The 70,773-nt window shown below is 46.1% G+C and overlaps 7 protein-coding genes across 7 annotated transcripts; 2 read left to right on the top strand and 5 right to left on the bottom strand.

Moving 5' to 3' along the window:
• Positions 1 to 3,178: 3,178 nt before the first annotated feature.
• Positions 3,179 to 4,171, bottom strand: PtA15_7A728 (uncharacterized protein; the record flags this gene model as incomplete). Its single annotated transcript, XM_053171365.1, has 4 exons — positions 3,179 to 3,344; positions 3,461 to 3,640; positions 3,684 to 3,912; positions 4,021 to 4,171. The coding sequence occupies 4 exons, from the start codon at positions 4,169 to 4,171 to the stop codon at positions 3,179 to 3,181; spliced, it is 726 nt and encodes a 241-aa protein (XP_053022554.1).
• A 6,408-nt stretch (positions 4,172 to 10,579) lies between these two features.
• PtA15_7A727 (uncharacterized protein) lies at positions 10,580 to 11,153 on the bottom strand (the record flags this gene model as incomplete). The annotated part of the gene is made up of 2 exons (XM_053171364.1): positions 10,580 to 10,690; positions 10,776 to 11,153. 2 exons carry the CDS (start codon positions 11,151 to 11,153, stop codon positions 10,580 to 10,582), a joined length of 489 nt encoding a protein of 162 aa, XP_053022553.1.
• A 17,011-nt stretch (positions 11,154 to 28,164) lies between these two features.
• On the bottom strand, positions 28,165 to 31,951 carry PtA15_7A726 (uncharacterized protein; the record flags this gene model as incomplete). The annotated part of the gene is made up of 11 exons (XM_053171363.1): positions 28,165 to 28,310; positions 28,404 to 28,464; positions 28,544 to 28,771; positions 28,861 to 28,956; positions 29,079 to 29,118; positions 29,666 to 29,707; positions 29,808 to 29,860; positions 30,478 to 30,503; positions 30,694 to 30,742; positions 30,855 to 31,781; positions 31,865 to 31,951. 11 exons carry the CDS (start codon positions 31,949 to 31,951, stop codon positions 28,165 to 28,167), a joined length of 1,755 nt encoding a protein of 584 aa, XP_053022552.1.
• A 1,757-nt stretch (positions 31,952 to 33,708) lies between these two features.
• PtA15_7A725 (uncharacterized protein) lies at positions 33,709 to 35,941 on the top strand (the record flags this gene model as incomplete). The annotated part of the gene is made up of 7 exons (XM_053171362.1): positions 33,709 to 33,745; positions 33,827 to 33,910; positions 34,011 to 34,247; positions 34,344 to 34,466; positions 34,546 to 34,920; positions 34,994 to 35,491; positions 35,565 to 35,941. 7 exons carry the CDS (start codon positions 33,709 to 33,711, stop codon positions 35,939 to 35,941), a joined length of 1,731 nt encoding a protein of 576 aa, XP_053022551.1.
• A 1,917-nt stretch (positions 35,942 to 37,858) lies between these two features.
• Positions 37,859 to 38,989, top strand: PtA15_7A724 (uncharacterized protein; the record flags this gene model as incomplete). Its single annotated transcript, XM_053171361.1, has 5 exons — positions 37,859 to 38,045; positions 38,254 to 38,319; positions 38,454 to 38,548; positions 38,649 to 38,717; positions 38,867 to 38,989. 5 exons carry the CDS (start codon positions 37,859 to 37,861, stop codon positions 38,987 to 38,989), a joined length of 540 nt encoding a protein of 179 aa, XP_053022550.1.
• A 16,362-nt stretch (positions 38,990 to 55,351) lies between these two features.
• Positions 55,352 to 56,650, bottom strand: PtA15_7A723 (uncharacterized protein; the record flags this gene model as incomplete). Its single annotated transcript, XM_053171360.1, has 1 exon — positions 55,352 to 56,650. One exon carries the CDS (start codon positions 56,648 to 56,650, stop codon positions 55,352 to 55,354), a length of 1,299 nt encoding a protein of 432 aa, XP_053022549.1.
• A 418-nt stretch (positions 56,651 to 57,068) lies between these two features.
• Positions 57,069 to 58,104, bottom strand: PtA15_7A722 (uncharacterized protein; the record flags this gene model as incomplete). Its single annotated transcript, XM_053171359.1, has 3 exons — positions 57,069 to 57,210; positions 57,480 to 57,882; positions 57,960 to 58,104. 3 exons carry the CDS (start codon positions 58,102 to 58,104, stop codon positions 57,069 to 57,071), a joined length of 690 nt encoding a protein of 229 aa, XP_053022548.1.
• Between the last annotated feature and the right edge of the window lie 12,669 nt (positions 58,105 to 70,773).

Here is a 70,773-nt window from a genome sequence, read left to right as displayed (position 1 = left end):
AATTGCAACACAAGTAACCTACGGCGGGCCCTACTACAGTTGATGATCCGGGCCTGGCGCTTGATGTGGGACTTCATGGATCGTCGGGCGGCCTGCTCAACCTTGGCATAGCGCTAGTTGGTCTCAACAAACCGCTTCTTGAGTGTGGCGAGCTGGTACATGCGGACTGACAGGTTCCTGTCGCGGTCCTTGCGCTGGCGGAGCAGATTGGGGTCGGCCTCAAAGGCCAGGATCGCCTGCTTGATCTGGGCCGACAGCCAGCAGATGTCGCTCAGTTGGGCCAGTTCGTCTTGGAGCTGCTCGCGGTTGGGGTCCAAGGAGGCGTCTAGGGAGCACTTGGACAGGTCGCTCATCTTGTTGATCATATGTCGAAGAGGTCCTCGGTTAAAGAGACTTAGGGGGGCCTTCGAAGTGCCCCCAAGGAGCGCGATGGGACCTCAAGCCGACTGGCGTCATTTCCATCGGCGGCTGGTTGATTGCAGGTTGATAGCGGACAGATCAAAATCTCATATTGTTGTTTGTGACGGAAGGACCGGGATGAGTTGATCAAGAGGATCGATTCATTCACATTTTCCAATTCAATATGTCCAAGGGCTGATTTGATCACAGAGCTGTAATTGACGGGCAGGATATGAAGGACCCAACAGTCAGATGTGTACCCAATCGCCAAGCAAAAAAAAAGACAAATTCAAGAAATATTGATTGAAGAAAAGTTGCAGCACCTACCTGCGAAGACCTTTCAGCTTGTTCCACCAGGAAAAAAAAGTAGTCACTTGATGGCAAGTGAAATGACACAGCTTTGTTTTCAGCTCCAACACTGCTCCCATGCTGCTCCTCTCCACCAGCACATCTAGGGCTCACATGATAGGTGTCAGGATCAAAGCACTCAATGTGAAAAAACCAGATGATGCTCAGCTTTGGCCCTGGCCCAGCTGATCCTCAGCTTTTAACCTGGCTCAGCTGATGCTCAGTTTTTCCCCTGGCCCAGCTGATGCTCAGCTTTGGAACCAGCCACCTGATGATCATCTTTGGCCTTGGCACAGCTGATGCTCAGCCTTGGCCGTGGCTCAGCTGATGCTCATCTTTGGCCCTAGCCTAGCTGATTTTCAGCTCTGATCCTGTCCAAGCTGATTCCCATCTTTTTCCCTGGCCTGGCTCAGCTGATACTCAGCAAGCTGAGCATCAGCTGGCCAGCTGGCCCAGGACTGGGTCAAAGCTGAGTGTCAGCGGGGACAGGACTAGGAAAAGGCTGAGCAAAGACTAGTACAAAGCTGAGCATTGGCTGCGCCAGGACTAGTACAAAGCTGAGCATCACCTGGGCAATGACTGGTCAAAAGGCTTTATTCCAATTCTGAGAGTGAGCTGCGTGAAAAAGCTGAGTATGAGCTGGACAAAAAAGCTGAGTATGAGCTGGGTACCAAAGCTGAGTATCAGCTGGACAGAACTGAGGATCAGTTGGGCTCATCAAAAAATGAACAGGACCTCCTTTGTAAATTTTGGAAGTTGAGGAGATGGTTGGGAGATTGAGGTAGATAGTGGATAGATATTGGATAGATGGTGAGTAGCTGGCTGGAGCTGGTGTGATGTCACTTGCCATCAACTGACTATTTTATTTTCCTGGTGTTCATGTCTGAAGAGTTATAGTCCACGCCCTGCTGGGACCAATTCATCAGGTGTTTCCTTGGCCGGGCGGCTTCAAAAATTTGGGATAGGAAGACTGGAAGGTTTGGCTACCGACCGCTCTTGATCAGAAAAGAAATCTTGAGCTGTGGGCTCAATCAGAAAACATCTTGGGACAAGAATTGTGACAGCTTGGGTGACAGCTCTGTTTATGAAACTTAGGGCAGAAAACCCGTCAAAATAAGGGTTTTGGGCCCTAGTACTATAACTGTACTGATATAAACACTGGTAATTTAAATTACCAAACTTGTTACGTGGCAAATATGGCCACTACAAGGGTTTTAACACTCTGTAACAGAGGAGGAGTTAATTATGTGATTAATAATATGTAATTATTAATTACAGGGAATTAATTTAGCGTAAAAGTAGGTGGTAAGCGCTTAAACTGATTGGCTGCTTGACAGAGGCGGTGGTCTTACGGCAACTACTTATAAGGATAAAGCTTTAAATATGCTAATAAGGGATTTTTGATTATTTAAAGGGTTTAATCCAGTGGATTTTACGTGCTGGGGATGGTTTATAAGGAAAAGTGGCTACAATAGTAGCAGGGGAGAATATTCACGGCAACTTACAGTTTATGGGCGGTGAATGGTCTGGGGGATCTTTTCCTGAGGGCCAAATAGGCCTCTATTTATAGAGGGGACTTCAGTGGGCGTAAAACACTAAGTCCTTTTCTCCCTATGGGAGTATCCTGGGGTGTAGCCGTGAAAAGGGCTTGGCTGTGGGCAATTTATTTGTATTGAAATAGACTAATTTCCCTGACTCTGTCACATGACATATTTATAACCAATTGTCATGTGAAAGAGCTTCAGTAGAAGTCTACATAATACTTTCACGGGGTATTTTTACACAATTAATATTACTCATTATTGTACAACAGTTTATTTTTATGTACTTTAATTGTTTTTACTAAATTTTTGTATGTAATACTATTTTTGGGCGCTTTCTCGCCGCTGCAGGGGCCAGGGGGCAGTAGCCCATCCCCAACTGTCTCTCACCTCTCCCCAGTTCAAATCAAATCTATATGTACTGGCCAGCTCCCCACATTGAAGAGGAAATGTGCCTGGGTGAAAGGGTGTGGGGCAGGAAAAGGTAAGAGTCTGACAACACTTCTCACTGAATATAGATGATGGAGGAAAACCTTCTAACCTGGGAAAGACAAATTCTAGAACCTAAGATCAATTTTATTTCTAGCCAATTAGAATTATCAGTAGTATCTTCTGCTTTACAATTAAGGAGAATATGAAAATGAGGAACTCAAAAGGAACAATGGTGGAAGGAAGAATCATGAGAGAGAGAAAGGGAAAAGGCTTGCGTAGATTAGTAGAAGAATGAGCTACACAGGAGGCAGGGGACCTAGGACTAAGAACTACAGTCAAGTTGATCATCTAATCCTCCTTGATTGGTTTGCACGCGTGGGTCCTCCCAGAAAAATGTGGCAAACCCTCACTGTCATTGCCAAACTTGGTAATAATAGCCTTTGGTTTTAGAGAACTAATCATCTCAAAGTGTTCTGCCCATTGCGTAATTCCACTGACTCTGCGCTAGCACTATGTGCGCAGATCACAACCCAATCATTCCCGCCGACGCCTCCGGAGGCTACGCCTGTGAGGCCGACACTGGAGATGGCGGCCGGGACGGTGAAGGAGGCGACGCATGAGGCCCTGGAAGTCGAAGCAGCGGAAAAGATAGAGGTGCTGATGTCCTGGTCGTCAGCGACAGGTTGTAAGCAAAAGAACAGGAAGGTGGTCAGCGATCATCTGCTCATAGATTAGTGAACAAGGTGAGCCGGACGTGGAGGACGAGCAGCTGATCATCCCAAAGCCCCTCTTTGTTTCCGCGAGCCGCATTGGGGAGGGCCACGATCAAGCTGAAGTCCATCATGCTGAGGTCCTGGAGGAGGGTGGTGTCGCGCTTGGGCTGCTCAAACAGGCCGATCTTTGTTGGGCCAAGCTTGATCCTGCAGCCCCGGTGGAGCAAGTTCAGGATCTTTAGCAATGAACTTCGTTTGCTTTGTCTTCTGGATACTTCCAACGTCCGCAGAGCAATGAAAAATGACGGGACCTTTACTGGTGCCGACGGCCTCGGGTTGGGGCAGTAGGTGGCTGGTGGAAAAGGTGTCAACACCCTGGGCGTTAAGACGCTGGATCTGGTGGGTAGCCCGCTGCGACTCGGCAATCAGCTGCAGCACATCTTCGGCCGTGGGGGACTTGTCGAAGATGGGGCCATCCACTATTAACTAATTTGGCCGATCTGGCGGGCAGGAAGGTCGGCTCGGGTAGCCCTCCTGAGATGGATGTTCTTGGGGGCAGGACTTCCTTCTTGGGCTGGTCGGGTGACGTGGGGTAGGAGGAGGAGGCGGGTTGTTGAGGGCGGAGTCCGAGGGGAGATGGTTGACGGAGACGGCCAAGTTGCCGTACTGTCCGTTGCGCAGATCATCGGGCCCAGCCTGGTGCCGTCTTTGGATCGTGATGATCAGAAACATATCCATGTTCCCACCTCCGAACAGAAATTTTCAAGGTCAACTTCAACGGGCCCTGCCTGGCGAGGTAGCACCAGCTGCCCACCTGCTGGCTCGACGGGCCCAAAGAGGGAGGGGCTTCATCCAATCGGAAACCGAACTGATCTTCAATGCATTCATGTGATCTTTGGTTTGTTCACATTGGTCCTTACCTTAGACGGGTCCTGGTATGCTCATAGGGCCACAGATTTTTGAATCTATTTATTCAGAAAGATATTATAAGACAAAAGGGATATCGGTCGATAGGGACATGACGGTCAACGGCCTGCCAACCGATTCGGAATCTCTCGCATCTCTGCTTAGAGCAGTTGATCAAAAATTGGTCGCCCTCGATTTGACCGATTTCCGCCCTGTTTGTTCACCAACATTGCTCGGAGAAGTTCTCGGTGATTATCAGTGTTCTACGATTACGACCTTGAAGCTAGACGTGAAAACCGAGGGAAATCTCACTTTAGATGGCATCTCTTGACTTCGATGCTCCTTCCGCGTTGCTAAACCAGCTGAAAAACAGTTGGAGGGCTATAGGAACCTGTGAGGTGCGATCAACAAAAGAACCGTCATCAATCGTGTGGCTACATAGCCGAGCTGTTCCCATCCATGGTTCTGTTGTTGGCCAATGTGGTGGTGGCAGAGATGAAGGGGCAGTCGGACGGAAGCAATGTTGCGGGGTTGGAATTCATGGGAATTCTCTGTGCACCAGCATGGTAAGGGTCTGAAATGCGCGACAATGCTGATGTGAATCTGAAAAGAGCCTGAGAAGTATCACGTACAGGGCTAGGCGAGTGGATGGACGAGGCGAGGCAGTGCAAAAATTGGTGGCCCACCTTGTGGCGTTGGCGTCAAAGGGACATGGCAGTGGCACCACAATGCCCTGGCAGGTCGAAGTATAGGGTTGGTTTTAGTTTCCAGTAGCGCACGTCAGATGTGTCGAGCAGGACGGCCAGAAGATCCGAGCAGTATGTAGCCAATGCCTCGCGGCTCAAAAATAAATCGGCACCGTGGCGGTGGTATTGTTGTCAGGGATACAAGCGAAGTCAAGAGAAGGGTTCAAGGCAGGCAGCTGGCTGGTCGATGGTGTATAAAAGGGGGGTGCTCTTGTGCTCGGATAATCCCCCAGGGCGTCCTCTGCCGCTGTACTTCCAGCGTGCGGTTCGTCCTCACCCCCTCCGCTGTTGCACTTGCGCAGTTTGAGGGGCTAAACTCGTTGGCCCCCCTTTGCATAATGCCTTCAATGCGGCGCGCTGGGGGTCATCCTCTCACTGTTTTTTAACCCTGCTAGACAGGGATGGACAGTGGGCCACGGTGCATCAGCTTGCTGATGTTAGGTGGCTGGTTGCAGGTTATGGTTGTATTTTTTTTGTTGTAAAATTATGTTTTTTTTGTTGTTTTGGCATTTGTAGAGGGAAAACCCTTTATGTTTTTTTTCTGGAAGTTGTAGAGGGGAAACCCTTGTTTTTTTTTAAAAAAAAATTGGATATTTGTAGGGGAAACCCTTGAATTTTTGTTTAATTCAAACTGATGAGACCTAATTGCAGACAATATTCTTCACCTCCAGGATTGTCTTCCTCAGAGCCATACATATTCATGGAGAGTAATGATCTCTGAGATCATTTGTAACCCCTCCCCCTACACTCTTGAAATATACTATCTGCGCTTCTTTTGGGTTGAACAATTGGGTAAAGGTAAGATATCTATATAAATACAAAAGCGGATGGACTATGTGAGACAACTTCTTGCAGGCATTTGCTAACAGTAATCTCATCCAGTGAGTCTCAAGTCTCTTGTTTGAGATGTCCTACCAGGTTGTCTGACATAGGGAAATTCTTCTCATGAGCTTCGTAGCAATCAACTATGTGTTGGGCAGAGCCGCTGGATTTCCTGAGCTGAAAATGGGAACGCCATTTGGAAGTCTTCTCAAAGCAGATGTTGGCTTGAGAGCATCGCCCGTTGCCAGCCGTTCCAAGGATTGAAGTTCAGGAGGAGTAACATCTTGGGGATGGGTAGGAGGGCTCTGGAGAGCTGGGTTCTGAGATGCAAGTGGTTTGAGTTGAAGCTGCCATTGGAGGTGGCGATTCAGAACAGTTCACAGTGAAATGCTTGTTTAACAAGCCGTCAGTAAGTGTATTCCAGTTTTCCAATGCCCATTTCAAAGCCTGAGTCGGCCGTTCATCCAAGGCTGGGTTCCTTTGGGTTCTGCTTGCAAAAAGCGCCAGAACAAAAATCTTCGCTATCCCGGTAGAGCTAAATTTGCATTGCGGGAAAAGAGGGATTTGTGATAGGAAGGCAACAACGTAGATGAGGAGGCTAAACGACCGGGGAGGCATCAGTCACATGATAAATTGTGCCGCCGCTATTGTGCAATTGAAGTGTCCCGGGTTTGTTGACTTGCCTTGCCTCACACAAAATGACCAAAGAATGTGAAAGAGCTCTCTAGACATGAGGGGTTCAGGCAAAGTCCTCAACTAAAGCTTGACAAGCTGCAAAGAACATGAATATCCTCCAAGGCAAGATCTACAGCAAGGGCCTCAGTTTTCTCTGCCTTCCCGGCAATCCGCATAAAAACAGGTGTTTCCATCCTTACATACATCAATTGAATGAATATGAGAAGAGTCAGCTTTTCTTTTGTCGCACAGCTCGGGCATGTGATAAATAGAGACCTACCACAAGCATAGATCTCCTCAACCAGCAAAAATATCATGGCACAAGATGCTTGTGACCTCCAATGAGTGTCACGCAGCTGAACGTATCACCGTCCTCCAAGGAAGACCCAAATACGCCGCCCTTGACAGGGTGCGTTGGAATAACGGCCCATAAGCCAAACATAACTCTCCTATGTTAAGTAGGGTATTCGGCTTTTGGATTCGATTTACTTTGGGATAGAGGCTCCGGAGTGGACGTCCCAATTATCCCGTTACCAATTGACCTCCGGTTTGGATGAGTACTATCTTGAGGTACTTGCTTAGTTGATTCACTTTTGAGAAAAGTATACATGCATTGCTGAAGTAGCTTATCAACATGCGTGAGCAACCAAAGTTCATCATATCCAATCAGCCGCTCAAGGTACTGGATGAATTCCTCAGGGGACTCCTGGCGTATAGGGATTTGGGATTGTTAAGCCCGCTGGTGCCTAGTCGGAAAGTTGCTCGGGTTTATAAGAGACTCTGGTCGCACTCGAACCTCTTGAGATGCAATCAGAGTGGTTGTAGCGGCAGGGTCTGGCAAGTGAGGACGGTCGAGATGTGCCGCCAGCGCCGCCGAGATTGTCCCCAAAGTAGTCTTCTGGACCAGCGGGTTTGGATGTGCGTGGGGAGGGTGAGACTGGGAGAAAGTCGGCGCGGGGGGCTTGGCGGACGGGCTGGAGCAGGAAGAGCTCAGCTGGGTGTCGGCGTCAAGGGTCTCAGTGATGAATGCCCGGGTCGGGTCTTCTAATGGCTTGAGAGGTTGTGGTTTATGATAATCTTTGGGGTGGCTGACGAGTTCGACGGGGTGGGTGAGGCCCAGCCCCAAGAGGACGGCGGCGGCCTCAACGGTGTCTTGTTTGGCATCGACCAGGAGAACTTTGTGGTTTGCTTCTTGGAAGTCGGGTGGCGGTTAGAGCTTGTCCAGAGCGGAGCGGTCGCTAGCAATTGAGAACCTCCACTGTTGTGGACACATAAGGCATCGACAGACTTGAGGTTGCGTTGGAAATACTCCTTGGTCAAGTATCTCCTCCGCAGCCCGCCCGCGGGCCAAGGACGGTGGAGTGTCTTCATTGATCGGAATCGGGCTCCAATGTGAGTGTGAATTCAGGAGAGCAGATGTCATTGGTAGGAGAGGCTTGCAAGTCTAATTCTGATCTATATGCATGGCTGAAGGGAAAACATACTATATTCATAGACTGGGGGGTAGAATTGTTGGATTTATTAGCGAGTGGGGTGTCTTGAAGCTTCAAGGAAAGAAAATAGGACAAGGGAAACACTTGCACAACCATGTTGCAAGACGTCAGCCAGTGCAAAGATGGCTACGGAGTCCCACAACCGTTTGACGCTCTTGGATTCGTGGGCGTGAGGATCAGCTGTCAAGCCCGGCGAGATGAGTGAGGAGCTTGGTGTTTGGCTGTGGAGGCCTCTTCAGCGACTGCCACGGTATCGAGGCTCCTGGCGCGGCCGAAGCAGCCACCTTGGTGTGTTCTTTGCGCACAATTCCTGCATGTATCAAGAGGTTACTTGTATTTCTCTTGGTGTTCTTCGGAGCCGCGAGTGCTACTGTCTGGTGATGGTTCGACAAAAATCAAGTGGTTTCAGGTGGCAAGAGCAGCGGTGGGCAGATACGTTACGGTGGTCATTTTGGATACCGTAACTTTTTTGAATATCCAATTTGCTTCGTTTTGGATAACGTAACCCCACTATGCAAGTAAAGTAACGTACTGTAACTAAATTTCCTATGCCAGTTTTTACAGCCCCAATAACGTACCGGTGTGGTGATTACTGCACCCGTAACTTAAATTTGGCGCGTTACGATACCCGTAACTTAAAATACAGCGCTTTTATGGTCCTGGTGGAACCGGGGTCCAAAAAACCTTGATTAATGAGCGATAAAGCAGGGAATCGAACGCGCGGAGCGCAGCGGAGGCAGCAGGCACCAGACTGAGCCCTGCTGACTCGACTATATCACATTGTTCAAGGCACTGGATAACAAATAACTATTACAGGTCCGATACCCGTTATCGTAACTGGTCCTGCGTTACCCCCATATTTGAATTGGGTAACGTACTCGCTCCCCCAGTTATCCGTAACTAGGCGATAACGTAACGTAATTAGTTACGTTACGGGCAGCGTTACCCAGATGGGTAACATATCTGCCCACCGCTGGCAAGAGGAATTATGATGTATCTGGGGAGACAGTCGTGAGGGCAAAGCAATTATGGAAGGTTGCGGCCGCGGGGTAGGTTGGGTCCAGGTGAGACCAAATAGTGGAGTATACAGGCATCTTGAACTTATCAACGGCTGGCGCGGTTGCCGTGGAATCAATTGCGGTTACAGTTACGTGGTGTGGCCTTTGCCTGAGGGAAGTGAACATTCTGGCCTGAGTAGGCCGTTGAGACTCGACTCCTCCAGTCCAGGGATGATGAGTGGAGACCTTAAAAGTCGGATAGCTTGGCGGTGAAGTTGTTTCCCCAGGCAATTGGAGAAGCTGCACTTCCAGCTATCCGTTGTCCTCAACCCCTCCGCTGTTGCACTTGCGCAGTCTGAGGGGCAATACTTGATGGCCCCCCTTTGCATAATGCCTTCAATGCGGCGCGCTGGGGGTCATCCACCCACCTTTTTTTAACCCTGCTAGACAGGGATGGAAGGTGGGCCCGGGTGTGTCAGCTTGCTGATGCTAGCGGGCTGAGTGTGTGTGTGTGTTTGTCTGAGTGTCTTGTACATAATTATACCAGATTGTTTTTTTATTTCAGCTTTTTTAAAGGGGAAACCCTTGATATTTTTTTTATGATTTTGTATATTTCTAGGGGGAACCCTTGATCTTTCATTCTATGTTTCACTGACTTTAATATACTTGGATTATTGTACAACAGTTTATTTTTATGTACTTTAATTGTTTTTACTAAATTTTTGTATGTAATACTATTTTTGGGCGCTTTCTGTGGCCAATTCTTATTTATACAATTAGTACATGAAGGAATAGGAATAAGGGGGTACTTTGAGTGGGTGACCCCCCTTAATTTATGATGAGGAATCTAATTCTGCAATAATAATTTAATAATTATTATTATTTACTAAGTTATTGCAGTCTTTTGGCTACTTGATGTATCTCTAAGGCTGACACTTGCCCCCTCTAAAAAGGTTAAATTCTGAAATAACTAGAGGCCACGGCGGCTTCGCCGCTGCAAGGTTCAACTGTTTTTCCAGCATAATTGATAGCTCCAACACCTTACAAGCATAGTCACCATCTCGCAAAACCTTGTGAAGTACCTGTATTGTACTTTCTTGGATAGGAAGTACACCCTCCCAATGAAGCAGGACTTAATCCATTCAGACTCAAGTGGAAAGCCTGAGGCTATGAGAGCAGCTTCACAAAGTCACATTTCAACAAAAATCAAGTTTGACTTTTGGCAAACTGGATTCAATCCATGCATTGCTTTGTTCATGAACAAGTTAAGAGATGATCAGATTGTGTCAACAACAAGTGAGAGGCAGATAAAACCTCAATGAGAGCATGGCAACAGAGGACATGGTGAGTACCAGAAGCTGGGGATAATTGTGATCCCTAAATATTTTTGAACAATGATGTTTGAATTTTGCAACTGAGAACTTGAGTTTGGTGGGTACACCTACAAGTTTTGTCCTAGAAGAAGAAACAGGGGGAAGTGGTCTGACAGTGTGTCCAAGGCGCAGGTCAAGGATGGTATGGGCCTGTGTGTTTGACATGAACCCCACCTGCGAGTCCAACCAGATGTTGATGCAGCTCTTGGGCCCCATGATCTTTGCCAGCTTCAATACCATCCAACTGATCATCAGTATGCAAATAAAAAGAACCATTGGAGCTGTATGGACAAGACGTACTTGTTTAGGCTAGGAAATGCATAGTTTACCTCTTTCCGTGCACGGCGGACCTCTTGCAACCCCGCTCCAGACAAACTGCCAACAGCCAACTCCTGCCCAGCAAGACCAGTCGGATGAGCAGATGGGGCATGTTCTTCACTGACGGCATTGAGCTCTGCGCGGACGCGTTTCTTCTTAGCTACTGGGTGTTTCTCCCAGCCTTGGTCTTGACTGGGCTGAGATTCATCCAGGCCATCCTCCGTGTCTTCTTTTGTCAGGCCCGAGCCCCGCCGTTTCACACTTGTTGGCTGACTCGCTAATGTTACATTGCCCAGATCACTGCCTGACGGCTTTGGGTCTGCCACCTCGTCCTGCCGTCGCGATCCCGTAGTGGGGGCTACACCCTTTGGGGATGGGAGAGTATGCATAGGTAACAAAAACTGAGCGGGAGAAACAGTTTCAAGGATGTACAGAGGATTCAGACTTGTCTGTCTCTGCTTTCTCAATCATCACTAAGTTTATCTGGAAAGCCATTGGGTATCTTCTATCAGGGCCTTTTGATCTTTTGGGCGCGTATTAACGTGTTTGTTCTCATAAAGCTCAGCGGCATCTTTTTCATCTTCAGAGTCTTGGTTGCTGTCGGATGAATTTTTGGATGATGAGGATTGATTGAGCTGACTCATAGCACAATTGTGTATCAAAAAGCTTCCTCAACAAGTGTGGGCATCTTCCAAACTTTGATTTTTGGCGTCATTGTCAGAGTCCTGCGTTTCAGATTGACCTTTGACCCCTCTTCTGTGACAGCAATGGGTAGTTACGTTACGTTACGTTATTCACGTAATTTGGGTAACGTAACTACCCTCGTTACCCGCAGCTGCCCGTTACGTTATTTGTAACGGGGTCTTTGCATGCCTCGCGCGTAACGTAACGGGCTCTTTTTTTGAGGTCGTTACTGCGCGTTATCCACCAGATAACGCGTAACGGTCCAAAATTGGCTGTTATTGGGCGTTATATGGCGCTCCGCAGGCGCCAGTAACGTAACAAACACCAATATTTTTCTGTCACGTTCCAGCGGTACCGTAACGCACTGCCGTTACAAATAACGGTAACGATAACGGCTGAAAAATTTTTATGTTACCGTTGCGTTACCGTTATTGGCAACGTAACTACCCACCGTTGTCTGTGACCTCAAGTTGAGCAGGTTGTGCAGACGTTGAGTGACCGTTTGGGATCGGCTCAGATCCAGCTGGCAAGTATGAGGACTTTATGGGGATAGGGACCATCATCTTGTGGCGTCGATTAGGACGAGATGAAACAAACCGGTCTTGTAATGGCTTCGGGGGCTGATACAATGGACCCAACGACGATCCGCCAGAAACGGGGCACAATATGGTATTGGTCGGCTTCGTGGTTGGTGGCTGCATATCTTTCGACCCTGATTGCCTAACGCCAGCGATGAGAAAGTCAAGAAAGAGGGGAAATGGAGAAACCCAAAGAATAAAAAACTTGAATGACTGAAGAAAAGCACCTAGCTACATAAACATAAAAAAATAAATCTAATTACGTGATTGGAACTATGGGTTCCACATAGAGTGAGCAGTACGCACCATGGTTCAATGAGTACAGTTGATTCTGAGCGATCCTCTGCCCCGCTGCATTTGTTTATAAAGCTAAGACAATACTCTTCAGGGTTGGTAGAGAACTGGATTCTCCTGCGCTCACGTAGCGCCAGCAACTCGGCCCGACTTTGGCCAGGGAGTGGAGCAGGTAGCAAGTCTGTTGTTGAGGCGACCGAGTCTAGGGTTGATTTCACTTTCCAGTAGCGCACAACCAATGTGTCGACCAGGAAGGCCAGAAGATCCAAGCAGTAGCTAACGCCTCGCGGGTCAAAAATCCATCGGCAGCGTGGCGGTGGCGTTGTTGTCAAGAATACATGCAAGCGGAGTCAAGATCAAGGCTTTCAGCGATCTTGCTGGTCAATGGTGTATAAAAGGGGGGCTGCTCTTGGGTTACACTATCCCCCAGGCGTCCTCTGCCGCTGTACTTCCAGCGTGCAGTTTGTCCTTGCCCCCTCCGCTGTTGCACTTGCGCAGTTTGAGGGGCTAAACTTTTTGGCCCCCCTTTGCATAATGCCTTAACTGCGCGCGCTGGGGGTCATCCGTGTTTTGTCTTTTAAACCTGTTAGGCAGGAAGGGACAATTCACAAAAAAGAAATTGTGTTAATTTGTATTTAGAGCTTAGTGTTTGTGAATCTTGTCAAATTGTTAGTGGTCATTTTTTTTTGTTTATGTGCCCAAGTATAGGGGGAACCCTTGATCCTGAATTCTATGTTTTGATGTCTTTAATAAACTTGGATTTAATCTTTGTGTTTAGAGTTCTTGAATCTTCTTAGATATTTATCCGCATCTTTAATGTCCTTTTCTGGTAGCCATTCATCTTTGTATCTTACAAGATATAATTTATCTTTCTCTCCTCTGATCTTTTTGTCTTTCAAGATCTTATGAATTTTCTTCTCCTCTGACTCTTCAAGTGGAGGTACTTCTGGTTCAGGTATTTCCTTGCGTAAAGGGAATAATTCAGCATCTGATTCATTATAGTGTTTGAGTAAGCTTACTGGGAATGTAGGATGTTTCTTTTCTAATTCTCCATATAGTTCCACTTCTACTGCATTTGGTCCATGTAATGCTTTGACTACAAATGGGCCTACAAATGCATTCCTAAGCTTCTTAGGTCCTTTAATATTAGTAAAGTTTGTAGTTGATATTAATACTAAATCTCCTATTTTGAAGCTAGGTACTTTATGCTTTTTGTCCCATTTTTCTTTGCTGTATTCAAATGCATTATCCATGCTTTGTTGGGCGTGTTTTCTGGCTTTGTCCAGCATGTTCTTAAAGCTTTCTGCTGTGGGGTGTACTTCTACCAAGTCCTTTTTCAGGCTGTCTTGTGGTAGTCTGGGGTTCCATCCTTTCTCTAGAATAGCTGGTGTTTTCCCTGTTGATGCATGGGTTGATGTTCTGTAGGCTAGTTCTAGGGCTGGTAATAGTGTGACCCAGTCATGAGTAAATCCATCAGAGTCTTTAAACTCTAATCCATAGGCACAGAATCTCCTTAGCATGTCTTCCAAAGTTTGAATCATTCTCTCTGCTAGCCCATCTGTTTGTGGATGGTATGCTGTTGAGAAAGAGAGTTTAGTGCCAAATAGGCAGTACAGCCCTCTCCATAGATCTGATGTAAACTTGGGATCTCTGTCACTGATGATGTTTTTGAATAGTCCTGTCCATGAAATCACTTGTTGCCAAATCATTATGGCTGTGTCCATAGCTGTATCATCTTTGTGACATGGTAAGAATATAGGTGTTTTACTAAATCTGTCTACAATAACTAGACATGCATTATAGTTTTTCTTTCCTCCAGGTGGTAATCCTGTGACCCAGTTGATGTTAACTGTTTCCCATGGTCTAGTGGGTTCTTCTATTTTTATCATGTGTCCAAACCTTTTGCCTGTTGCTTTGTTTGCTCTCTGGCATCTTTCACATGTAGTGCAGTATGTTTCTACATCTTGTTGCCACGTTGGCCACCATGCTAGATTCCTTACTCTGTCTTCTGTTCTGTCTGAAGATAGGTGGCCAGATGATGTACTGTCATGGCATTCATGTAGTAGTGTATCGATCAATACTCTGTCCATTACAGTTAATACACATGTACACTGCCAGCATATTTGACTGGGATGAAGACATCCCAGTTTAACTGGGATGCACTCAACCAATTTAAAATGGGTTGATCTCATCCAATGAAATATGAACCCAAGGGGGGTACCTTGGATTTATATTTCATCAGTTGAGATCAACCAAGTTTAAATTGGTTGAGGTCATCCCAGTTTAACTGGGATACCCTCAACCTAGCCAATTATGCTGGCAGTGGTATGTTTGGATCTGTGATAGATGATTCCGTCAAATAGGTGAAATCTTCCTTCTTGGTATGATTTCTTCCATGCTGTGTCTAGTGCTGCAATCAGGTCATCATCCTTTGAATCTGTTTTGGATAATATTTGTACTAGTAATGTACAGTTCTTGTCTTTTTTGTAACTATTTCTGATTTCTTCAAAGAATTCATATTCTAGTTCAGTAATGCTAATTCCCATAATTGGTAGTTCATCTGGGTCTTCAGGCGCCCAGGCTGGATTATCTGGTGTGTTTGGTAGGGACCATCTAGAGAGTCCATCTGCATTTTTATGCAATCTCCCTTCTTTATTAATTATTGTCATGTTACCTCTGTACACTTGAATGGATATCTGCCAACTAAGCATATGTCTGTTAGAGGTTTTCATATTGATGAGTGATTTTAGTGCAATACAGTCTGTAATGACATCAAACACACTTCCATCTAGATAGTAGTGGAGTTTCTCTAGTGCCCAAACTAGGCATAGGCATTCTAGTTGACTTGCTCCATAGCGTGCCTCAGTCTTCTTAAGTTGTCTGGATATGAAACAAATGGGACCCTCTACTGGTTTATCATTGATAATTTGTAGTTGATGGAGGGCTGCTCCTAGTCCTTCCATTGAGGCATCCACATATAACACAAAAGGTTTCTTGAAATCTGGCATTAATAATAGAGGTGCTCTGGTCAGATGTTCTCTTATTTTATTAAATGCCATGTGTCTCTCTGTGGTCATTTCAAAGGCGGTGTCATTGGAAGCTATTTCATACAAGCTTCTGGCAATAGCTGCATAGCCTTCTAGGTGTTGTCTGTAGTAGCTGGCAAACCCAAGAAAGCTTTGCATTTCTTTTTTGTTTGTAGGTGCTGGTTTCTGTAACACTGCTGCTACTTTATTCTGGTCTATGCATAATGCTAGTCCTGAAACTACATGTCCTAGTGCTTTAATTTCTGCAAATCCAAATGCACATTTCTTCAGGGAGATTTTCATATTGACATGAATTATCTTTGTTAGAACTAGTTCTATTCTGCTCATGTGGTCTCCCCAAGTCTCAGAGCATATAATTATGTCATCTATGTATATAATTAGCCATCCCAGTCCAAGTTCTTCACAGAAGATGGTGTTCATCATCCTTTGGAAATGTGATGGGGCATTTTTAATTCCAAAAGGCATTCTAAGGTACTCATAAACTCCTTTATGTGTTATAATTCTCAGGTATTTTCTTGCACGTTCTGTTACTACATTCTGATGAAATCCTTTTAAAGCATCCATACTTGTAATGTATTTTGCTTTAGCTAGGTTAGTCAGAGTCTCCTGTATCCTTGATATAGGATATCTGTCTGGGACTGTGTAGGTGTTAAGTGCACAGAAATCTCCTACCATGCGTGATTTACCATTGTGGTAGGTTATAATTACTGGTGTGGTTATTTCCACTTCTTCATTATGCCCTACTTTCCTGAGGACATTGAGCCTTACTAGTTCATCCAGGTGTTTGGAAAGCTCTTCCCTTGCTCTAGGACTTGCTGGATAAGCTGGTCTCCTTAGTAAAGGTGGGTAGGGGCGCTCAATGTTTAATGTTATGTCCACTTCGTGGCCTATAACTGCCCCTAGCGGTTCTTTATCTGATGCAAATGCAGTCTTGTTCCTGTACAGCATGTTGTGTAACTGTAATAGTTGATCTACACTCAGTTTATCATTAAAATTAGCTTCTGCTAGTTGTTCTCTTCCAAATCTCTCTTTTTCTTCATCCTGTATTTCTACTTGTTCCACAGGTAAAGGCTCTTTGGATTTGAATAGGAATTTCTTCTTTTTATTGTCATTCCCAATAGTGAAGTATCTTTCTCTGCTATTGGTTATGTCAAAGCCATAGATATTTAAGTAGTCATTTCCTAGTATGAAGTGTTTACTTACTGCATCCTCTATTACAATGAATTCCACTGTCATTCTGACTGATCCTGTTGGGTGAGGGATTATTATGGGGCATTCAAATACTCCTATTGGCTTCATGGTACTACTGGCACTGTTTATTCTTACTTTTCCTAGTGGTAGAAGAGTATCTTTGTAGTCTGGGCATAATTTTCTCAAGTATGTCTCAGGTACTACTGAGCAATATGCACCACTGTCAAGTAACATTTCTGCTTCTCTACCATTAAACAGTATATGTGTAATGTTGGTTTTACCAGCTGTGTAGCCTTTCCCTCTTGTAGGTTTAGTTTTCATCAGTCTGGCTTCCTGGATATTTCCTATAGGTTGTCCAGGATGCCATGCTTGTGGTAAATTGTGCTCTGTTTCAGCTTCAGCCATTTCTATATCTATTTTGATCATATTACAAGACCCTGATGAGACTGATGACCCGTCATCATGTGTTTCTTCTGTGTCTGATTGAGTCTTCTCTTCAGCTGTTTCTTCTGCCTCTATTTCAACATTGTTAATGTTTTTCTTTGGTTGAGGGCAGTTTGGTGAAGTGTGGCCCATTTTACCACAGTTGTAGCACTTCCTATCCTTCTGATAACTCTGGTCTTTTGAAGTGGATGGTTTCTTCTCTTCTGTTTTCTCAGTTTTATCTCCTTGATATTTAGGCTTATACCTTCTGCCAATGCGTGTACGTGTAGTTATATCTTCTAATGTGTTAACAATATCTTCTGTACTTGCATTGTAGGGTAGTCTGCTTTTAATGGCATGCTCTAGATCTCCTCCGCATTTTTTGAGGATTCTCAGGTGGACTTCATTGTCTGTTAAATTGGGCCAAATGGCTTTCAATCTATCTTTCTGAGATATGACCCATTTAAGTGGATTGTCCTTTTCAATATCAAAGGTGCTCTCATCAAATTTATTTTCAATTTTGAAGAGCCATGCTGGGCTTCCCCATTTGCTATTGATTTGTTCTTTCCACCATTCCCAAGATTGTTTGCCATGGGTTGAGCGTAGGTCTGTGAACCAGCGCTTGGCACAACCTTTAAATAGACTGTTAAGTCTTCCAGTAATTGAGGAATCACTTAATTCAAAATCCTCTTGGTACAAATCAATTGTTTTGATGAAGTCCAAGTGGTCATATTCTCCTTCTCCTCTAAATGATGGCCAGTCTTTAATTCTGGGTACATCTTTAGAGTTATCTCTTGTAGTTTGGATACTAGGATTATATGATTGTTCTTTGAAGAATGGTGTTGGTGGGCCTGTGTACTCTTTTCTCAAGGGTGTTTCTTCCTCTGCCATTCTCCTGAAAGGGTTACTAGATTGATGTGGTGGTACATCTTTCATCCCTTGTCTGTGTGGTGTCTGAACTTGGGGTTGCACTTGTACATTGTTGCCAATTTTTTGTGCTATATTATCCATGCTAGCCGTGAGTTTATTTTGCATTTCATCAAATTTATTATTGATTTTTATGATTTCATCTGCCATACTATCACTGTTGTGTATGATAAGTTGTTCTAGTTTATCAGCTTTGTCCATTATTTCAAGTACTAGAGGACAAAGCGGCTTCACCGCTGCAACCCAACACGCCTCAAACCCCCCCGTCGTCCCCACCCCTCACCTTGGGCCCCTCTTAAGCAAAGTTTGCCCCCCTCTTGACGGCCACAATTGAACAACAACTGCATCCGTAATGCAACCTCAGCCCCTCGACGGACAATTCAATCCCCGTAATTTGGGGAGTCCACCGCGAGGAGAAACAGGGGTTTCAGCCCTCAGGTTAAACCAGATCATGAGCCTGACCATCCCTTGCACCAGCGACCGCAACTGTAGCTTGCCGCCAGACTCTCAACACAAATGCGGAACCTGTCAGCTCGCAGTCAACGCCGCGTGGAACGCCTTGATGAGTCATGGCAAGACAATTAATCGCAGTCCTACCAACCGCCAAGCGCCGACCAACACCCGCCAAAGGTGCGCATACACATGTTGAAGTTGAGTCTCCACATTGTCGCGTCACTCGCCTCCTCGAAACAAAATCCCTTGCGATTCAACTGAGGCCGCCGAACTCACTTCGCACGACAATGTCAAGCGTCTAGGCCCGACCCCAAAGGCACCGCTGCCAAGACCATCTGTTCACCCGCCGCGCGACGACATCGCCATGGCCCAACCAATTCAACCCACCGCAGGGCTCTCCCAGTCGTCCCAAAACACTATTATAGGTCGTCCATGGCGACAGGACTCCTTGAATACAAGGTACGTCTCGTCATCCACCACAAGGCCGGCTTGGCCCTATCAGCTCCGCGGCTTCTCCTCATTCACGGCTCGGGTCTTCCCCCTTGAGGATGATGTTAAAACCACGTGGCCACCGGTTAGGTCAAAAATTCAACACCCAACAATCCCCATACCCATCGACCTGAAGCATATACCAAACAATGAAATCAATAACACTCATATCGCCACAAAACAGGATAGATGATGAGGAGAAATTAGCGTTCGCCGGGAGCTTTAGAGCACTTACTTCTTTGAATCGAGGATGTTGTTAAGGGCCGTGTTAGTAGTCACTTTGATCTCAAAGTCTTTGCTCTTGTTGTTCATGATCCCGCCGCACGACAAGAAACTTGGGGTGGCCACATTGCCGTACTGGTTGGCCCGGATGGCTTCGGGAACAGACTGCAATATAATGTCAGCAGGGAGACTTTGTGGGAGTGGATGACAAAAACTAACCTCGCCGAGCGGCTTGAATAAGCCTGTCATGTTGGTGGGGTGGTTTGGGGTGCGGTTGAGCGACATCTTGAGGTTTTTGGAGATAACAGAGTGGAATTGAACCGGGTTGTTAGGAGTAGGGGAGGTTGATCAAGATGGCGAAGTGGATCTTAACTGGGGCGGTTGTAGGGTAGATTGAAATGGGATCTGGTCGAGTATGCCATCGGGGGGGAAGAGCTTCTTAAATACGCAGGACGATGTGAGGAATGATCATTTGGCGCAAGTGTGTTGTTAGGGGGTTGAGGGCTCCAGTTGATGCTCAGTGAGTCGTTCGCAGATGATTCGACAATAGGCTTGAACGCCTAAGCGGGGCTTGAGCGACGGGAGTCAAAGCGACCAATGCCGCGGAGGAGCGGTTTAGTTTAGGTGAGCTCAGCGGGAGGGAAGATGTGCGGGCTGAACTGGCTATGAGCTGTATTTTTGTCAAGGCAGATTAGGAAGAGCAGTTGTTGGTGCCTAGTGGGTGTTGCCGGGTGATTGAACAAAGAGTTCAGGGAACTTAACTGTAATTGAGCGAATGGTTGTTAACGCCGTGGGTGTCTTTGGGGTGGAGCCGACTTGAGGGGGAGCAGAAGACATGAAGCTTGCGGTCTGCGCTCAGGGCGAGTCGTCGTTATGTCAACGATGGTGGTGGGCGAGTTTGCCGTTACTGCACGGTGGTTGTGCTCGGGTCGAGAAAAAAAGGGTGATTCGGAGGAAAACACCTGGAGTTTGAAAGGACACGGGTCCAAAAAGGTGGAGGGCTTCAACAACTGGTGCAAAAAACCTTACATGTTAGTTGAGCGGGTGGTTATAATTAGTGGCGCGGGTGCCTTAGGGATGGGGCCAATTTGTCCGGCGAGCAGGAAATATGAAGCCCTGCGGCTGCACTTATCAGGGGTCGTGGTTGTTACGGCAAAGTCGTGGGCTGATTGGGCGCTACTAAACAAGGATTGTGCGCGAGAGGCGAGAAAAAAATCAGTATTTGTGGATGCGGCTGGGTTTTCATGAGAAACGGGTCCAAGTTGGTAGTTGAAATAGTGGCGATGAGGTTGAGGTAGGTTGACACGGGTGCATGTGGGCCATGTTGTCGGGTTGATTTGGGTGAGATGGTGTTTAAAAGGACAAACGAATGATGGTGTTTAGCGGCAGGGGATCCGGTTTCGTCCTACCCCCTCCCTGGAGCGCGCTAATCATTTGATTAGGCCCCCCTTGAGATTAAGCTTGACCGGCCCACTTTTGCTTGTTGCTGTGGCACAAGCTGGAGGGTCAATCCGAGGTGCCCTACAGGGTATTTGGGGATTATTAAAATTTTTAAGAAAACATTGCAAATGAGCATAGGCAAAAACTTAGATCTTGAAGTCCAGGTTTCTGTGATTTTAATAAACTTGGATTTTGAATGAAAGTTTTTGCAATTCAAACAGTTTCCTGTTACTTGGCTAAGGATATATTTGAGGATAAAGATAGGTGCATCTTTGGCAAAGCTTGTGTGTAGTGAAGCTCACTTATGCAATTGTAAATCCTCGTTGTCATTGGACTGGTCTCCAGTTCCTGCGGTGGGGTTAATCTTCTCTGCAGGCAGTGATAGGCGCGATTTCTACTTCCTGCCCATCTTTTTGGCGGTTGGGTTTTTGGAGTTGGAGCCTGCCGCGAGTGACTCTGCTGGGGCGTTTGGGTTGGACTCTAAACCTAGAACATCTCCGGTGAGGTTATCGATATCAGACATGATTTCAAGACTAGTTTATGTAAGCAAGTGCGTCTCAGCTTAGTTTGGTTGAGTTTAAAAAACTGTTGGTTTTAAGAGATAGTGTTTGTGTGCTTATTTCAGCGGTGCTTTGGCTTTACTAAGGGGAATTCACAGTAATGACTGTTTTCAAAAAAGGAAAGAGTTTTCCGGGGAAGTGGCGCAACAGAAATCAAACTGAAGTGGAACAGGGGAAATTCCTGTCGCCTCACTTGCTTGCCTGCCTCTTTATGAGGCTCTCTGCTTTCCCAGGAAACGGACACCAAACCTTCAGCAGAGAGATGCTCGCGGGTTGGCATTGAGTGAAAGATCATTTCACATAAACTTGAACTACAGTTACACTTGTATTGGGAAGAAATTGAACAAAGATTTAAATTTAATATTGAACTCATATCAGACCAAATTACATACAAAATTACGGCCTGGCACTCTAGAGAGTGCCACACTTTCTTCCCTGGTGGTACTTCTGGTCAAAAACAAAAAAATCACAAACTTCAAAGGGGGATGGAAGGAGTTTGTAACACCCAAATATGTCCACTAAATTTTTTGGCTTTAAGCCAATGATAATGCCGGCATTTTCATTGGCTTGAAGCCAAAGGACAGCCAGAGCTGGCCCAATCTGCAGTCGGGGCCTCGTCTCAAATGCAGCCCCCCCATGAAAATAGTCATTAGCCTAGGGGTTTGCAGCGCACTCGCCAGGTTGCAGGTTCAACTCCCACCGGTCCCATCCCCAAATTGGGGGTTAGGGGTTAGGGCAGTTTTTTTTAAAAAAAACACGGGCAAGGCAGATATATCACAGCTCCAAGCGTAACAAAGCCCGCGGCACTGCCAAGCCAAAGGTGCAAGCGGGGCTTCTGCCTAATAATGAGATTCTTGCATGAGAGAATCTCAAAAATCACCGTTGTTTTTCTTCCTCCTGGCTTATAAAATATTCAACCCACTTCCCGCACTCTACATTCTATCCCAGTGGAGCGCTAGCATCCTCTCGCCAAGGCTACATATGTAGCTTGTCTCTGAGGTTTTTTGTTTTTTTTTCTATATTTTTTTGAAAACAGTGTCTTTTGAAAATCTGGTTTGACCTTTACTGTTTTCTCTTTTGCTTCATTAAATATTAATTTGACATTTGGTGATTGGAGAACAATGCCATACCCTCTAATTAAAGGCAATGTGCGTGAAAGATTTCATATTGCAACGAGAGAAAAAAAAGGACAAGAGATCGACTGAAAAAGAAAACAAAGAGATCAACAAGCAAAAAGAAAATAAAAAGATTGACAAGCAAAAAGAAAACCTGAAGATAGGAAGTAAAGATCAAAGCTCAAAACTCAGTTGGTTGCTTCAGAATGCTACCAACAAAAAGCAAGTTGACAAAGGCTTGGTTAGCCAGTAGATGGACCCCCATGGGAGAAAGCAACTTGACACAAGCAATAGTGGACAACTGCTTGTGATGTTACCCTGAGAAAAAACCTCCAAAGCCTGTCCAAGTCGTGAATGGTGTGTTTCATCTTTTGGAGGATCCAATGAGTTGGTTCTGGGATGACTGGAGCAGTTTGTTTCTGGATGATTTTAGGGATTGGTGGTGTGTATGTGTTGTTTGTAATTTGTATGCAACAGGTTGAGAGAGAGAGAGATCAAGCAAGGAGGGTCGAAAAAAGAAGAGCGGTTGAGCAAAAAAAAGTCGGAAACGTCAAAAAAAATAGTGAATTTGAAAAAAAGAAGCACAGGAAAAACACATGGCTTTGCCAGGACCCCAGAAGGGGTCTTTCAAGCCGCCTCATGTAGGCTCCAGCCAAACTTTAAAAAAAGATACGTGTACACAAGGAGTTATTTAAATTTCTCTATTCTGCCATCACCAATTTTGCTTTTTAAACACATGTACAGCATTGATATGGGTTTAAAGGTGTCACTACACATATTTTTGTTGATGCATTGAGCCAGGGTAGCTGTAGGTAGGGGCTGTAATGTTTGGATACGTACATGAGGCGGCTTGAAAACCCCCTTCTGGGGTCCTGCTTTGCCAGTAAGCGGCAAAGCAAATCAAACTTTGTATGTTTTTTTCTGGCTTGGGGGGATGGATGCACAGTTTGGTTAAGAAAAATACAAGCTTTTGATGATACAGACAAAAGATGAACTAGTCAAAAACTGAGTTCTGCAGGTGGTGATGAACATGTCCACCACCAAAGCTTGCAGATTCTCTCAGGCCAAATGTGCTGATAATTCCTAATTCCTCTCCATGTGGGAGAGATCTCGATGCTATGCATCTCGACCAGGCCAATTGGGTGCCCCCCGGCCGCTGCGGGGAGGAGGGGCTTAGTTAAGTTCGTCACAGCTCACTCACCAGCTCACCCCTAACTTAAACACAAGTCCCCCACTTCGGCGAACTTAACACAAGTTCCAGGCTCCGTTGCGGGCTGTGCAGCATTTGGCTGGTCGCAAAGTGACCCCGACCGGAGGGAGGGACTTGCATGCTAATGCACATTCCTGGCATGAGCAGATTCTCAGGATTGGCTGGGAGCGGCCTTGTGTGCATCACCACACCTTGAATAATCAACGGATCCTTTCTAGGTTTTGCTATGTCATACATCTACATCTTCTGGATTTTTCTGTATTTTTTTTACTACAACATTGTTTTTGTAACTAGTGAATTTTTTTTATCCAAAATCAAAATTTTGAACTTTGGGTCTTGAGGCTTGTATGACAGGGCCCGAGCGCACTCACACTACAAGAATATTTATGCTTAACGGGTACATTGGTGATGGAACTACCAAGAGGCTCATATCACACAGCAAATTCTGTAAATCCGCATGCACCCCACCCCTTCCCTCCATCCAATCACTCAATCAGAATACGGACAGCTCAACCAGACCCAAGCCTGACCTAGCCGGACCTGAGCCTAAACTAGCGGGACAAGCCTGCCCACCCGCATCTGTAAACCCACCCGCCCAAAAGAAAAACAGACAAGTGAGTGGACTTCTCTTTGGCTCACCCGTGCTGTTGCCCATCCATTTGGTTTTTGTATCATTTTGTTCATTTGTTTGGGACCTGACCCAGATGATTGATTGTTTTTCACAGTCTTGCTATTCTGACTCCGCTCTGCAATATTCAGTATTCCAACAATTCAAGATGCAACCTCCCCCCGACCGAACCGCCGACCTGACAACCCAGGCATCAAAGGTTTCATACATCTGTCAGGTGATGAACTCGGTTGACATGACCCAAAAAAGTTTTTCCTTGCGTTTGTGGAGCATGACGACATTAACGTAGTCAGTGGGTGTCGTCTTTGGTCAGATGAAGGCTGGGCCTCCACAAAAATCCTTCTTGATGCAATAGGAACGATGATCTGCTCCAATGAGCCCGGGAAGACAAACTGGGGCAATTTCATACTTGGCCAAGTAAGTTTCTTCATTTGTTTTAGAACAACCTGACTTGTCAGCTCATCAAAAACTTAATTCATTTGTTGATTTGTTTCTCTAACATTTCAACTTGTTGGCTTTGAGTCATGTCGGTTATATTCTCATTCAAGGTCAGTTGGAATTTGTTCTTGAGCACTCGTCCAGATCTTCCCAACAATAACTCTTTGGTGTGGTTTTCAGATACATTTTCAAAGGGTAAGGGGTCTTCTGTGCTACCGATTGCATCTGCTGGCAACGTTGATGGGAGTGTGTCTGGCTGATTATCGCCACCGGAGGGTGGATTGATCTGAGTATCCACCATTGGAATCATGAGTCTTAGGTTGTTGGGAGTTGATCTCGGTCTTGCTTTTGATCAATATGTCAACCGAGCTGGACTCTCTAATCTATGTAAATGTAATTAATTATTGCTTACCGTTCTCTAACTCATGGTTGTTTCGTTAATTATCCTTAGTCATCAATATGATGTGATGATCTTTGTTATGATCTTTCCTCTTAATTAAATCACAGAATTTCTTCAAATTTCTTGCAATCTGTTTTCAAAAATGATGGAATGTGAATACAACAAGAAAAAAAATATGAAAAAATAACTGACATGGTAAACAGTGAGAAAAACAAAGTAGCAAAAAATTACAATGAGTAATGTGGAAGCAAGAAGAGAAAGTCTTAAAAGTGGCCTCTATATCACGCTCGAGCTTAACTAAGTCTCTCCAAGGAGGCGCGAAGCGCCTCCAAAGGAGAGGCTTACCTATAAAGTCACACCGTTGGCCCTACAGACTCGAGAATTTCTGGCAAAAAAACACCTATTTTCTTTTCAAAATGTTTTTAAAAATGTAGTTTTTAGTTTAAAAAAGATCTGAGTAGACAGACTTGTAGTCTGCAATCTCAGCTTCCATTTCACCATTTTTTACCCAACTGGCCCCCATGATTACTAGCCCACTCCTCCTGCCCTGAAGTGGTTCTGGAGTGGTGATCCAGCCGTTTTTGGGCTCAAAATTTGAAATTCCCTGAGCCCGCGCGGTCTCGAAGGGGGGGATTGGTCACATTAATCTGCCATGTAAAAAAATTTACAGGACGTTTCTTGCCAGGGGGAATGGATATGGGGGAGTTTGAAGTGGGCAAAAATAAGCTAAGAAGCTTGCCATTCCAATGGTGCAAAGGGCGCGGGATGAATCAAGAGGAAACAGGGAGGTATTGGGGAAAATGGGGGAGCGTAGGGTCCTCCCTGCCATTTGTCTCGATCCTGTAGGGCGAGACATGCTGTCAGCCTGTATGTAACTAACCGTGTCTGAGAGGGTTGTTACTATCAAGATGATGGTGTAAGATGCCAAGGATGGGCCAATGGGTTCGTGGTAAGACCTGTAAAAGGTTTCACTCTATCAGTAAGCTTGACTGAGAGGCTTGCTCAATTAAGGCGCATCCAGATCAACACAAGGTGTTAATAGGCATCCAAGGAATAACTCAACTTGGGTTTGTGGTTTTACCTATAGAAAGGTAAGGGTAATCAAGAGTTGAAGGTATTCCTGAATTGAATGATGGGTGAGAATGAAGGCACTGTTTAACTATGTATGTGTTAGACCTTGCTGTAATAATATTCTGAGGGATAAACAGTCCTGGAGGGCGTGTTTATATAGAGGGGGAATGAGCAGGAGGGAACATGAAGCGCTTGGAGGCGCTTCAGGACCAGGGGGGAACTGGAAGCGCTCAAGGGAAGCAGATCCTCAAGAGGATCAACATTGGAAATGCTCAGGGCAGTGTAATGATCAGTACTGATCCTAGATCAGTAGCTGTGCACACTAGCTGATCATAACCAATCAGTAATTCCATTCAGTGCTCTTTGAATTGGATTACATCGTGTATTGTTTATGTATTTATACCATAACTAATATGTTATGTAAATGGGAACTGAGGCGTAACAGGGGATAAATGAGTGATACCAGTCTTGGGGTATTTCACGTGTGCAGTAATATTACAATGTATTGTAATCTTACTGTTTGCACGTAAATTAACTCTCATAACAACATTACATTATGGTAACTGTATTTAACTATGGTTATATAATGTAATGTATAACAAGAGTACATTCTTAAGCTTGTATCTAATGATATACATATGTAATAAAGGTGTAAAGGGAATGTACTATATGTAATGTGAACAATTGCAGGTACTTGGTACGTGTAAGGTACTGTGACATGTACTCTGTGGCTGACACATGCGACTTTAGAGGCAAGTCCCTCCTTTGGAGGTCGCTACGCTCCCCCGAGGAGGGTACGCTTGTGTTAAGTTTGTATCACGCTCGGCTCACGCGAGCTTTGTGCTTTTGCACGTAAGCCTCTCTGGTGAGACTGGGCTGCCGCCCAGACCCGCTCACCACGAGTGTTGGCTTAGTTAAGCTTGCCACTTCGGAGGGCCCTGGTACAGCCTGGGCTGGGGCAAAGCGCAACCTCCTCCTACGGAGAGTCCCTTGGGGACGTGGGGGTCCCCCCCCCCCCTCCGTTCGAGAGGCTTTAGTTAGGCTAGAGCTCACCCAGCTCATGCGCCAGCTCACCCAGCTCACGCGCCAGCACCCAGCTCACCCAGCTCACATGCAAGTTCACCCATCTCACGCGCCAGCTCACCCAGCTCAAGAAGCAGCACATCTAGCTCAGCCTGCTCTGGCTGTCCTTTGGCTTCAAGCCAATGATAACGCCGGCATTATCATCGGCTTGGAGCCGAAATATATTATGGACAAAACTCGTTTGTGAAGGGGGAAAAAGTGGTGATTGACACCAAAAGAAAGAGAAAAATCAGGCCTATAATCTGGCACCACAGGCAATAGGAATACACAAGGAGAAGACACCTGAAAGGGGAGCGGGAAAAAACTCCCACCAAAACACTGAAAGCTCTCAAGCCAAATTTTTAGCTTTACCTGCAAGTCCCTTCTTCGGAGGTTGCGCTTCGCGCGAAGGCGCTTTGTGCCAGCCCAGGCTGTACCAGGGCCCTCTGAAGCGAGGGACTTGTGATAAGTCAGCCTGACGGAGGCTCCCCCGAAGTCTCAAGGGACTTTGTTAAGTTCGCTTCAATTGGTTCAAGAGAAGAGGAAAACCCATAGAGTAATAGTGACATAAAAAAGGGTAAAAAAAAATATTAAGATATTTGAGTACTCGCATCCTGATCCCTAGAGATGTGTGAAACGAGAAATGGATGGACATGCTCAGACATTGAACACACTGATGGAAATGATATGCTTTTCTATAGACGAGGCAACAAGAGCAAACAAATAGCTAGCAGTGGATATGGAAAAACGGGATAACCAAAAAAAGTTGAACAAACAGGATCTGCGATTGAAAAAGAGAGCAGGAAAACATAGTACTGGATTGGCTATAGGGGTGAACAAGGGCAGTCACTTATGTACAATAGCCCATCTGTGCACGATTTCAATACAAACAGCTACCTAAGAAGCATCCACTCATGACACGAAAACCCCAGCGAAGCTGACATAACAAGTGAGGCCTGTATACTTGATAATCTCCTGAGTGAACTTAAACCGTTAGATGATGCAATATGCATATGGATGGGGAACGTTTTCTTTTATTCTTTTATTTTTGGTTTCTAAAACAAATCGAGGGAACGTATGTTGAGGACAGTCTCTGTAAGAATTGAAGTCTAGAGTCTTTGAAAAAATGCCTTCGATTACGTATGGGAGAAGACGAACATGATTGTTACTATTGAGGGGCAGTCTCTGGAGGGGCACTGGTCTTGGATGCCGTACTGGCAACCAACGGTTTCAAGGCCTTGTGGTAGACAGTCTGGGCCCCGCGGGTTTGGGGCAACATGAGCCAAACGATGAACACACACTTGAAGGTGTAGTCTAGATTATCCGAAAAACATATATTAGCAATGTTGGATACCAGGATCTAAGGGGCAGAAGAAGAAAAAAAAAACAGGCATGTCGGTGACATACAGAATGGGAACCAGTAAAGGATGATATCGGCAAAGCTCTCGATAATGTTGAAGAAACCAAACTGTGCGGATCGAGCATGGTAATGGTGGATTAGAAAACAGGAAGCAGACCAGCAGGGGCAGAAATGAAATTTGACTCACGACGGTCCAGTAAGTTAGCCACTGGACATCATCGCCTGAGCTGGGAGATTCCAGGGCCTGGATGGAAAAGTAAGCGGGTAAACCCCAGCCGAGAGCAGTGGTTAAGAATCCAGCGAAGATGTTGAAGAAGATGAAGATCGAGAACAATCCGGCGAGACCCAGTACACCATATGCCTTGGGGACTTGGAGTTGTTGCTCGAGCTTGGTCAAGGCTGGGTATTTCGAGAGCTAGAAAAGCGAACAAACCATCTCGATCGATCAGTTGGAGGAAAACGAAAAGCGCAACCACCTGGATTTGCTTCAAATGAGTCACTCACCTCCTTGTCGATCTGAGCAATGTAATAGTTGAATTTATCTTGGGCGGACATGGTCGATGATTTTGAAAGATACGAAATGGTTTCTTGTCGAAAAATCTGATCGGAGCAAGGATGATTCGGTTGGTTAGTAAGGAAGGGGACTACAGCGGCATGAAATGTGCAGGGGGTGTGAAGAGCTTCTTGAAAAGCTCGAAAGGGAGTTAGGGGATCAGCCTCACAGTTGGTCGGCAAGACAGATTGCTTGGGACGAGTATGAAGCTAACGAAAAGACAAGCTCAGAGTAAGAACTATGAAAGTGGGCATATGCTTTGGGAACAGCAACAGAGGGGAGGGGGTTTAAGATAGATAAGGTTCCATGGCCTTCCCCAACGATTGGCGCAGTCTGGCTGGGGCTAGGGAATGGGATGGGGTGGGTCGTAGTGAAATAATAAATATAAAATAGGAGTAGAACTGATAGTTGAGGGTCGGATGGATAGATCAGCAGATTGGCCGAAAGAAAGAGGGCCGGAATTAGGGTTGTGGAGTGCTGAAAAGGAGAGATGCGAGTGTGAAGATGGTTTTGAGTTGTTTCACTCTCGACAAGAACGCCAAGGAGCGGCCAGCAGGCCATCATGGCTATCATCGCCATCGGCAGCCAGCTGATCGGACACGTCACCCGACCCAAGCAGAGTGAAGCCACTATCTCCAGCACCGAAATTTGTGGTGTTGAGCGTCGACCAGCTGGTAAGGAAGGTCGGGCAGGGACATGCAGAGGGGATGATGGGAAAAAAGATGGTTGAGGTATGGTCAAGAGGTGCTGACGTACCACTCGGTTTTGGTCGGGTGTTTGGTGGTTCGAATGTGCTGACTAAAAATCAGAAGAAATCGTTATCTGCTTTGTGAGGAAATGAACTGATTTCGGTTGGATATCGATCGATGACTGGAAGGGGATCGGAGGTGGCGCTTACGGGTGTGGTCTTGCCAAGCGGTTCGGTGGTTGAACAGCGGTTGGATTCCGAGTCTGGGGGGGAAGGAAGCCAGCGGGCAACAGTTCACTGAGCAGTGAGAGGCGGCTGTGACCGGATCAGGCGGATACCTATGCAGTCATCTCTACATATGGGTACATAACATAACCCTCTTTACCAACAAATACATAGTATAACCCACCATATATTACTGTGACACGTCAAACTGACACCCATCACTTGACCCACAAACCTGTACATATGTTATCTACACATAGGCAACCTGTTGCTTGTTGCATCAATCCTACGTGAAGCATGTTAAGTGTATGGAATCCTACTCCTTGAAGACCATGACAATAAAGTCACATATTCGCAGGTTTACAGTAGGGGGGTTCAAATAGGATAAAAATCAAATTTTAGAGTCAATTTTAAGGTGTTTAATATGGCAAGATGCACAGGAATAGGTGTCCCCTGAAAATCAGAGCAACTTCTCCATTTTTGAAAAAAAAAATGTTCATCAAGGCCTCAAAATTGGCTCTAAAGCTATATGAGTAATTTGCACAGTTGTCAGTACATAAAAGGGTGTGTTGAAAGGATGACTTTCCCTTCATGAATCAAAGGCTGAAGAGACTCATTTTTTTGAACTCTGCTGAGAGTACAAAAAAATGAGTACCATGGATAGCTGAGACGTCCACATTACTAGAGAGATGTTTAATTTTTGTTTTGCGTGAGTCAGATGCAAGGCTCATCTCATGGATGAGAGAGCAACTGGAGGAGATTACTCTGATAAAACGCAACAGACGAAGTTGGAAGATTTACAGTGCATGGGGATGTAAAGTTGGCTACACTTTTAGAAGTTCGGTCCAAGAGGAAATGGAAACTAATTCACTTTTGTTAGATGAATACATCTTTTGTCTGATTGCCTCGGCTTCTTTAGTCTGAGATGATAGAGAAGCAAACGAGCAGAGAAACAGTCAGATTGAAGATCACTATCCGGGATAAAGACTGGAGAGAGAAAATATGAGGTTTTCGAGGAGGAAGAGTACGAACTTCAGAGTGATAATGAATCAAATTGATGGGAGTTTCGGATTCGGCGGCTCTTAGAGGGGCGAACAGAGGGCCTCCAGAGCGAAGACCGGCGCCGACCCGATCGCCATCTCCGGAAGCAATGACGGAAACTTGGAGGGCTTTCGCCTCATTGGCTTCCGATTTCTTCTTAGCCAGTGCCTTTTTCTTTAAAGCCTCTTCATCCACCTCTTCGTTCTCAGAGCCGTCCTCGGAGTCATCGCTGTCTAGCCCTTGCTCCCTTCGCGCTTGTTTGTCTGCCTGTGAGTTGATCTGGTCCAACTGATCTAGATAGTCCAGGTTTGGCCTCATCTGCAGAATTTGATCCAACGGAACTATGTGTAACTCATCATCTTCATCATCATCGCCATCTTCAATGCTACCACGTTTGAGAACGCCGACCGCATAATTCGACTGCTCCGGGATTAGTGTTGAGCCTAGTGACATCTTATCCAAGGGGTCGCACTCGTCATCAGTCACCGTATGATGATGCTTCTTGTTGAAACCGCTCGATTGACTGTTTTTATTATCTTGTAGCCCTTTTGCGAATTCCCTTGCCCGTTCATCAGAGAACCTGTTTTCGTTAATACCTATTTTCGTTTCCAAAGGTACATCCAATCGAAGCGATCGAACTCCAGGTTTATATTTCGCATGGATCGGCGCGGGTTGTTGTTGCGGATTATGGATCGGATCCGGCTGCAATGAAGGTGGCAACAATGGATGGGATGAGTTTGGGTTCTGGCTCTTGAATGGGTACTGCAACAACGTTAACGTTTTCGGCCGCTTCTTTTTGTTTGATTGTTGTTGTTGGGACTCGTTCTGATTACCCTCGTCGTCTAGGAGGACTGGTTTGAAATGTGCAAATGAGGGCAGCGAGAAGTCTGGCGTAGAGTTGAAGAACAACGGAATCCTCTATTTTTCAAAAAGAAAAAATATAAGAAGAATTAGTTTTCACCTAGAATAATTTCCCTCAAGAATAATTTCAAAAGCTTTACTTTTACAATCGGGTCGTCATCTTCTTCTGAGTCTGACCCTGAATCAGAAATCGATGGAATTTTCTCGCGCCTCTTGTCCTGGGCCATCACGGTCGTTTTCCTGATTCGTGTTCCGTTCGACGACGGGCCTTGAGTTGCTGGTACATAACATGTGGAAACCCGGTATGTACTACCCGGCCGGGCCCATTCAAGCAGTCTCCGCGCCTCTCGGCGCTCCACACGCTCCGGCGGGCACTGGCGGCGCGGGGCGCCTCGCTCCTCACCTCCCGAGACGTCGCCGTGACGTCGAACGTCTGATTGCAGTGATGGCAGTGACAACAGTCATGCCCATACTCGGCAAGTAATCCTGAAGCCCATGAAGAACAAATCATTCATCACAATAATCCTAAGAATCCCAAAGGCAACCTTGTGGGAAATTATCAATTGATCAAACAAAAGATCTGATTTGTTGAAATACAAACTTGTAGATACAAAGATTGTAGGAAGCCATTGTGTTACTAATTCTGTTTTGGACAAGATCCATTTTTCAAAGAGAGAAAGAGTAATTAAAATATCGACGTACATTATAGTCTCACTCCAAATAAGTTGAACTTATTTCTGCTTGATAGAGAAAGTGGAAAAAATGTCTTGCAGTTCCCAGAATCCTTGATCAGCTTCACTGCAGGCCAAGCCACCCTTTGGCCAAAATGATGAGTTCTTACACCAATTTCTGGCTTTATCTTGGCTCACATATTTAAGCTTCTTTAAACCACCATTGCTGACTCGAGGATGAATTCCTCGAAGATCACTCAGCTTTATTCGGACTCTACGTGGGCTGTCTTTGGTCCCAAACTGAAACTTTTCTAGTTGGGGCTTGAGCAGCAGTTGTCACCGAAGGCCGGCAGTGGCTAATTTGTTGCGACGTGTTTCTGCAGGTGTCATTCGGGAAGGATAGGGCAATCACCGGAATTCTGCTACATTACACAGTTGGTTGCCCTTGATTTTCTCGGGAAAAGTGCTGAAAAGAGTTTACGCCCCTCACCTTGGAAGAGGAGCTTTGATCTCTCTATCCCTCCTTCCACTGGAGATTGCCCAGCTAACCAAAAGGCGTGCCGGTATGAAGTCTCCTATTCCAAGGGTGTAGTGTTGATACCTAACCAGAATCAAGCTTTCAAGTGTGAAAAAAGTCTTTTGAGATATATACGAGAGTTGAATGGGGTTGGCCACTCATCGAGAATTGATAAACTGCATATTTCTTATCGGGATTCGGTAGCGAAAATCTGACCAGATCATACATCTTCATAATTGTATCCAAACAAACACAGAAATGACCACCGGTGGTTTCCTCCAGATCTTTTGTGCCAACAAGAGGTCTCTGCTGTCGTACATACATCCGTTATAGATTGTATTTTTGCGTGAGGTTTCAGATTCCGAATTGACTGTGATGACGGCTGTATGGACGCATTTTTTAAGGCTCCTCTGAGAAAGATGGTTTTATCGATTTTGCTGGTATAAAGAGTCGGGTCTGCGTCGTCTCTCCTGATCCAGTCAGCTCTCACTGCATTTCTTTCCTCGCGTCGAATTCCATACATATTCAGCAAGCTGTCCAGCGGAGGGCGCCAGTTGATGAACCTTGAATTGCCAAACAGCCGTCTTTATTAAAAAAAGACTGAATATAGTTCGGGTGTGCCCGAAACCCTGTCAGAAACTGACTAAACCATCCTTGATTACCCTTCAACTCCTGCCCAGCTCTACTTCCCACCATCCATCCTCACCTTTCTTTCTTTCTTCCTTCTCCTCTTCTCGCTCCACTCGCCCTCAGCCTCGACCCACCCCTCATCTAGCATACATCCTCAACCAATCAGATGGGAAACGTGCTGTCATCCTGCTGTAGCTGTGGTCGTCGGTCTTTTACTCGCTTGCATCTAATCTCCTCAAGCTATGCGCCCGTGCTGACCATCATACCTGCGTTGGCATTTACAGGTCACAGCCGTGGATCCGGATATGAACCGCTCCTACTCGAACCCGAAAGAGATGCGGTTGCAAGCTTACTTCAATTCCTCGAACGTGTGTAAAGAGACTCGCTTCTCTTCGGTCTCTGTTCACTCCGAGAAAACCCTAGGCTTACTTCTTGACCCGCTTGCTACTTCTTTCGCTCGAAATTCAGGACGGACGGACACCAACTTTTTCACCGGTGAACCATTGAAATCACTCTCGACCTTATCCTTCTCGGACAATGTAGACCTCCAACGCTCAGCCGCATTAGCTTTCGCCGAAATCACCGAAAAGGACGTCCGCGAAGTCGGCAGAGACACTTTGGAGCCCATCATGTTTTTACTTCAATCCCACGACACTGAAGTTCAACGCGCTGCCAGCGCTGCGTTGGGCAATCTAGCCGTCAACAGTTAAGCATCCTCACTGACCACTTTGCTCCCTCGCTGGCCACCGAGATTCAATCACCCACATTAACATTTTTCATCTCCGTCAATCAAACCTCTAGCTGAGAATAAGCTGCTTATTGTTAGGCTGGGTGGGCTCGAACCCTTGATCCGTCAAATGCTAAGTCCCAACGTCGAAGTTCAATGCAATGCCGTCGGCTGTATAACCAACCTGGCCACTCACGGTCAGCTCTACATCTCTTGATTGACGTCTTGTTGAAGCTCTTTTGTTGACTATTTCACCTCTTCATCTAACAACACTAGATGACAATAAAGCCAAGATTGCCAAATCTGGTGCCCTGGTTCCTCTGACTCGATTGGCGCGTTCGAAAGATACTCGAGTCCAACGCAACGCTACAGGCGCTTTGTTAAACATGACACATTCGGATGAGAATCGTCAACAACTCGTCAACGCTGGCTCGATTCCTGTCTTAGTCTCGCTCTTGTCCTCCTCGGACACGGACGTCCAATACTATTGCACCACTGCGCTGAGCAACATCGCCGTCGACACCGCCAACCGTAAGCGTCTCGCCCAGGGTGAACCCCGACTAGTCAACAGTTTAATTGGCTTGATGGACAGTCCAAGTCTGAAGGTTCAATGTCAGGCCGCCCTTGCATTGCGCAACCTGGCATCTGATGGTCAGTATTGCAGGCTTGATAATGATTTTAGAGGATTGACTTTGCTGACACCCGCCTGCAATCAATACTACAGAAAAATATCAAATTGAAATCGTTAAGTGTGGTGGACTGCCCCCACTCCTCCGGCTTTTGCGATCCTCATTCCTACCTCTAATTCTCTCAGCGGCGGCATGTGTGCGCAATGTATCGATCACCCCACAAAACGAATCACCGATTATTGAGGCGAACTTTTTAAATCCGTTGATTGAGCTTCTAGCGTATGACGAGAATGAGGAAATCCAATGCCACGCCATCTCAACTCTCCGTAATCTGGCAGCCTCCTCAGAAAAGAACAAAGCTGCAATTGTCGAAGCCGGTGCTATTGAACGGATCAAAGAACTAGTCCTGAGTGTGCCCTTGAGCGTCCAAAGTGAGATGACAGCTTGCGCTGCTGTACTCGGACTGAGCGAAGACATCAAAGGACATCTCTTGGACTTGGGCATATTGGAGGTCTTGATTCCTTTGACAAACAGTGTCAGTGTTGAGGTTCAAGGAAACAGCGCAGCTGCCATTGGCAACCTTTCTTCAAAAGGTATTGACTTTCTTCTACTCATCTGTTTAACAATGAGATAGATCTAATCAATGCTTTACATTGCGATATCTAGCCGAGGACTATACGGCGTTCAATTCAGTTTGGGACAAACCAGAAGGTGGGCTAGAAGGATACTTGGTTCGATTTCTAGAATCCAGCGACCCGACATTCCAGCACATTGCGGTCTGGACGTGTGTACAATTGCTAGATTCAGGCGAACATTTCTTAGAGAACCACATCCGATCCTCGAAGTTCATCTTGCCGCTAGTGACCCAACTAGCCCTAACAAACGATGGAAGTGCTAGCGGTACAGGTGGTACATCTTCGGCCGACGCCGCTCATCCAGACGGCGAGGGTGGAAGCGCTTCTGAGGCTGAAGATTCTGGCGAAGTCGAGATTGCTACTTTGGCCAAAAAAGTCGTCGAGATGTTGGGCTTGGAAATCAACTAGGATCTTCCTCATTCTCACCCACCTCGTTCATTTCTTTCGACCCTCTAGCAGCCTTGAAATAAAAAAAAATTAAAACTCCCCCCCCCTCACCCTCTCTCTTTTCCTCAATCAAAATTTGGACAGAAGAAAATACATTCAATCGAAAGGCCAGTCGGGTGGTTGGGTTTGGACGTCGTACTGGGAATGAACCACTGTCTGGCCGATTCGTCCTATCTTTTGCCATCTCTTCTTCCTCCTAATTTTGTTCTTTTTCTCTTGGCTACAAGACGTTCATATATTTGTAAATTTGAACCCAAGAAAGTCCAAAAGAAAGAACCTATGTGTAATACTCCCTATCCATTCCGTTGCCTTCTCCCCATCCTTCCGTCCTACACCTCGAAACGAAACCTAAACAAGTTAACTAATTTCTTACTATCCGGCCCACTTTTTCTACGTATTTCTCTCTCAAAACAATTCTCATCATACTTTACACGCCTTATTTATCTTTCTCTCTATCCCGTTTTATTTTCTTTTCTCCGAGTTGATTAGTTTAGCTCAAGTCATTTTTCTTCTCCTTCCATCACTTCCCCTTTTTTTCCGCTCTCCCGCGTGGTATGTATGTGATTCTTTTCAATATGAAAGTGACCAGTTGATGTTTGAGTGTGTTTGGCTTGCTTTGATTTATCATTATTCCTCCTCCTTTCTCTTGTTGTTTTTGTCTGTCTGTGTCTTTCCAGTCCCCCCTCAAAACAAAAAAGCTTCCCCTTCTTTAACCTCTTTCCATTCAAAACAAACCAATTAATCAACAAAACAAAGTACAAAACAGCTTGATTAATACAGCCCAAAAAGGTCAATGTGATTTGGAAGGTTGGCTTGGAAAAAGTTGGCCCAATTGTTAGTTTTCCATATGCAATTGGAGGACTTCCTGTTGATCTGGAAAGTCAGATCTGAGCTGACAGACTCAGTTCTTGCAAGGAAATCTAGGTCCCCAAAGTCCCTTGAAGTGAGCCAGAGTTCCAGATTCCAGATTTCCGCAAAATCTGAAATTCCAGATTTATTCAAATTTGACAGAAGTCCTCCAATGCTTTGAAGTCTGGCCTTCCAGAAAAGAAGTCCTCTTTGCTGGCCACCCCAAGTGCCCAATTTTGATATTTCAACATCATATGACTATCCCCACACCAAAATCAAAAAATCTATCCACAAATACAACCATCTTGAAAAAATAATGGCCCACCTTGTGCAGCAGGATGTTTTATACCAGCCATGCTCAACATGTGTCCTGAGGTTGCAATTCTGGTCATATGGTGTCTGGGAGGCTGCTACCAGTTGTTGACTTGTTTGGATCCTCTGGTTGGGTCATACTGGTTGATTGAATATGGGGAGTTCCTGTTCATCAGATAACACACCTTCATCAACCAAGATGAATATTAAACAACCAGGGTCTATCATAGTGTATAACTTGGAGTAGTGGGTCTTGCCTTGTGCATTTTAAAGACAGGAGAAGCAATCACCTCCAAAACTAAAAGCTACATGGACAATTGTTGTTTCCAAAAAAATCTGCTTAAATTTCCATCAACCAGCCAGCTGTTTTGGGCAAAAATTGAGCCTTCAGACCTATTTTCACTTTTGCCAAGATACCGCCAAGGCAGTGAGTAAAACTGCACTTTCTGACCAAGATTTGTGCAAGAGCCATGCTACCAACACCCAGTCAATGCTTCTTTTTCAGCGGCCCTGGATCAAATTTCTACGTGTTCATAAATATGTTGTACATATTTATTTGCATCTTTTTATTATCCTGGAATTCAACTCTGTTTCCCCGAGGGCGTCCCGCGGGAGAGCAGACCCCCGCGGACGTCTTGGCTTGAGAGGCTCCTGAGGCTAGGCTCGGGTCTGGAGCAAGGCTTGATTACATAACCCATTCCCACAGCCTCGAAGTCGATGGACTGTTGCCGCTCGCTCGAGCAGAGCGCCAATTATTGGTCCTCAACCCACCAAGCATCATTCATCTTCAACGGACCATCCCATCACCTTGTTTCCATCGAATTAATCATGAGCGATAACGAACGCGGCGCGGCTGGTGATGAGGTAGGTTTACCTCGGGCTACCGTTAATAAACTCATTTCAGGTGATTTAACCTCAGCTCCCCCTCACTTACTCATTGTTTCCTGCATGCTGCAGCTCAGAATTGTGTAGCTTGGGTTGAGCTATTCATAAATCGTTCTTTTTTTTCTTCTCGAAAACAGTAGATCAACGCGTGCAATTTATCAAATCATTTACTCGAGGGTATTGATCTGATCTTGTTTTCTCTGTTGTTTGCTCGAATATTCATCCAGAGATTCTACCGGAAGATGTAATTTGTTCGAAGGATACCAAGGACTTGGTCGCCGAATGCTGTAAAGGTATTTTTTTTAACAAATTGTGTAATCAGCTTTTATCACTTTACAAGCTATACCAATAATCACACAACGATACTACTCCGAGAAATTTCTTCAACCCACGAGTTGGATTTCTGACTTTTGCCTCCTGGATTCAGAATTTATCACCCTGATTTCTTCGGAAGCCAATGAGATTTGCGAAAAGGACGCGAAAAAAACTATTTCTCCCGAGCACATCACATCTGCACTCAAAGTATGTTCCATCCAACACTTTGCGCGAATGTTACACTTCTCGTCGTCCTCATGTTTATTCCATCGGATTGTTACTGATCCGTGCTCGTGTTCTTTCAAAGCAACTTGGATTTGATGATTTTATAGATGAAGTCGAAGATATTAACCGGGTTCACAAAGCACAAGCCAAAGTTAGCATTACTTCATTGGGACGTACCCAATACACGCCAAAAACATTCGAGTGGAAAATTAATGTTTTTCTTTCTCCCCTCGCTGTGTTTTCCCGCACGCGTCCATTTCGGTTTCTAACATCCTCGAACACCCCTGAATCTTTACCTAGAAAGACAACCAGAAGAGAAAGAATAAGCTCGATCAATCTGCGTTCACACAGGACGAACTTGCTGCACAACAAGAACTGTTATTTGCAGCAAGCAAGGCTAGGTTTGATGCCGGTCAATCTTAATCTGTACCATCATCCCTTTACTGTGTAAATGAGTTCAAGCAGATCAATGTACACACTTCTCTATCCATTCATAGCCCCTTGCAAAACACAAATCTAGCCCAATCAAGGGATAATATTAATATCAACAATTCCAAATTCTCGCGTCTGCTGTTATAGATGGATAGCATATATAGAGTTTGTCCACCACTGGTCAGCATATACTGGGATAAGAGCAACTCCACCGCGGGCCCTTAAATTGGGTCTCTAGTTGGAATTTACCGACTCAACCCGACCCACCGCGGGCGCTATTAGCGTCAAAATTTTACAGGTGTCCCCAAATTTCATGCCCGAGTCCGTACATGTACACCACGGGCGAAGCTCAACGAAATGATTTCGATTGCCAGCCGATATCATTTCGGTTGGTCTGCCTGCAAGGGGGGACCTTCGCCAGACGGTTGGCGTTTTCACTGGAAAATTTCAGGAACCCTACTGGAAGGCAATCCAAAATTATTTTGGATCCCCAACGCACTTCCGAAGTGCTTTCGTGTGCAATTCGGAATGGTTACGGGCCGTCGCAGGTTTTGGAGGGCTCAAAACAAGGTTTCAGCAAGGTGGGTGGACAAAAGGGAGGCTTGAACATGCAACATGCTTCTGATCCACCCCAACCAAGCTCCTTGCCAACTGCCCCAGACACACTGTGGTATGGGGGCGCTGTTATATATATAGGACCATGCTTCTGTGAGGTGTGGTCAGCCATATTCGGAAATATTCCGGGGAAAATCCAGGAAAAAAACCGGAATGGTCTGTTTCCTGGAATGAAGTCGAATCAATTTTGACTTCATTCCATTTTGGACGCTACCCGAATTGCGATCGGAATGGTTCCGGTACTTTGACCATACCGGAAGCAGTCCGATCGGTTTTTGGTCCTTCAACCATACCGGAACGATTCCGATTGGTTTTTGGGTTTTCCTACCATCCAGTAAATTTTCTGGATGGAAACTTTGAATCTTCACCCGTGGTGTAGGGACTCCTAGAGACTCTCTCCAACGACCCAAAAGACACTGTCACATAACAACAACATTGTGAAACTCCATTGGTCACCTCCTCGATGAACGGAACCAATCTTACAATATGTACTCATCTCAATGAACGGAACCAACCGGCCATTGAGGAGATGTATTGCTCCTCTCGGTGACCGGAAAGAACCGGCCATCAAGGAGAATTATTACTCATCTTGATGACCGGAACGAACCGGCCATTGAGGAGATTTATTGCTCCTATTGATGACCGGAACAAACCAGCCGTCGAGGAGAGTTATTATCCTCTCGATGACTGCTCCGTTCCGGCCATCGAGGGGAGTTATTACTCCTCTCGATGTCCGGAACGAACCGGCCATCGCAGCAGCGACCGACCGGTTGTCAGCCACACACACACCAATCAATCCTCAATGACCGGTTTGTACCGGTCATTGAGGTGAGTCCACTTCATGATTTCTCGATGACCGCCATGGAAGGCCATCAAACAAGGCGGTCATCAAAAAACATGCAAATGTTCTGGATGACCGGTTAGTGACGGCCATCAAGGCGTGTTATTTATGTATCCACCTTGGATGGTCATTGCACAAAGTGCATTCGTTCTGGATGACCGGTTTGTGCCCGTCATGGAATACATGTACATCGGTGGCGTGTCAGTGATTTTTAGAGACTCCCTTTGGAGGCTCGCGGTGTATGCCGCAGCAGTTTGGGGCGGTAAAACCTGCTGCGCAGTCCCGAAGATTGAATTTTAGCAACCCCAAACTAGGGCCCGCGGTGGAGATGCTCTAAATGTACCGAGTATAAAGCTATAAGCCGGATGGAGATGCAAGCCTCTTCCAGCGGCACCGTTGAGATGAAGGCCGCTAGGCAGTGTGGATAGCGTCATTTCTACAGGCGGGCTCCCGAGCCCGGACAACCGGGAACTTTCATGTGGCACAAGTCCCTCCCTTGTTGGCGGGAGGGTGGTCGCGCCCGGCCTTTGCGCATCCTTGGAGAGGCTTGGTTAAGCTCGGGACAATATGGTCGATGCTCAGACAAATCTGAGCATTGAGAATTGGCTGAGCCTGGGCCAAAGTTGAGTGTTGGCTTGCCCAGGGGCCAAGCCTGATACAAAGGAAAGATTCTTCTGAAACCAGAATATTCCAAATCTGAGCATCAGGTGAGCCAAAAATTGTCCAAAGATCATCTTGGCCAAGGCTGGTCCAGAGCTTAGCATCAGCTGGGACAAGACTGGTCCAAAGCTTGACAACTTGGCCAAGAATTTTCCAAATCTGAGCATCAGCTGACTCAGCCAATACTGGTCCAAAGCTGATTATTGGCTGTTCAATGCTCAGCTGTTTGTTGGAATTCTGTCTTGACTCATCCCTAAAATCCCTTCTTCACCATCTCCACCTACTTGATCCTCCTCTTTATACTTGTCTTCAGATCAAAGATATATACATAATCCAACACTTATATTGTTGCCCCCTCTCTATGTGGTTTGCTGTTATCCATGGTCATTTTGTTGCGATGAACGCACAATGAAAAACCAAAGCTCACGGCTGACAGGCCTGTGACACTTGGTGAGTGAGAATAATGTGGTTCTGATTCACTGGGGAGAAAACTACTACAGTAATCTAGTGTGGACTAAATACAAGATTGCTGGAGTTTTGATTGAAGCATACAACCTATGATATATAAGCATATTGGTATCTCAACACACCCCCTTGCTGAAAACAAAACTAATTTAATCAGAAGAACTACTTCTAATTATAATGTCTAGTAGGGTCTCTTCATTTGGGGGACAGAAAAAAAAAGGAGTAAAGTAAGCAGAGTAAGAAAAAAAATCATAAGGTTAATCGGGCCAGAGATCCATTGGCGATTGGAGACAGGGAGATTTCATGACAACAAGTATACCAACTACCACCGGAGAGGAATTAGCCTTCAGGATTTGCCGGAGTTGCCGATCCTGCGAATGTCAATATATCTACTTTGGGTTTCATCCCCAAACGACATTGATTTCCGCGTCGAAATCATCGTCCTCATCTTCTTCATTGCTAGGGCCACCGTTTCCCAAGGGTACCGTGGATGTCGCACCGGCACAAGTCTCAAATCTAGCCTTCTGTTTGTTCTTGGCAGCGGAGTTGGGACAGACTGAGGAGTGATGACCGATTTTGCGACAGTTCCAGCAGCCAATCTTCTTCTTCTTCGCGACAGCCGGAGAAGCAAACGATTCTGGAGCTTGATCAAACGGAACTTGCATCGATACTTTGTGTGCTTCAAGCGCCCCAATGGTGTCATCAAGCGATATCTCGTTCAGAGAGTACACGAGATGGTCACGAATTGGTTTCCAAGCTTCGTCTAGTCCACGGAGTAGACGGTCGCAAACCTGTTGGTCCGCAGGAGATAGTTTAACCGACTTCAGGTCGGAAGCCGAGTTGCAAATTCGTGAGATCCACGTAGCAATCGGTTTGTTAGGATCATGGCGGGCGGTCCAGAAAGCGTCTTGGAGCATCATCCTTCTTGCTCGTGTGTTCTTTTTGTAGGCATCACAAATGGTTTTGAAGAGAGTACTGACGGGCTTGACGTCTTTGTATCTGATGGCAAGATCAATCAACAGTGTCATCTTCAAAGTCGCTCTAGCTACATCCAATAATGCATCCCAATCGGAGCCGGACTCTTCGGCGTAGTACAAACGGTGAGAACCTTGAGATATCGGTTTCGAATCCTTGTCCTTATAGTCCGTTTCAGGGCGAAGAAGCTTGCCTACAACGATGTCATGCACCCCTTGGATGGCGAAGAGCTCCTCCAGCCGGGTGCGCCAAGCTGGAAAACCGACAGAATTCCCGTCAAGGACTGGGACGTTTGAGATGAGAGCCGAGGGGTTCTGAACCGTTCGAGCGGGCATGTTCTTAAGATGATTGTGGGCGACGAAAACTTCTAGATCTTGAGGAGCCGGGATATTTGCGAGAACAATAGCAAGAGATCGATTTCGAGTGTTGATGAGAAATCGAGATCGCGAGCAGGGTGAGCGAATGGGCCTCATAACCTGTTGCGATGAACGCACGATGAAAAACCAAAGCTCACGGCTGACAGGCCTGTGATACTTGGTGAGTGAGAATAATGTGGCTCTGATTCACTGGGGAGAAAACTACTACAGTAATATAGTGTGGACTAAATACAAGATTGCTGGAGTTTTGATTGAAGCATACAACCTATGATATATAAGCATATTGGTATCTCAACACATTTTGCTCTTCTTACTATCTTGTAGAAATTGTTCCCTGATTAGAATAGATTGCTAGCTTTCCAGTTTACTAGATTGTGCACCTCACTGATGGCGATATTGATGTTCCTTTTGACCTGTCACAAAGATTGTGAGAAGTTTCTTATTCAATTTATTCTCAACCACAGTTTTGCCACATGTATCTAGTCTATATATTATACAGCCTAGACCATGTAATCAAATCTCATTGGTTCTCCTCTCCCTTTTTTTGCCAAATTGAGCTGATCCAGTGAGAAAACCTCTTCTCACTGTCCTACATATCTTTTCCAATTCTCTGCCCCCTTTTTGGGCTCTCTGGTCAAAAACTCAACACTGTTCCAAGGCTATTCAAAAGCTGATCATCAGCTGAGCCAAGGCTGGTCCAAAGCTGAGCATCAGCTGGCACACAAATGCTATGAATCTGAGCATTAGCTGGTCCAAAGCTGAGCATCAGCTGGCACACAAATGCTATGAATCTGAGCATTAGCTGGGCCAAGATTGATCTAAATCTGAAAATGAGCTGTATCAACACGTGATAAAAGTGGAGCATTGACTGGAACAATAATAATCCAAATCTGAGTCTAAGCTGAGCCAAGACTGGTCTAAAGCTGAGAATAAGCTGGTCCAGGACTGGTTCAAATCTGACCATGAGCTGGGCACCAAAGCTGAGTATGATCTGGGAGCCAAATCTGAGCATCAGATGACCACAAAGGATCCGTCTCACTGATACAGCGTGGGATTGCAAGCGGGGCAGGGGAGCCCTGGGGGTCTCCCGCGCTGCGGATCCTTGGCTCGACTCACCTACGGCAGGACCTGAGAAACACCTCTTACTAGTATTCAGAGGCATGCAGATGTTCTTCGTAACATGACATTAGTCAGACAGGTGTATATTTCAATTGCTTTACTTTTTTGGCTCTGGTGGAGGCCCAGAAGCCTAGGCTATCCCGGAAGAGCATGAATGCTGCTTCCCAAGCTGGCCAAGTGAGGGTCGGGGGTAAGGTGCCTCACTCCGGAAGACGTGCACAGGACGTCAGCTTGACCTCGAGATGAGGGAAAAGCTGCGCCGCTCGGCTTTGTGGCAGAGGGAGAGGAAACCTTTACAAAAACAAAAGATCTCGCCACAGGTCAAGGGGGGTACGACCTCAGACCCAGGGTGGGCGGGTGGTGGCGAAAAAATTAAAAGGGGCAAATTCATTGACAGCGCTTACTAGGGCGCGCAGAGATTATGGAGGACAGAGTTTGCTCTGGATTCCGAGCAATGGGGGAAAGGAGGAGTGGGACTCTCCCCTATTTATCAGAGGACTTTTGCCTAGGGAGCGGCTGGAGCCGGTAACTCCTTTGGTCTTCCCTGAACGGATGTAACCCGTCAGCAACGATGGGAGGTTACGTTATAGATAACGCAAAGTAACGTTAACGTAACTAAAAAAAGCACGTTATCGTTGAAGTTTCTTCTAACTTTTTCAAGTTGCGTTAGGTGCATTTTTCCTTCTTTTTTTCTCACTTGAGTTACGTTATCTGTTTTTTTTTATTCTTTATTTTTTAGAAAAGTTACATTATTCACGGCAGCCAGCTCGCTTTAGAGCGAGCTGGGTTTGTACGCGCCGCAGTTGTACTGTCGGTTTACGTGTAATCCGACAGTACAGCCGCGGCGCACTGAACTGACGGCAGCAAGCTTGCTCCAGAGCGAGCTGGGTTTGTACGCGCCGCAGTCGTACTGTCGGTTTACGTGTAATCCGACAGTACAGCCGCGGCGCACTGAACTGACGGCAGCAAGCTTGCTCCAGAGCGAGCTGGGTTTGTACGCGCCGCAGTCGTACTGTCGGTTTACGTGTAATCCGACAGTACAGCCGCGGCGCACTGAACTGACGGCAGCAAGCTCGCTCCAGAGCGTTATTTCACTTTTTTTGTCAAAAGAAAGTTACGTTACTGCCGGGCTCAGGAGGAATGAAAAATCATAAGTTAAGTTTCCTGAGCCCGGTCTTGCTTCAAGTTAAAAAAAACTTTAACTGGTGAGAAGATAACGGAAAAAGTTACGTTACAAAAATCGCTTCAGATATTGTAACGTATGTAACTTCCCATCATTGCCGTCAGGGGTCACTTGATGCGGACGGGTTCCAGGGTCATTCCTGCATCTGGTAGTGTATGTTTTCCCTTATGGCTAGATGAGGCTATATGCTTCTTTATTGGTTGGTTGCGGCATTAACTGTAACAGTTACGCCACCAGCGTTTGGGGGGGTTGTACGTGTTACTTGTTTCCACAGAACTTAACACTTCCCGCTGCGCTTCTAGTAATGCGAAAGGGTTAGTTGGTCCCAGCCAAAACTGAGGAGCTCCGGTAGATGGTGCAGGCTCAGCTCCTCTCCAACAATTTACCTCCAACATCCTCTGTCTAGCCCCCAGCACTCAGCAGTCAGTCTCTCACCAGTGCCTCCGCCCCAGCTCCCTCACTGCAAGCATATTTGGCTGGGTTTAAGTCATCCTAGTTTAACTAGGATGCACTCACACTGCCATTGGATGAGATCAACCCATTTTAAATCAGTTGATTGCATCCCAGTTAAACTGGGATGACTTCATCCCAGCCAAATATACTGGCAGTGTCAACCAATTAATTAAAATTGATTGATCTTAACCAAAGAAATATCCAAGGGGCCTTGGATTTACATTTCATCAGTTGAGATCAACCGAGTTTAACTTGGTTGAGTGCATCCCAGTTCAACTGGGATATTGTCAGCCCAGCCAATTTTTCTGGCAGTGCCTCCGCTGATGGAACCCGCTTCAGCTGCCCTGGCTCACCTGCTTCTTCACCACTGCTATCCAGTCCATGCCTTTGATCCGCACTGCCAAGGGGGTTGTATTGTTTACGGGGGGTCAAATTTTACAAGGCTTATGCTTTGTAAGATTGAAGCCATGTAAAACTATGTTAAGCTGCGAGTGAGTTGTAATTTTACGGAGATTGTTCCATTTTTTCCAAATTTGTAAAAAATACCTTGTCAATTTTCCATGCAGTGGACCAAAATAAAATTTTAAAAGGGTTTTTGTTGCAAGGATTTCCTTTGCAAAGGAAAAGCCGCGCAAAAAATAATGTGTGGCCCAATAAATTCAAATTTCCAAGGGATCATTTTTTGCGTTGAAAAGGCTTGTAAATTTCTGACCAGAGGGAAAAAGATGAGAATTTTATGAGACAATTGTCTGACTAATTACAAGGAATAATTGCTGACCAAAAATAAAAAAAAACACAAAAAAGAAGGGGTTTAATAATTGTACCCGGTTTTTCCGCGTTTGTACCTGGTTTTTGCGTACCCCCTTTTCCGTGTGCGTACCCGGTTTTTTTCTACTCATTTCTACGCGCCGCAAGTAATATCAAAATTCTTCTAAAATGATGCACAAAATCATCATGCAATCAGAATACCAAAAAACCCAATTTTAATTAATTAATTATTTTTCGGATGTACTTCACGCACTGAGAAAAACTCTTTGCGCACTGCAGGGGGCGTCCACTTGACGTCCCGGCCACAGTGCGCGGTAGCTCAAAACGCTTCGCGCACTGCAAACACAAAACTATGAAATTCTCACTTTTTTTTCTGCCAACCGGCAGAGGGGATTTTCCTTGCCCCTCCATCAAATTCTTGGAGGATTTGGAGCCCTCAGCTGGGTACAAAAAAAGGATGAAAAATAAACACAAAAAATAACCTGAGCGCAGGCTCCCGCTCCCCCGGGAGCGCTCCTCCGGGGCTTTCAACCTGCCAAATACTCACGGATCGGGTACACAGCCCCTCGAAAACAAAGTTTGAGGGGCAGAAGCTCCGGCTGCCGTACCAATGGCTGGCACAGCCCGGTCATTGAGCGGCGTCTACACACTGGATCCCCCAATGACCGGCCAGGTGCAGTGCAGATTACCGGTCATCAAGGAGAATATGTACTCCTCTCGATGACCTGGTCTGCCAAAAATGCATTCTTGAACGGTGATCTGGAGGAGGAGGTTTACCTTTGTGCTCCTCCTGGGTTAGCCGTTCCTGCGGGCCACTGCTTACGACTCAAGAAAGCAATATATGGACTTCGTCAAGCTCCGCGCGTGTGGTATTTGGCTCTGGCTAGTTTCTTCAAGTCAATCAACTTTTGACCGTTGCGAGCGGACCCGTGTCTTTTCATAAGCAACGTGCCCTCTTGGACATGCTACGTGCACGTCTACGTAGACAACATGGTAATAGTCAGTCCGGATGTTCAACGCTTCAAGGATCTCATATCGGCTAGGTTCAAAATGGAAGACATTGGTGAACTGAAACATTTGCTTGGCGTCAAGGTAGCTCAAGTTGGTGAAAAACAGCTCTACTTGTCTCAGGAAGCATACCTCACAAAAGTGCTTTCAGATCACAACATGCTGGATGTCAGGCAAACGTCTGTCCCGATGATTCCCAACACTCAGCTGACTAAGGCAACACCCTCTGAACGTGAAAAATTCAAACGTATAGGCGCCAACTACCGCCGATTGGTGGGTATGCTCATGTACCTCGCAGTGTGCACTCGTCCCGACATTGCTTTTGCAATCTCTCAACTATCTCAACACCTCGAAGCACCAGGCATCACTCACTGGAGGGCAATAATTCATCTACTCAGGTACCTCTCTGGAACTAAAAATCACGGAATTCTTCTGGACGGGAGGTCTAAGGTTAACGATCTGAAGGTGTTCTTGGATGCTGATTGGGCTAACGACATTGATGATCGTCACTCATACTCCGGTTATATCACAACTTTCAACAACTCCATCATCTCCTGGCGGTCTCACAAGCAACCTGTGGTCGCGGCTTCGACAACGGAAGCTGAATATCTCTCTCTGTTCGAAGCTGCTCAAGAGGCGAAATGGCTTCTCACGCTGTTAGACTCTATCAATGTTAATCTGGACGGAAAGCTTTCTCTTCTGGTCGACAATCAATCAGCAATCGCACTGGCCAACAATCCAATGTTTCAACAACGAACCAAACATATTCCCATTAAATATCATTGGATTCGCGAGTTTATCAACAAAGGACGGGCTAAAACTCGTTATGTAATCACCAACAATCAACTTGCGGACTTTCTCACCAAGGCTCTGGCAAAGAACAAACACACCGACTTGGTCATCAAGCTCAACATCAACCGGTTTTGAGCAAGGGAGGGTATTGAGTTCTCAGTATTAGCATACTCTTCAACCAGTCATTTAGTGATGATTAAAGTTGTAAACCTAAATAAAACCTAACTGAATGTTCGTGTAAATAGCTGTCGTGTATTGCCTCCTATTCCCTTTCTTCATTCAGTTACTTATTTCTGTTTCAACTTCTCTCGCACTTCAGGTGTGCTCGTCTGTAGTCTCAACAAGTCTTGTCTTGTGTGCTAACTCACTCGCTGGTCTTCCTAAATGTTCATTGTCACTTTCTGCTTTTCATTCCACTCTCATGAAATTCATTCAGTTACTTATTTCTGTTTCAACTTCTCTTGCACTTCAGGTGTGCTCGTCGGTAGTCTCAACAAGTCTTGTCTCGTGTGCTAACTCACTCACTGGTCTTCCTAAAGGTGTGCTCGTCGGTAGTCTCAACAAGTCTTGTCTCGTGTGCTAACTCACTCGCTGGTCTTCCTAAAGACCCTCTGCGCCTAAACGTTCTATATGGCCAAGGCGGCAATGCCAGTCGTAAGCGGGTGAGGTAATCTTAGAAGATGATCGGGTAGAGACTTGATTTATAGATGGCCGGAAGAAATGAAAAGAATCAGGAGTGACAATCCACGAGCAGTTTTGGTAATAGGCCGTGATCAAAGCAAATGAAGAAGTTAAAATGATATTGTGATTGGAGAGAAAGAAAGGTTGGAAACCGGACTTGATGAGTTGTCCAAGGCTAAGGAGCGTGCCCGTCATTTCCGGGCTGTATAGGACCTTCGGAATCGTGAGGGTACCAGCCCCATTGGCCATCTTCAGGTGTCCACTGTGGGTAGCCAGCATTGAGCCCGTAGTTGACGCAAGATTTAGTTTCATAGCCGGTTGGAGAGGACAAAGAGACGAAAACATAGGGAAAGATCCGCTCACGTGATGGGTCGCCCCAGAATCCAAAACAGTGCCTGCGCCGGCGGCACCATTCGCATCCGCGCCCACCGCCGATCAAACTGCCGCATTCTGATCAAGGCCGGTGGGTGGGTCATTTGGTGGTGTGGCCTGGCGGGCGTAACCAGAAGTGGGGCAACCAAGTTGGGTGTTGGGGGGTGGCAGCTTGGCATCACTGCGGAGGGTCGGGCACGACGACCTCCAATGCCCCAGCACCTTGCAGTATGAACATGGCTTGCCGTTGTGCACATTTGGGTTGCTTGGACCTTGATTCCCTTTGCGGATGTTGTTGATTGCTGCCGAGATGTTGTCGACGGTTGGATGTCCAGGAGTTCCCACATTCGGATGTTGCTGAGTCTGTTGGTTGCCTGGAGGTTGACAAGACTGTGTTGGAAGTCCCCCACGAGTGGCAGATTGGTTAACCGGTTGCTGTTGATTTGTGTTCCAAGAAGGTTGTTGTTGGTTTCCCCAAGATGAGCCGTTGTTTCCGGGTGGGTTGTTGTACAATCGGAAAACCAATACATTAGTTTGTTGTCCGGTATCAAATCTGATGCTTTCGCCGTATGCCGAAGTAATGATTGTCTGTACATCCCTCGCTGTAATGCCTTCTTTAGATCCAAGTTGTAGCGAGATGTTCTGAAACATTTGCGATCGTGACATCAACGGAGTTACCGGGGAAACAGCCTGGAGTATGAGGCTCTCGAACAAGGGGGATATAGGAGCCCCCACCTTTTTGAGATCCGCAAAGGTGTCAAAGATTTTGTTGAAAAAGCCTTGGACCTGGGACGGATCAGTATTTGGGCCCGTAACTCAAAACTCGAGAAGTTTGTCGATGAGTTCCATCTGTTGGAACCGTACCGTCCTTGGAAGTTGGTCTGAAGTGCGTCAAAAGCTTCAGTGCTGGTAACGAAGCGGTTGGTGATTGAGTGAAGTTCGTCGTGTATGGTGATTTGGATAAGGTACAAGATGCTGGTGTTTTCTTGACTCTTGACTTTGGTGTAATTCGACAGATCGTCAAAGAGATTTGGGATGTTGAGCATGAGGAGCAAGACCCGATTGAGGCTACGCTTCCATTTGGTGAAATTAGATCCATCTGCGGCCAGGGGTTCAACATCTTGCTTGTAAATCCCCGGTTGTTGCAGAAATTTAGCTTTTGGAGATATTTCGGATGTGGGTTGTGACATGGATGGAATTGGGGATTCTGGACCTAGCGAGAACTCAGAGATATTCGACAAATACTCTGTTGGGAATGTATCTGACGGTGAGTGGAGTGGTGACGTGTCTTGTGGTACGTTTAACTGCGGTCGATATTCAGGTATAGGTATGAGAGTCGTAATCGAGAATGCAAAGGGATTTTGGACAATGCAATAGTTGGGTGGAGCCGGGGCCGAAGTCAATACTCCTTCGTCTATATGCCGAGTGATTGTCTTAGAGAAGATATAGGATAGTGCCGATATGAAGGGAGACGGAGGACGTTCGATGTCCAAGGGATCTGTTTTTTCTTCGACAGGAGATGGTGGTAAAGGGGGTAGTTTCAGGAGTGCCTTATACGCCTTTGTTTGTTTCGGACGTAATTTCACTCTTGTCGGTGGAGGTAGTGGTCCCAATAGCTCCGGCTTTTCTCGATGGGTTTTGACCATAAAACGGGCTGAATGTCGCCAAACGTTGAATGAAAGAGGCTAGCTCAATGGTAGATTGTAGACTCTTAATCTGTTGTGACCTGAATGCCTAAAGATCCATTGCTCCATCCTCCCCGCGCACTATGACCTCCATACTCCAAATGTGGAGTTTGTCCACCCCACCCTACAACAGACTGGCCGGGATAGTTTATACTGAGTATGAAAATCATGGCCATCTGCTGCAGTTGATTCCTGAGGATATAGAAGAGAGAGGCCGGGGTTTTTAGTAGGACGGAGGAAGGTGCAATGATGTTGGTGCCAAGTGGAATTATATTGGAGAAGATAAGGAAAGCGGCAAAGACCCCAGGCAGTCCAGAATTTATCTTGGAAGCATTCATGGTGGGATTGCTCGCGGGTATGAATTTACAACTCCTTGTTGTTGGAAAGTCTCCTTGAACCAAGAGGGGGACAATAGGGGTGGACCTTGTCATGTATATTTCAGCTTTAACATGTATACACATTGAGAATTTGTTTGTATTTGAGACTTTGAGCACAGCATCTTTAACCATTCAGATTGACGGGAGACGGAGAGATAGAGCCCAAAAAAAAGCCTGTGTTACACACACCACACAACACGGCTACAAAGTTCTTCTCCTACACTGTATGTACTACTGTTAGTATGATTCCTACTCCTACTACGGCCTGCACGACTTCTACTACTACTACAGAAAAAGAATTTGTCAAAGAAGTACAAGAAAACAAAGAATGAATACACAGAGTATGGATGGTTGTGTGTGGTTTTTATGGTCACCCTATCCTCTATCCTCGCCCCTTTGGTTGTTGAGATGTATATTCACAAATGTTGTGTCTATATTCTTATTATCTCGCATGGTTGGATGCTATGTTTTCTTGGAAAGTGAATGAGCTGAGGATGCAATGAAATGCTTTTTCAATGTTTGGGAGAGCTTGTGCGTGCTGGGCCTTTTGATACAATGAATTGACTGTTGGTGTACACTAAGAGTATCAGTGTGGTTTTATTTTTTATTTTTTATTGTTGAAAAAGGAGGGAGGGGGAAACAGACGGCTTAAAAAGGTACAAGCAACAGAGGAAGCAAATAGGAGGGCGGCATGTAGCTGATCTCAAACTTTGGAATGAGCTATACGGTAGCGGTTAGGATTAGAGGGGTCGGAGGTCAGGGATTGTCTTTTACCAGCAGCAACAGTAGTTGAAGATTCAAATTGGGAGTGCAAGCTACCAACAGAGGGTGCGCCTTTACTATGAGGCAGGCCAGATGGAAGTAGAGGGGGCAAGCCAGTGGGGTGAGCGAGTTTTCCAACAGGGTTACGGGTCTTTGGGCTGCTGACGAGTCCTCATTTGTAAAAGAATTCAAACAACTAAAATAATAATTTCTCCGTTAAACTAGTTGTATTTACAAACTAATAGTTAAGTAAGAAAGAGTTCGGACAGAATTGTTTACCTAAAAGCAACACTGGAGGATGCTTGCTTAGGGACCTTCTGTATGGTTGCTTGGTTCTGGGTCTGTTACCGTCAATCGTGAGATCGGGGTCTGTCTGAACTTGGATACAAGACGAGACAGGGACCAATCAGCGTAGCAGCTTGGTCTTGTCCTGTCGGAACGGGTGGTATTGCTGTGAGTCTGTTTGTTGTGCGCGCAACGTTCTGAGTCAGTTTCTCTTCTGTCTCTTTGTTCTGTATTGGATCTGTTTCTTCTGCTTACCGGGTGCTTGCACCTCCGATAGTCTTACAAGTGAGTCTTGTTTCTTTCTGGGTCCGAGTCGATCCGCAAGAGTTCTGTAGTAGAAAATGTAAGATCTAGTCAGCCTTATTTCTAAGTCTTCTATGATCTAGCTCTTGGGACGTACAAGGTTGGTCTTTCTTGTTTGTTTGGCTGGGCTTTGACCTGTGCGGTTCTTGCTGGTTGATCCTCGGCTGCGATCGTCAAAGCGATGTTCGTCAGCTTGTGGTCTGGGGCTTTGTACTGCGAAAGGGGCTTAATCAGCTTACCTTTCTTAGCAGCTGGGCTTATTCTGGTTGCGAGCTTCCTTGCGGAATGCTGCGCGTCTGGGGTTAACCGCGCGAGCTTCCTTGCGGGTAGCTGCGGGTGGGGGTCTGGGTCCATAATCCTACAATTTGCGGTTGAGAGAGACGCCACCAGGCAAGATCATTTCATGCGAGCTGAGCCAGTTAAGTATTGCCTTGGCAGCCAGCGGGATTCCTTGCTGGTCGATCTCAGAAGATGATGCCCCCTCTCCATAAGAGGAGATAATTTAATTGGCCAGCAACAAATTGGTCATTGTTGGCAGGACGAACGGCAAATTGACGGAGTTCTTGGCGCTTTGAGTCGGAGGAACAAACGGTGCATCTTGTGCCTCGTCGTCGCCGGATACTTCTAGCAACTCCCCCGTTGGGTGCTGCTCTTGACCAGATGAAGTTTGGTCTGGAGACTGGATGGAAGTGACTTGGGCTGGTGGTGAGAATACCACTTCATTGACCACGACGGGCGGCGATTGGAGTGTTTTCTCTTCTTCCACCAAAATTTCATATAATTTATCTCTTTCAATGAACAATCCTCCTTGCATGGATTTTGAAATGCCCAAGAGCCAAAAACAGACGGGGTTGCTGGTCGAGGGGACGGCCAATCCGGAGCTCAAGGGCCGGTGGCGTCAATTGAATTCAAATCTTGGCCCTGAGGCTAGTGATGGTTGGGTTGCTTGCGGCTTTGGTGGTTTCTGGATACATGTCGTCGTTGTCACGCGCAGCCCAAAACCTAGACAACACCTAGCCTGTCAAAACACCGCCTTGCAGGTCGGAGATACCAGAGGGGTGTGGCGGTGGTGTAGTTGTCAGGGCTTCATTAATGCTGGAGCGTCTATAAAATAGACTTTGGCTTGCTTTCTTATGTCCCCCAGGGTGTTCTCTGCCGCTGTAATTCCAGCGTGCGGTTCGTCCTCGCCCCTCCGCTGTTGCACTTGCGCAGTTTGAGGGGCTAAACTTGTTGGCCCCCCTTTGCATAATGCCTTCAATGCGGCGCGCTGGGGGCCATCCACCCACTATTTTAAACCCTGCTAGACAGGGATGGATAGTGGGTCTAGTTTGTGGTGTTTAGATTTTGTGTTAATAAAACTTTTTTTGTGATTTGTTTTTTTTGGAAGGGGTAACCCTTGTATTTTTTTTTTGTAATTTTGTTAATTTGTAGGGGGAACCCTTGATCTTTGTTTCTGTGTTTCTCTGTCTTTAATAAACTTGGATATTTGGAATTTTTAGGCAATGGGAACCTTGTTTTTAAGGACCCCACCTCCTACATTTGTTCTAGGTTTTTATGATTTTTTTAACATGGAAGAATGCTTCAGAAAACTCCCAAAAAATTCAGAGAGGCCAATTAAAAGGTGTTCTATTGATTGTTCAAAAAGAATTATGAAAAAGTTGTGTATTCCACCCGCAGTGCGCGAAGTGTTTGGGACTGCGCGCACTGTGCAGTGCGCGAAGAGTTTTTTGCAGTGCGCGAAGTAAGTCCGTTTGTAAATGACATAGCTTTTCTTTTTATTTTTATTCTTTCATATTTGTGCTTTGAAGACTATTTTGAACCATATGACCAATGCTAGTGACTTGAAGTTGGTTTGTTAAGCTTCTATGGTCCAAAAATGGTGTGGTGTATACTATTGTCTACCCACTGTACACGGGGCTCTCACACCAGGAATTGGGGATTCCAATCAATGCAAGTCCCTCACTGACGGGAGGTTGCACTTTGTGCCGCGCCTCCCGGCGGGCGAGGGACTTGTGCTATGTGTTTTCCCTGAACGTTGTCAAAACTCAAACCCCAAAAATTGATTGGGGTATCAATTGTCCCAACTGCGCAAGAATGTTGCTTGCTGGGCAGGAGCAAGTTTTCCCTTGGACGGTCCCATCCCCCACTGTCAGGACGTTGAGATGGGCTGTGATGCAGCCTTTCACTGTTAATCCCAGTCAAAGCCAGAATAAACATTCCAAGGTTATTCACAGGATATATACATAACCTAATTAGCCCAAATCAAGTGAGCTATTTCATTTTATGAGCCCAATTTGCAAAAAGAGGGCCATTCTAGTAAGAACATATGTCCCCGTTTCTCTTGTATCTCTAAATCTCTGTCGGGGTAAATATTTAGCTATACCTGTTACATACAAAGAATAAAGAGTTTCAAAAAAGAGATTCACATAAGGTGATGGGCGATGTGAAAATCTATCGAACAAAGATAATATCTGTGAGATTATCAAGAGGCTCAACGTTGATGATCACCCAACAAAAAAGCAGAAGAGAAAAAGGAGCAGAAAATCAACGCGCAAGACCTAAAGAGCCAAAGGACCACTTTTAGCATGCAACATTTGAATGAGAAAAATAGTTGGACGACGTACATGAACCATTAACTCCAATCAGAGCGCAGCAAGAATTGTTTAGCATACTTCTGGCCAAGGTCGTCCGGATGGCGCGATAGTAGATCCACCTTGGTATTGATCAATTTATTCAAAGCTTGCTTCAATTCGGGACTGAGGAAATTAAAAGCATCAAGACCATAGAACACCAGGGAAGCCTGGCGAACATCTGGTTTTCCTTGAGCAGGTAGTTGGTAGGTGTTCACGCGATCTTCAGGGTCACCCGCTTGGGCTTGTTTCACAGTTTGCGGTGAGTAATTCAAGTCGAAGAACAGCGCAAGATAAGGGTTGACATCGGGTATGTCAATGCCTGCGTTTTCAGGGGTCATCAACGACTGGTATTTCTGGGCGGCTGTGTCGTGTTGGATGTTCTTGACCTGGACACCACAGAATGAGATATTTTTCGGTTCCAGAAAATCTCGGGATCGTTCCTTCAAGTAGATTGTCAAGACTTGATCAAATGCCTTTTGGCTATGCTGACATTGCATAGCCACCCCTCGGTGCAGACCTTCCATCAATGATTCAGTCGTCGGCGTCTTCTTGCGTTGGATGAAGTGATTCCAATGCATCATCCCCTCTTCCAACAGTCTTTTCTTCTGCTTACTAGCAATTGAACCCAGAGGCAGCGTATTTGCTGAAATTCCGGTAAGGGTTTCCAGAAACTTCGCCACGGGAATCGCGCCAGGAAACTCTTTTAGTTCCACGGGCCGCGAGTCGGGAATGTTCGGGGCTTTGTTGGAAGTCTTCGGAGCTTTGTCGAGAGTCTTCATATCGTCAGGCGGTGAATCAATGTCCATACCATCCGGAGCTTTGTTGTCCGTACCGGCACGAGCTTTGTCGAGAGTCTTCAAATCGTGAACAGTTTTGTTCATCGCGCACAGTAGAATTATTCTACTGGCGTATTCGCCAGCCTCCCCTGTATCGACGCAGCCTCGCGAGAAAACACGAGCCAGAGCCTCAATACATAATACGAGCTTGTCCTCGTTCTGATATAGATAATCGTTTGCAGCTAACGCATAAATCGGCTGCGACGGATAGAAACTATATTGGAGTTCGTTGGCTGGATCAATGTAGCCGCAGTGTGCCGCATGAGACGCAGTAAGTTCCACGTTGAGACGTGCCAGGCCATGGAGAGGAACCCCAATCGTCGGGCCGAGTAATGCAAGTGCCCGGGCATCAGTTATTTCAACGGTTTTTGTTGTATCGTCGCAGAACAAAAGCTTCTTCAAAGCAAACCGAGCCATTTCGTCAACAGCAATAGCGAGGGTAACCACCGTTTTAGACGCCATCGCATCTTTGAGATATACACTGTAGAAGGGAACACCATATTGGCAAAGTCGCTTCGGCAATAATAAGTCGTTCCAATTTTCTGGGCGTCCATCAGAGGGGACCATCACGTCGAATGATGCGATTTTGTAAATAGGGGGGTACAGCAGGCCTTGTCCTCCGCGAAGGCCAATATTCCGCGGGCTGCGGTCATATCGGGTGTTTGGCAAGAAATTGGCAACGCGAGAGTTCGTGTCAACTAGAACGGCAAAGATACCCGCGCTTTTTGGTATGTTTCTAAACGAACGGCGAAACTCCCGGAACCGCGGAACTTCTCCGATTGGCGAAATTTCAAGCAGAGCACTGGCCTCATCAATCGCCAAAACCACCTTCAACTTTGTATATTCGAAAAAGTCGTTGTCATGGATGGACCCAACTGCGTCACATAAACCTTTCGGCGAATCTTTCGCAACGACTAGCTCGCCAAGTTTGGACCGAACGTTTGAGTAAAAATCCGAGTGAATGGACTTTTGGTGCTCGTTCCATTCTTTCAATAGCTCGGCTCGATCGGATTTTTCGCGGGCTTTCTTTTTGAAAAAATCAGAGGCAACGTGAAGCATTGCTGCGATGAGGGCGTTGTAGTGATGTTCGGATGAGTTTGTGTCTAACATTTCAGTTGCAAGTTGGGATCGTGGCGGTTCACCGGTGGAATCCTTGGGGCGGAGGCAAATATAAATGACACAAACTTCCTTCGCGATTTCCTTGAGCAAACGACTTTTCCCCATCATTGACGGGCCAACTATACACGTGTAGGGCGCAAAGTAGATATCTGGGCTCCAGGCTGATGTCCACGTTTCTAGAGCCTCGATGGTTGGTGTGACAATTTCATCGTGACCAACATATTCGGAGTTAAAGCCTTTCTGAACAACGTCCAGGGCCAAGATGGGAGGTTCAATTATGCTACGCAAAATTGTTTCGCCTACAACCAAGGGGCTTTCGAGCGCGCGGATTTTCGCCGCGGTATCGATTTTTTCGCTGTCGTAAAGTTGAGGGTAACGCCTCATGAGGGCGAGCTGCATTAGTTTGTCTTGCCTCAACTGATCGTCTTCGGCCATCCATAGAAATACAGTATTTCGCCATGGTTGTATTGTTCGCCCGGTGGCAAAGTTGATTAAAGTCAAGCGATCATTTCTCCCAGCATTTAAGATTTCGAAGAGATGCTCAAGCAAGTTCAAGTATCCAAAAGCAGTGGGTACTAAAGGTTCCACAAAATCAACAGTATTAGCAAGCTGGTAAACAGTAGGGCGACCTGACAGATGAAATCTTGCATACGGCCGGCACGTTGGCAGAACGACGTAAAATCTTTACGATCGTCATCATGAATATGGAGCCGCTCGGATTTCTTCTCTAGTTCTGACTGTGAGAGAGAGGGTTCGGAGTTTTCGGCTTGATGTTCACGGGGTGTTTGGTCGGTCATCATGATTCAATGTTGATTCGGCAGGATTCTGGAGTCATGTAGGAAGTGACTGGTCAGCAAGGACTACTGGGGGCTTGATGTATTACACTTACGTATGCGCTCGTCGGAGTCAGTGCGATTGGATTTGCGTTCGTGGTTGAGATAGTCGAGAGTTGTCAAGAGTGATCGGAAGGCTGGTTTGGAAGCTGGTCCAGGTAGTTTACCACTCCGCCCATGTACAGCTGATGTGTAAAAGGTTGCTGTTTTCCGCGCTTGTTTATTTTTTTTTGCGACCCAATTTTTTTTTTTTTCACCCCCGAATATTTTTTCCCCCGGCGGGGAAGCCCTGGTCACGCCCCGGCCTCCTCAGCTCACCAACAACACCGGCCGGCCGCAAACCATCAATCCCGCCAAATCTCAACCACCAACGATCAAGCCCGCTAAACCTCGGCCGCATACTGTTGGAATCATCCAGCGACGAAAAATTAAATCAGCTGGTGAGTGTATCTTTCAACTCAATTATTCAGAAGAGCCGGCCAAATCTCATCTCCGTGTACTGATTTTTTTACGATTTGTAGAGATGGGTTATCGCAAGTACTCTGCTGAGTTCAAATACTCAGTTATCAGAGCTGCACTCGATGGGAAGACTCTAGCCGAGATCAACACCTCGTTAGCCTCTTCGATCAGTGTCGATTCTCTTCGCCGATGGACAAATCTGTACGAAAGGACACGAGCCGTTGTATGTGATCCCTCCACGTGTGAAACCCGAGGCCGGCCATTTGAATTGCTGGACGAAGATGTTGATTTCATCAGAGAGATGATTGCCGAAAAACCGACCGTGTATCTCGATGAAATCCAGCGGGCGTTAGTCGAGGAGCATGGGATCTCGGTGTGCCTAAAAACCATTTCTAAAACCCTTCACGAGCGACTAAACATGTCCAAAAAAACAATTAGAACTGTAAACCCTCGTCAGGACCCCGAAGCCAGGGCTTTTTACATCTCGCGGATCAGCTGTGTGCCAGCCTCCTATCTAGTATTTACAGGCACGTAATTTCCATCTAGTAACAACCTGAACCTTTTCTAATACTTAATTATTTCATTCTTAGATGAATCGGGAGTCTCGCTTGAGGTGGCAATGCGAACGAGAGGCTGGGCTCCGGTTGGCCAGAGAACCGCAAGGGTGCCGCGCGAGAGGAGCACCCATCAGTACAACATCATCCCAGCTATTGCCTCCGATGGCTTGGTTGCGCACATGGTCCAGGAAGAAACGATGAATCGGACATCGTTTGAATTTTTCCTGGAACACATTCTGGTCAGCAAAGCAATTTATTTCTCTTCTGGGCTTCGTTGCTGATGCAAGTTTTTGGATCAGGTCCCATCAATGAACCCATTTCCCGGACCTCGTAGTGTGCTTGTCATGGACAATGCACAGATTCACCACCACGGTCGCATCGAAGAAATAGTCGAGGCACGCGGGTGTCTTTTACAGTATCTTCCTGCTTATTCACCCGATTTAAACCCGATTGAGAAGGGCTTTGCGGTTTACAAGTCGGCTTTGCAACGCAACAAGGATCTACTTACGGGTGGCGAGGAGGACTACGAGGTCATTGAAGCTTTTGTTAGTTTTGTTTTTACAGCCGACTTGACTCGCAAACTTTTTCTCGGCGCGGGGTATTTTGTCCCTTAACATGTATGGTAGAGACATTAGAAATGAATTCAATTGATCCCCTGCTATGTATGATAAATCACCAAAAAAATGCTCATTTCATTGTGATGCTCGTAAGTTTAGCATTCACAACCAATTGAACTTTTGATATTTTTATAAGCAAAACACAATTTAACTTGTGATATTCTTATAATCTGATATTTTGATTGTAAACACGACAATTCATTGATATTGCATTCAATTCATCAAGACAACAATTTTTTGGGCTCAACTTCTAGCAGGATAAAATCACATAGTGTACCTTTTTAGTGGAGATCGAGAGAGATAGAGAGAAGAAAGGAAATCAAGCAGGAATCAAGTACAACGAAAAACTGGATAGATAGAAAAATTACAATGTCACTTTAATGGAGTTGTTCGCGGCGCCTTCGGAGATGGCGGGCAAACTTTTTGATGCTGCCCACAAGCAACCGGGCGTGGCTCTTCTTAACCCCCTTGGATTCCAACTCTTCAGGCTTGAAGTGTTCGAAACCTGAATAATGATTGATTCCGTATTTTTCTAGGGCCTTTTTGAGGGCTTCGTCAGTTGGATCCACGTGGCAGAAGTGTAAGTACTCGCTGATATCCACAGAATCGTCTGAGGGGGCCGGGGACAAAGTAGGCACTGGTACCTGACTGACTGGAAAAGCAGCAGTGGCAGCGGCGGGAATACCGGGGGTAGTGGCGGGAATGCCGGTGGCTGCGGCGGGAATGCTGGCAGCTGGAGCGAGATTACCGGCGGCTGCAGCGAGATTACTGGCGGCGGGGGTCAGAAAACCGGCGGCGGCGGGAATGCCGGCAGCTGGAGCGAGATTACCGGCGGCTGCAGCGAGATTACTGGCGGCAGGGGTTGGAAAACCGGCGGCGGCGGTGGCTGCAGGCATTGCGTGGTAGGATGTGTAAGTGTTTGGTGGGAGCCCCCACGCCCAAGATGAAGTTGGCCAACCCATCATTGGGGGAAAGCCACCAATCCCGAACCCATGAAACGATGCTGCCAGCGACGGGGAGACATTCGCAGGCAAGTTTGGGTTGACGTTACTTGCAGGCGAGATCTCGGTGGCATTACTTGCAGGCGATATGTGTGTAGGGCTGCCGGTGTTTTGGGGCGTTCTAGTACTTTTATTGATCGGACTAGCATCGGTTTCATGCTCTCGACGTCGGCTTGAGAGCCTTTTGTACTCCTCCTTCGTCTGGAATTCGAACCCTGGCCCTTTTGGTGGGTTGTGCACGGTTATCTCGGGGTTATTAGCCTGTAAATCAAAAAGATATGTAAGAAGGATTATTAACGAAAGAAAATGATTCAATACATATATAAAAAGCTACTTGCCATGGCTCGGGCCCAAAGGGCCACTCGATCGTGATAGAGTGCAATGAAACGGGTTGGATCGTTTGGGCTGATCATTACCGGAAGTTCGTGGGATCCGGTCAAGCTTTCACGTGGGATGTGGGTCGCTTTGATCTGAAACATGTTGTTCAGTATGTCTTGCGCATGAGTTGCGCCAGCCGAAGGCTCGGGCTCTGGCAATTGTTTGTTACCCCGTTCTTGCTGTGATAGCTGTCTTAAAGCTTTGTTTCTCTGATTGTAATGAAACAAAAAAGTCATAAAATTGCAAATTAGAATGCGAATAGATTTAAATTTGATCAAATTTGAAACTACACACCTCGGCAGCCACCTTGGGATCATTTTGAACCAATAAGATGGTAATCTTATCCTTGAAATTCTCTGTAGTTGAGGCCACCTCAAGAAATTCGGCTAGTACTTCGGCTTCATCCACCATCGTCTTGTTCTTCTCTTGGAATTGCCCACCATGAGGAATGATTGCGTACCAATTAATTTCTCCTTTGTTTTCGCAAAGTTGAGCGTGAGTCCCAAACTGTTTTGCATCATGAGTAGTAATCATGTGGATGGCAAAACGCTTGAAAGCTGTGAGATTGCTGTTGGATACCTTCCAAGAAAAGTAAATTTTCTTCTGAGGAACAACTTTTGTGTATTTCTCTTCGGGAACATTGGCCGGGACCTTTTGTCTTTTTGTCGCTCGACCAGACATTACAGCTTTTGGTTTGGGAACGTACAGTCAATAATCAAGCAAGATCTTGACCTTTTCGTCACTTTCAGCTTGATCCTTTGAGGTTGGTTCCCGTGATTGTTCTGATACCGAGCCAACAACTGTTACGGAAGGGCTTTTTGACGTGCTTGAGGGATCAGCGGCTGGGGACGGAGTTTTTGGACTTTTGGGGCCAAACAACCACTCATCAATTTCGTCTAGCGACCCGCTTTGCTCGATGAGACTGGAATAGTCTGAAGAAAAAAGAAAACAATGATTATTTAATGGAACAGATCAAAGATAAGAAGAAAAAGAATAAAAATACATACCTTGTTCCATGGTGGTAGGCAACCTGAAATCGTTGTTTGACGGTGTCAACGGTTTGCGGCGGTTTGCGGCCGGTGCTTTTGGAGAGCTGAGGAGGCCGGGGCGTGACCAGGGCTTCCCCGCCGGGGGAAGAAATATTCGGGGGTGAAAAAAAAAATTTGGGTTGCAAAAAAAAATAAACAAGCGCGGAAAACAGCAACCTTTTACACATCAGCTGTATGTACTGGCGCAAACTTATCACAAGTCCCTCGCTGCTGCGGGCGTCTGGTCTTGCGAAGCAAGCCTCCGATAGCCCTTGGCAGGAGGGACTTCCGCGCTATCACCCCCTTTTGCAGAGCCTAGAATCTGAGTTTGGCTGGGTGGTTTCTTCAAACCAACATAGTTTCTTGCACTCACAACATTAAACCTTAGAAATTGGCTTGGCACAAATATGGTATTCAAAATTGCATATGCCACTGTTTACATAAAATCATAAAGCCCATTTTGGCTGGGAGATGTCAGCGTGCATAAAACTTAAAGTGACATCTCCCAGCCAAAATTGCAGTTTATGATTTTATGTAAAAAAATCTTATGCAATTTTGAATACCATAAAAGCCTTGCATCTTGCGCATCATCCCACACAATCTAAGCAAGTTACACTGTGAAGCCTGCCCGCACCGCGCACTTCACAAACATGTCACAAGACTCAACTCCAGCCGACATAGTCCCACCATTCCTCTTTCCTAGCTCAGCAGAGACTTGACCCCGACTTCTCTCTCTTCTGAGCTACAGCCATAGTATCAGTCAACCAGACCAGTCCGACCTTCTCTTTATCAACTACATGCCCAAATTGTGTGCTCGGACCCTTTGTTATACTACTCGACAACCAGGCCTGCCATCACCACGCCCCTGGACTCAGTTATATTGCCCCACCCAAATGAACCTGCCCCGGCTCTTGTCACGACTCTTTGAGCCGCAGTTTTAGTCAACCAGACTGGTCCGAGAAAGACCGCAGCTGTTTAATTGCATGCTAAACCATACATTTTCTATCACCACGCCGACCGGACTTGCTTATTGGGCCCTACCAGGGGACTGTTACAATTGTGCCCTTAAATCAACGGAAAATTCCCTTGGCAAAACAGACTGCCTGAACTTTTGAGGCAATATTTTTGTTGAGGGTGATGTCAGTCGAAATAATCTGACCTGTTTGATAGCTTGCTGATACTCTCTCTCAGATTTCTTTGGATATAGACCGGTTAGGTGTTGCAGAGAATAATCTTCTTTGGGCTTCTCTGAGGTCAATGGGGCTATGCCATTTTTTCCCTTGAACTTAAACGTGAGGGTTTTCAGCAGGACAAATATAGCGTTTCGCCGTAGTTACTCAATGAAGGGCTCAATTTCTGGGTTCAGTTGCGATTGGGCCCTTGAACTTGACTTCACATTGGCAACTCCTATTCATTCACCCAAGACAAGAACTAACTTGGATTTTCAACACCTGCTTGTCAACGCCGTCGGCACAATTGTGGAGCTCTTGATGACTTGCGGGAAGCATCCAGGCCTGGGGCCCGATTACTCTATCGTAGTACTTCACAAGGTATGCGCTACAAGGTTTGAACCTGACAAAATGAGGCTGACACACATGTATAGTTCGACTTTAGGCATGTTACTGTAAATTACTTCATTTCTCCCACACTGGCGACAACGATAGGGTTGAATTTGAGTCTATTGGGGTGCCGGGCGTGGTTTGCTGGCTTGTTGATAGGTGTGCAAATCCAAACCGGACGGTGTATTGTTAGAGTAAGACAATTTTTTACAAGTCTTATCTTTGTTGTATCCAATTAATTGTTGATCGCTCATAAAAGGTAGTCTCCAGTCGCGTCCCCGGCGCATTTGATTCCGAAGAATGACTTGTACGGACAGTATGGGTTGCTTTCAATTAGGTTTAACTGTTTATCACAGGTATAATTTTCTCGCCGGCTGACTGAAATTGGTGCGGAAGCAGACCCTTGAATTTAGCAATTGTTCAATTAATAGCCTTTTGATAGTGATGAGACTCATGCTTGTCACCTGAACAAATCTCCTTAACACCAACCATGTTGAGATCGATGATACTATAGGCTGTCCAATGTCAGGCTGTGTTAGACTGGGCACTTGAAGCTTTGTAAGGTGGCAGGGATTATTGTCTTGTATGTTTTGCTTGGACGAGTTTCAGGTGAAAATAGTGGGATTATGCATGGTGCAAACGTGTCATAGCTTCTGTGAGCCCTTGGGGGGAGTGAAGGTTCAGCCTGAGGCTTGTACCCACAGCGGCAAAGCCGCCGTATCCTCTGACGAGTGAATTTTCATTGCGTTTGCATTGGATCGAATAATGTGCGGTGAGAGAATAGGCCACATGATAATCATATGATTGTATTATAGTATAAGATAAATTTGACATTTTGTGGATAGATTGTATTTAGATTTGCTTTTTTATGCAAAATATCAGCCCAATTAGCCTAGGTATTTTAGTTGCCATTTTTGCCAAGCAAGATTTCAAGCTAGAGCTTGTGGAACTTCCAAATAAAGAAGGGAAATCATATTCATAAAATGCTGGCCTCTTGTCAAAGGAAATCTGGTTAGAGAGACGAGATCTATAATGGAGAATTGATGGGAGTCACACTTCACCGTGAAATGAAATTTTCAATTGCTGGGAACCGCGAAGTGCATAGATGCCCGGTAGTGGGAGGTTTGTGTGACAGGTGTCCAGCTTGACTTAGCTGAAATTCGAAGTATTCATCTCAATTGAGATTGACCTGTGCGACAAGCCTGCAGTTATGCCTGGGTGGACTCTTGAAAAGTAGATGTCTGCCTTGAGCAATGACACACAGCGGCGTAGCCGCCATGGCCTCTAGTGTAATTATTAATTACAGGGAATTAATTTGGCGTAAAAGTAGGTGGTAAGCGCTTAAACTGATTGGCTGCTTGACAGAGGCGGTGGTATTACGGCAACTACTTATAAGGATAAAGCTTTAAATATGCTAATAAGGGAATTTTGATGATTTAAAGGGTTTAATCCAGTGATTTTGCGTGCTGGGGATGGTTTATAAGAAGGGGCTACTGTAGTAGCAGGAGAGAATATTCACGGCAAACTTACGGTTTATGGGCGGTGAATGGTCTGGGGGATCTTTTCCTGAGGGCCAAATAGGCCTCTATTTATAGAGGGGACTTTTGTGGGTGCAAACACTAAGTCCTTTGCTCCGTATGGGAGTATCCTGAGGTGTACACCAGGCTTGGCTGTGGGTATTTTATTTGTACTAGAGGCCAAGGCGGCTACGCCGCTGCAGGGCCTTTAGCCTTTAATACCAAGCTATTCCTTTGGAACAAAATTTGAGTTGGAGATCTTTGGTTAATTTGAAGCAAGTGTGATGATTAAGGCCTGCTCCTATAATGCAAACTCTTGCAACACCTGATCAGGTTTTGGTGGATGGAATTGGGTGGTAGAAGGATTTTGTCCAAAATTTACACATCTACACTTGCAACGTATTGCTAAAAAAACAGGGCCTAAGTTTTCTGACTGTGACTGGTCCAACATAAACTTGTGATTGGTCAAACGTAAACCATGTGCTATTGATTTTGATCTGATCAAATTTGATTTAAATTGTAGATAGCAAGCAGATAACACCAGGAAAAAAAAATAGTCACTTGATGACAAGTGACATCATGCCAGCTCCAGCGGGCTACCCACCATCTACCCACCATCTACCCATCATCTACCCACCATCTACCCACCATCTAACCAGTTTAAGAATTTCCACAGGAGATCCTCGGTTTTTGCTGGGCACCACTGATCCCCATTTCTGGTCAGCTGATACTCAGCTTTAGCTCCCAGCTTATGCTCAGCTTTGGTGCCCAGCTCATGCTCAGCTTTGTTGCCCAGATCAGAACCAGTCCTGGCCCAGCTTATTTTCAGCTTTATTCCAGTCACGGCTCAGCTTAGACTCGGATTAGGACTATCATTGGCCCAGCCAATGCTCAGCTTTGGACCAGTATTGGCTCAGCTGATTTTCAGCTTTGGATAAATCTCGGCCCAGCCAATGCTCAGATTCTGAGTCTGACCACTCCTGTAACAGCTTATGCTCATCTGTGGAACAGCCTTGGCTCAGCTGATGCTCAGCTGTGGACCAACCTTGGCTAAGACAATGCTCAGCTGTGGACCAGCCTTGGCTCAGCTGATGCTCAGCTGATGCTCAGCTGTGGACCAGCCTTGGCTCAGCTGATGCTCAGCTGTGGACCAGCCTTGGCTCAGCTGATGCTCAGCTGTGGACCAGCCTTGGCTCAGCTGATGCTCAGCTGTGGACCAGCCTTGGCTCAGCTGATGATATGCTGTGGAACAGCCTTGGCTCAGGTGATATTAATCTTTTGAATAGTCTCAAAAAATCTGATACTCAGCTTTGGAACAGCCTTGGCTCAGTCAATGCTCAGCTTTGTACCAGCATTGGCTCAGCTGATGCTCAGCTTTTGAAAATTTTGGCCCAGCTGGTGTTAATCTTTGGAACAGTATTGTCCCAGCTGATCCTAAGCTCTGCACAAGCCTTTTCCAAGATGATGCTCAGCTTTGGACCATTGTTGGCTAAGCTGATGCTCAGATTTGGAATATTCTTGGTCCAGCTGACACTTGGATTTGTTTCAGGCTTGGAATATCCAATGCTCAGCTGTGGCCAAGGCTCAGCCAATGCTCAGTTTTGGCTCAGGCTCAGTCAATGCCTACTGCTCAGCTTATGATGAGCATCAGCTGTTCCTGGGAAAAAATTAGGATCAGCTGACTGTGCCACATTGAGTGCTCTGGTGCAGTCCTGCAAGCTCTACAAGTGCTGGTGGAGCAGACTTGGAGCAGCGCTGGAGTAGCTCTGGAGCAGAAACCAAAGCTGCATCATGTCACTTGCCATCAAGTGACTATTTTTTTTTCCTGGTGTAAACCATTAAGAAATTATTTGGTGGCCCAGTCTGACTTGAATTTTGGTTTGAGAAGGGGAAAATTATATATGAAATCAATAAATAACCATTTCATTTTATCCAACTTTCTATGCCACAAAGCTTAGAATGGAGCATACAAAGTTGATGTGTGGATGTTTGCCATAGAGAATCATCAGCCAAATAGAATTTTTCTTGAGATTTCACATCAGAAATAAAAGTTTCCCAATTTTCATGTTATTGGTAAACTCCACAGCTTCAGAATAAGTTATTCTGTATGTATTCACACTGCAAAGTTTTACCGGATAACCAATTGATCAATCTTTATGAATTCTTTGTTAATAATTTCACCCATAAATGTTGTGTTGGGTTCTGCCTCTGCAAACCCAGCACTCAGCCCCAGGATCTTTTACTTTTGTCCAGGACACCAGCCTCTAAAAATTAAGCCATCCAGACTTCAAATATCACAAAAACTTTCCAGAATTGACAAATTTCCAAAAGAAACACTTTAGACTCAACAAAGGTAGCAATACATGGTATCAACAAAGAAGCAAAAGAGAAGCAAAAGAGAAAAGCACATCTTTGTCCATCTGTACATTTTAATGCCATGCATGTTAAGAAATTTGACTCCAGAAGGTCTAAAATTAGATTATGACTGTGTTTGTTCTACTTTCAGTGGGATCTCCAACTGTTCATAGTAGCAGGATTGATGATAAGAAAACATGCTTCTTGAGCAACAAAATTCTCTTTTAAGTTTCCTTTCTAGTCTTATGTTGTTGCTATTCAAACTGACAAGGAACACCACAGCTTAAGGCTGGTGGGATGTGATTGAAACAAGAAAGTGACCCAGAGATTCAGGCACCTAATTGGTTGCTGTCATCATCACAGTTTCTTTTGAATTTCAATAGCTTTTGTGCTTGAATGGAATAACAGGAGCAGGACTCAAATTATCATTTTGCAACTTGGATGACTCTTGCTTGGCTTGAGGATGTGGCAAGGAAAAAGGCAAGCGGAAGGGGATGGAGGAGCAGGTTGAGAGCGGCGGGGTTGATGTGCGGTCATTGTCTGGTGGGGATGAGTAAGGGAGGGGGGGAATCACAATGGCAGCGGGTGTCAGCCGCCTACTAGTCCAGACAGCGCAGGCGACGACAACCCTCGGGCCGCCACAAGCGCGGGCGGCCCGCAACCAAGTAAGGGAGGGCCTGGAGCCCTCGAGTGAGCACATTGATGTTGAAGGACTCAAGACTCGGGTATCAACCTCGAGTGAGCGAGTGAACACCGCCTGGGACCTCCTTAGAGATTCCCAGGAGGATAGATGGTCCGGTAGACCGGACCACAAGTCAGCCCAGCACAGCTGGGGTATAAGTACTGGGGAACCTTCCTACCAGGAAGGATCCCCCAGATCAGTTACCAAGCCCACCAATATTGTTGTATTCGACCACCAACGCCGACTTACAACGATTGGGGCCCATTGATCCACCTTTTCTCTTTTTTCCGACTTATCCCTTGACTTTCCGCGCTTTGTCTCGATAAGTCGACCTTTTCTTCCTTTTCTCTCTCTCCGTCCTAGAAAGGACTCTCTCTCGAATCTCTTAGATTCCGGTTGTATTTGCTCAACCAGCCCCTCCAGACGGAGGCGCGGCTTTTCTCCTTGTGCTGCGGCCAAGTCGAGCACCGACAGACAGTCGTGACAGCTGAGATCAGCCGTCAAACCTTGATTATATCAACGGTTTCATTCAGTGCGTTGCCACTATAGAGGCACGCCCTGACATTTGGGGGCCTCATCGGGAAATTTCCTTTTCCTGAGCCTATATCTACCCAATTATCATCCACTTACCAGTGTGATTTTCCTCCCTCTCCAGGTTTGATCGTAAGACACGAGTCCCAAAATCGAACCCATTCTCTCGCGAAAACTTCTACCAGTAACAGTAGTAAGTTTTAGTTTTTCCCGCAAGTCAGGAAAACCTGATTCTAACAAGGATCTTGTTTTGCTAGTGTATTCACAACAAACTTCCTTGCATAGTTTTTTTCAGTCGAACCGTCCAAGACCTGCGTCTGCCCCCGGGGAAGAACAAGTCCAACAAAACTCAGCTCCCCCAGCAGCTCCCCCAGTAGGATCCACCAAGGTCGCGGATCTTTTTGATCGATTATTCAGACGAACCGGTAATACAGCCAATACTGTACCCCCGTCAACTACCTCCACTACTGCCCACCGGGACCCTGCAATAACCCCGGAATCTCCGGTGGCCACTGGTATCGATCCTGCTCTCTCTACCGCGAGTCGTCCCGCGCATCCAGCGATTGCCAGGTTAATTGACGACGTCAGATCCCGCGAAACATCCAATAGAGGCTCCACGGCGGAAGTTGAAAGGATCCTCACCCTTGGGGAACCGATCCGTCTCAACAGCACGGTGCGGGGAGAATCTCCGGATAGCGTCGAATCCATTATTGTTGTAACCGAACTGACAGGTTAGTTTTTCGAAATTTATACCATGACCCCTCCTAAGAAGACCAGCAGTAACACTGGGTCTCATGCCTCCTCTACTAGGTCCGCGAAACCCCCCCTTGTCCCGGCCGGCAAGTTTAAACGTGGCAGCGGCCCGCCTCGGTTGGAACCCAACGACAGAGCTTCTTCTGCAAACTCACCTGCGCTTCAAACAGGCGTTCCTGGAGGCTCGCGCGGGCAACAACCAGGAGGCGATGATACTCCTGCGGGACCAAGCCATCACGACTCACAACAGCCTCGAACAATTGATCAGCCGGGAAATTCTGTTGTCTCTGACGGAGGGATGGAATCCCCACGTGACCCACCCAAACCACCCGGCGAACAGACAGCCAAACCACCCAGCAAACAACCCGGCAAGCATCCCCAGCCGACGCACTCGGGGCCAAAACCGCCCAGCAGCCTCTGTACGCCAACAGGCCCCTCCACCAGCGCCTCCGGTAAACGGGCCACAGGGAGCGGCTCAGCAAGCAGCTCGACCCCGACCGGGCCAGAACGGTCGCATGAGGGGCCGTCGCAACTACAGAACGTCAATATACGAAGAACTGTTTTGCATGAGCCGAACAATTCAGGGCGGCTATCAGGCGATCGATCAGTCGCGGACCCGAAACCAAGGGCCTCGTTAGCGCCACTAACTCTGGTGGACGCCACAGGTATACTCAAGCAGATGTTTGCTGAGATCGAGAAAGTTGTCGACAGCAATACCCGTCGAGTTATGTCTCACACCGATTCCTCTATTTCCTCTCTAGTAAAATCAGTACACAAAGATGTTTCCACTCCTGTGTCTAATAATGTTCACCTTCTTAAAGATGTTATACACGATAATTTTAAGTCTGTTAAGTTTTCTATTCATGGTCTGTCTCAACTTAGTAATACTATTGCTGCTTCTGTTACCGGAAATGTTGAGTTGGTCCAAACCCTGAATGCACGGGTGAATGAGCTAGAAGATACGGTGGAAAAGCTGAGGCTTGGAGAGCGGAGTGGTGACACTGATGGCATGGAATCTAGGATAAAAGCCTTTGTGCAGAATGCGCTTGATATCACGGTTTCTGATATTGTGAGCCGTGATAACAGCGACGAAAAGCTTATACATGAGGTCCAGAGCTTGCACGCGCGCATCTTTGAGTTGGAACAACATATATTGCGCCTACCTCGGCATGATTCTCCCCCTGCCAAGGTTGAAA

The sequence above is a fragment of the Puccinia triticina genome, chromosome 7A, assembly GCF_026914185.1.
Source record: "Puccinia triticina chromosome 7A, complete sequence".
NCBI classification, from domain to species: Eukaryota; Fungi; Basidiomycota; class Pucciniomycetes; order Pucciniales; family Pucciniaceae; genus Puccinia; species Puccinia triticina.
The sequence above is the reverse complement of the archived record's forward strand: the minus strand, read 5'-3'. Positions and strand labels throughout refer to the sequence as shown.